Raw genomic sequence first — 72,089 nt, 5'->3', positions numbered from 1 at the left:
ACAAATAGATGCTGACTCAAAATGTTCTTTGCACCTGGGTGTAGTTTTCAGGAAGCCATGTGTGAGAAGGGCCTGGGCTATATTAGTAAAATGGAAATAGATACATTGCACTCACCCCCAATTCCTCTACGATACACAAAGACTTCCACTTCCACTACAGACGATAGCCTGAATATCATAAACATCTGGCACACTGAAGAAATAATTTTAGAATCACTTATGCTGACAGGAAAATGTTTTTTCTTAGAGTTTTTAAAGATACTTTAGCATTTTCCCCCTTGAGAGCTCTCTCTGCCTATCTACCCCCAACCTCACCCCCAGAGCTCCTACCAATCAGATTACTTAAGAATTTTCTCTTCTTGTGATGCCTTTAATTACCATGGACATGCAAAAAAAAATAATGGTGTCAGTTGTTAGTATCACACACACACACACACACACACACACACACACAAACACACACACACACACACACCCCTTGCAAAAGCTGCAGTGACTCCTATTGTCTTTGTGATAAAATACCTACTCCTGTGTTTGACATTGAAAGCTCTTGACTAGCCTCAGCCTGATTTTGCAGGCAGATAACACATTAATTTTCCTCACACAGTTGATGTTCTACCCAAAATGGCCTTCTTAATTGCCTGTATGCAACATTCCATCCTTCCCATCTCTGCATCTTTGCACATACAATTCCCAATGCATAGAATGTCCTCTCTCCTCCCCATCCTCCCCTTGGAATGGATAGCTACTGCAATGCTCAACTCATGGCACCTCCTCAAAGAGGCCTTTCCTGATTCCCTGCCACTAACTTCCCTGCCACCCTCTCCAATTACTGTGTGTTTACTTCTCAGTAGCCATGCTGTTTCTTCTCACTGGAGGAGAGAACAGAAGGCAAGCTTTCTGAAGCCAGGATGTGCCTTAATTTTTGTCTTTTTTTTATTTTCAGCATGTGACATACAGTCTATTACTCAATAAGCATTTAATAAATGCTTGTTGGGGTGAATTAAATATAATCAAATGTCATTCTGCTCATGGTCCCAATGGCCCCCTTATAAATACAACTTTCTCCATCAAATAAAGCCTACTTTCACATAGGCAGAAAAGAAAATAAAGAGGTGGGCGTTGAGAAAAGGAGAGTGTATAGGGAATGAGCCACTGAGTTCTTTGGGGAATTGGAGCAAGAAATCCAAAGAGCTCAGAGTCTATGTTTTCTGTGGCACCTAGTATATCATCCTCAATAGCTATCCATTTACTGGCATACGGTTAATCAGTAGGGGCAGTCATTAAATACAGTCCCACCCCTATCCCCATCACAACTCCATTATTGCCAACTTGCAAACTCACGAGGAAAGGGAGGAGAAGCAATAGAAACGATGTTGAAGATTAGGTGTTTCATCAGCCTAGGGAACGTAGAGTGGATTTTGAGGGAAACTAAAGATATTCTTCTCAGCCCCAAACACTATTAAGGGTATGTATGCATGTATGTGAGTATGTGTGCATGCATTTGTGTGTACATTACCTATGTGTTGCAAGGTATGTGTGTGTGTGTGTGTGTGTGTGTGTATGTTTGCAAGTATGTATGTAGGTAGGCGTGATGTATTTCTGCAGGCAATGTTGGCTCTTCCATGTGGTTCTACAGTGATCCCCAGAGGCAACATATCTATGCAGTAAAATTGCTAAATGTTAGAATAACTGGCACTGGAGCCATATAACGGCACCCCATTATCACCAAATATGAAGATAATTTATGATAGAATCATGTTCTAACTTGCCTGATACTGCTGATGACACCAGCATCTTTTCAATAGTTTACAAGTTGGGGGTCACCCTCAATTATTCCCTCTTCCTCAAGGATCCTTCAAATAACAGTCATTTAGCAAGTCTTGACAGTTCTACTTTTACTACAACTCTCACACCTAGTCCCTTTCTTCCGCTCACACCACAGCTACCCAAGTTTGAGCCCTCAAAACCTCTTGCCTAGACCAGGGCTTCTCAAACTTTTTTTTTCTACTGCTGACCCCTTTCCGTGTTTCAGAAGTGCCGTTAGCAATGTGTGGCCTAAGGCAATGTGCGGTACAAAGTGCGCATGCTGTGTGTTTAGAAACAAGGATGTCGCTGAAGCTGCCTGATGCAACGTGAACAAGCACTGCCAGAAACATCTCAGATTCATTACATGTTGGAGTTTTAATTAATTTTTGGTCATTGTGCATTCAGAAACCTTTTGCTATTGCCAAATTTCCCACGACTCCATATGGCGTTGTGACCCACAATTGAAGAAGTACTGGCCGAGATACTACTCAAATTGTCTGGTCCCCTGCTTCCAGGATTTTCCCAGTTCGATAAATCTCTGCAGTCGTTAATGCAATATTCCTAAAGCATAAGGATGATGACATCACTCCTGGGCTCAAAAAGCTTCAATGAGTCCCTATTGTGCCTAGGATCACTTAACAGTCCCTCTGTGTGGCTTTTAGAATATTTCACAGTCTTTTTCCAGCCTGCTTTTCAAGACATACTTCACATTATTCCCCTCCATACCTTCCATACTCTGGGCACATGAGCCTACATGCTATTCCCTAAGCTTAGCATTTTATCTCTAGTCCCTATGTTTTTGCAAAGATGTATCTCTTATATGCTCTATGGCTAGGGACTATGTTTTTTTTTTTCCTGCATTTGTATATGTAATACCTGTTTTGCCCAGTGCTAGCACACAAGAGATGCTTAATAAATGTATGCTGAATTGGTGAATTGACTATGTTTTGATTGATTAACCTTATTATACCAGTTGTAATAAACATTACAATCTACACTCACGTCTGTGTGTGTATACATATGTGTGTATAATGTTCCATCAATACATGAGCAGTAAGCACTTAACTCCTTTTATGCAACAGGAACTTCTAACACGCAAATGAAGATGGGGGGGCAACACAGAATGCCCCCATATCTCCATTCCTTCTATGGCACACTAATGAGGACAAGTTAAGTAGGAAGAAAGGGCAGCTCAGGCATTGCTCCCACAGCACAGAGGCCTCTCTGACTCTTCCCATCATGCTCAGATTCTTTCCATTTAATACTGTGTGTGCTACACAGCTATTAATGTGGAGAACTTGGCCTTCCAGTGTTGGCAGTCTAAGAAAACATTAACCAAGGAGGTCATTTATCATCATATTTCATATTCAATCTTGGAAGGAATGCACACAGCAGTGTACATTGGAAGAGAGATCCATGAGAAGAAAATCACTTAGTGTAATTGGCTCAATAATGGTGGTTGATGTTAGAATAATTATTGTTCCCAGTGTCCAATCAGCAAAACCGAGGCGCTCGGTGTTCTTTGCCACCCAGACTACCTTCCATCGGTGTTTCCTGGCTGGTCTCTTTCCCTTTTGTTTGCCTGTTCCTGTGCATTTCAGGACAATAGTGCCTGCCTCCTATGGGGCAGATCTCAGAAAATCAGAGCCCCAGTGAAGATACGTGGAGCTGCTGGTGAGCATCCTGCCAGCATGGCAAGAACAGAAGGTGCCGGAATGCTGACAGATTTGAAAAGCTGGACTTCTTCTGGAGGCGATATCTGTGCTCTTTTACAGATGTTCTTCTGTTTCTTGTGGAATCCCCAGTAACAATCTCTTCTTTCATTCAGTGCATCCAAGGGTCTCTCTCTTCAGCAAGTGACATTTCATTTCTCTCCTGCAATAAGGAGACTCCACATCCACCTTGAGATTTGCATATACAATGGGACTGGAGTCAGCCTCCCTGCTTTTTTATGACCTGCCTGACAACCATAAGGTCCTCTCAGGCTTCAGTGGATAGCCCATGAAACTCAAGCTTTAGAACAGTTTGGATTTGGAAATGTCACTGAGACTGCAAGAATGAGGGGAAAGTACATGGAGAGTAAATTTGCCTGAACGTTAGTTCCAAAGCACCTCATTAGTCGTCAAGTTATCAGGAGCTCCTTCTGCTATTGTCTGATGATCACCATGGTGATGATGACATCCATTGATAAAGCACTCAGTGTAGACTGCACTCTAGAAAACAGCCCTGGGAAGTGGGCTAGAGCAGGCAGAATGCTCCTCATTGGACAATGATGAAACTGAGACGTAGGAATTGGGGAATCTACCTATGGTCACACTCTAATGTATAGAAGATTCCAATTGCTGAGAGAATAGAGTCAACTTGCTGTATTAAATGCATTCAGAATCACAGAAGAGTTAAAGGGACCTCAGAGATGATTTCTCCAAGAGCCTCAACAAGTACTAAGGCTTCAACCTCTGCCTAGAGACCTCCAGTTATAAATAAGCCACTCTTCTTCCCCTTTTTGGGAACCCTGACCTATTTATGACTACTCTTTGGGTCCATTCATTTCAGTCTCCCTAGCCAGCTCATCATCTAGCCTATTTCTCCATTGTGATCACAAGCACAATACATAAATACATACTATATATAAACATATAAAAATACATACATAAACACATGCTCAAAAACCCAGAGACACACAGTCATATTGAACATAGAAAGACACGTGCAAGACCACATATGCAAACACATTTTTCCTATAAGAGTTTCCCCAAGAAAGGAGAAATATGATCTGCCAGTTAGTAAAGAATAGCAACTAATTATCAATCAAAAATAACTCATAGCACCATCTATTAGGAGAAAGACAGAGGATTTAACAGCAAATGTCCACATGGGGTATATTTCTTAGCAGTTTATTTTTAGCAATTGGTAATCCAAGCCACCCAGAAGTACCAAGATAGAGAGTTAAAACACGCCACCCACTGAAACCCAGTTAATTCAACAATAATTTGTAAGCTGGGCGTCTCACAAAACTCAGTGTGATATTCTGCAAATTTGAACTATTTTATAGAAATGCCTTTATCCTTCTAACAAGTGAACATAAAAGTTCTCTTATGATAAATGGCTCATTTCCATAACTTGGAAAGGTCAAGAGATGATACATGAGCCATCATTGCTGTTACTTTTCTACTCTCAAGTTAAGTTGGCTCCCATCCTCCACAGGGCTGCCAAACCAGCATTCCTACGGCACCAGGATAACCAGGCCACACTCCAACTCGAAAGCCATCTTTGGTTCCCTGTTGTCTACAGGAAAGCAGTGCCAGAATTCTTCACTCTGGCATTTCAGTTGATGAGTTATGATCTTCCTCCAACGTAGCTGCCCAGCCTTCTTCCATATTAGACTTTCCTACATGCTCAATAAAGTCAAGCCAAACTGGGCTTTTTGCTGCTCCCTACCTTCATTCCTTGTTGCTATGCAGTTGTTTCAGTCATGGCCCACTCTTCCAGACCCAATTTTAGGTTTTCTTGGCAGAGGTACTGGAGTGGTTTGCCATTTCCTTCTCTAGATCATTTTACAGATGAGAAAACTGAGACAAACAGGGTTAAGTGACTTGTCCAGGGCCACATAGCTACTAAGTGCCTGAGGCCAGATTTGAACTCACAAAGATAAGTCTTCCTGACTCCAGGCCCAGTGTTCAATGCACTCCACCACCTAGCTGCTCCTCATCCCTTAAGATCACCGAATCAGAGCCATAGAGGTAGAAGGAGCCATTTGGTCCAACCCCGTTCTCTTGTAGAAAGGAAACTGGAGCTCATAGAGTCCTCTGACTTTTCCAAGGTTGCACACGTAGTAAATTATAGAGTCAGAGCTTGAACTTAGCTCTTGTGACACCAAGTTGAGTACTCCCACTCAGAGTCCTTTCCACTACATCACGCTTTTCTATTCCTTTGCTAAGGCTATTCGACATGTCTGGAAATCCCTCTAGCCTTATCTCTACCTTTTAGAATCCTGATCTGCCTTCGAATCTCAGCTCTGGGACCCCCAAGAAGCCTTCTTCTATTGTCCTGAATTGTGTGTGTGTGTGTGTGTGTGTGTGTGTGTGTGTGTGTGTGTGTGGAGAGAGAGAGAGAGAGAGAGAGAGAGAGAGAGAGAGAGAGAGAGATCAGGGCTGCCTGCTGAGCCAGCTTTATTTTTAGGTGAAACAGTCCTAAGGATAGAAAGAATCTCATCAGGATTCCTGTTATAATGTAGAGTGGAAATATAAAGATGGTTGATTATTTGCTGTTAGGACCAACCCCTCCATTCTCTCATCTGTCTCTTTCTATCACCTCCACTGTGAGATCCTGGAATGGGGTTTCTGACAAATAATGGAGAGTGATGGGGGAAACATTAATGTAGGCCTTCGTTCCAGCAGTCTGTGTTGTCGCAGAAGTAAATGAAAAGTCTCCCGACCTTTCCATTTACTTCTTCGACATCATGCTCAGGGAGAGAAGATTTTTGCCAGCTGTTTGAGTTTTAAATTACAATGCCGTGATTGGCTTCATTTCTGTGTCACCCCTAGCAACACCTCCTAGTGAGCATGAGATGAAGATGAACTGGATGGAAAAGATTCAGGAAGTTATGTTCAAATATTCTAATTTATTACTAAGTAGAGTTTGCTTCTTTAAGAAAATTCACTCTTTTTTTTTTTCCCAAAATAATTTTCCCCCTCACATCAGCATGTGTCTTTGCTGGTTTCTTCCCAGTGTCCATTTTTGTTACATGATGACAGAAGGGAATCTTTTTAGAGTACAATTTCCTGTAAGGAAGTATTCTATTAGGAAGCCTTTGGCCACTTGCTCTGGGTTGTGGGTCCTCATAGACCAGAACCGTAAGTGATAAGTGGGGCGGTAGGCAACAAACTCTACCACTTTTTACTACTTAATTTCCTTTGGAGAATTGTTGGCCTCCATTCCCACTGGAGAGTAGTCTGTTGTTAATTATGTCGTCCTTCCTTTGTTTGTGGCCTTTCCACCACTTCTCAGCCCATGCATTTCTCACCAGCTTCACTTTTTTTTTCCACCAAGAAGAATATAAGGTGACCAGTCCCTCCAGGTCCAAGCATTCTTCTCCTCTTTTGCTCACATCATCCTTCCCACTTCATTTCTCTCTGCCCACATAGATAGTCTCAGAGAACATGGGCAAAATAGCATGCCTCTCACCTTACTCAGGAGGCATATGCAGGCAGACAGTGGATTCCTGGCCTCAGAAGGACAAGATGGGAAATAACAATACTTCCGTACTCCACTTCCCCAGTGGGAGATCTTACAGAAGTCCTATTGATCCTGCTGCAGGAGCTGTCAGATATACATGATCAGAATGTCAGGCTGTACCATAGCTGGGCCGGACCTCAGTATGCTTTTATCTCTCCTTGGCAGGTAACAACTAGCATCCTCTTCATCTCAGACACTCCATTAGAATTCCAGGAAATCTCTATGATCAGGAGGACTTCCCTCCACAATATCCTCACCCTGAGAAAGTTGGTCCTGAAGCCCTCCCAATGGGACCATTATATTATGAGATCCTTGAGTCAAGTACTATCTTTTGCTTCCTGTTGTATCCCCAGTTCTTAGAATAGTGTCTGGCACGTAGTAGGCACTTAATCAGTGCATATTGTCTGACTGACTGACCTGCCCACATTGATCAGACAATAGTAGCTTTCACAGTCTAATGGCTGATGAAGAATGCTGCCTGCTGACCAGCCCTTAGATCAGAGAAGATAAGCTATTTTGAAATGAGTATCAAGTTATCCTGGAAGGGCTCCAAGTCAAGCTAGGTGAGCAACTCATGAAAGTACAGATTAAAGAGACGTCGTCCTAACCAGAGCTGGGTTGAACCTCTTCTCTACCAGTGGTCAGCCACTCTCCACTTGAAAAGCTCCAGTGAGGGCAAATCAGCTACCTGTCAAATGAATCTATTGGACCTTTGGGCAGCCCTCATCATTAGGGAAGTGTTCTTCCATTAAACAGAAATCTGCCTCTAGGTAACTGACAGTAGAAAATGAGGTCCAGTTCTGCCAAGCAGAATGAACCAAAATCCCCTTGAGTGAATCAACAAAAACATATTGCTTTCACACTTACTATAAGCTAGAGTTTATGCTAAATGCTGAGAATGTAAATACCTACTACCTACTGCATAAGTAGTATCTAGCAAACTCACCAGAGATGGTGCTGTGATGATATTTCTTTTAGAGTTGGTGCTTTTGAAACATATATCACTTTTGTTTCGGGCTATATCCTCCTCCAAACCCCTTATGCGGCAAGCCTTGACTTGTAACAAAGATATTAAAGGAAAAAAAAAGGTTTGGCAAAGCTGACCAGCACATTGACCACATATGACAGTGTATCCCTTAGCACATACTATATTCCACAGCCAAATGTCCACAATGATGACAGAGAAGTGATTGTTTTCTCAGTTCTCAAACTAAACTCCATCATTAAAATTATCTAGTATCAAGATTCCCTGTCCCCTTTTTATTTACATGGTCATAATCATTTTATGTGGTTTTTTTTCTTTACCTTTAACAAGAGTATTTCTAAAAATGTTTTTAAAGTATTTTTAAATTAGTTTTAAAATAACGTGTGTCCTGGTGACAAGGAAAGAATTGAAGGCAATTCCTGGTGAACCTGCTTGCTCTGAGTGGCTATCCAGAGGGCTGTTAAATTATAACTGACACAGACATTGTTTTACTTTGGGAAACCAATGAAAGGAGGGCCTGCTGCTTCTGGGAGTATATCACTGAGTGCCAGGAAATGAAAGCATCAGCACCACTGAGGAAGGACAAGGCAAGCTCATATGTACCCTGGGCTTCTTAGTTTCTCGGGAGATGCACACCCTCCTTCCTCCACCCTCATCAGCTACTAGCACCCAAGAGGATGCTCGGCACACAGATCGCGCGGTGCCCCAGTCAACTGGGAAAGATATTCAGAATCATCAGGCCGTTACTTGGCTCAGTTGCAGCCTGGGGCTATGTGCATGTGTCTATGCACTCTGTGTTGAGAGATAGAGGGCAAGTAGGGAAGACATATTCTTCAAAAAAAAAAGAAAGAAAAGAAAAAGAAAAGAAAAAAATTATAATTCCTTCTTCTCCAGAAGCAGTTGTAGCTCCCCTCCCAAGGAGAAGGTGATGCAGTCCACGGTCACCTCCTCACTCGACATTCATGGGGAGATACATGTGTTGTTCACTTGTGCAAATACTGCTGCTCTTGATGAAGGGAGTCGATGGTGATGGTGATAATGACAAAAAGATCAGTCACCACAGACAGAGACGGGACTTGAGATTCTGCAGAGGACAAGGCTTTGTCTCCACAGCCAGGCTTCTCCGAAACCAGCATGCCTTTCTGGACACCTGCTGCTTTGCTGTTCTCCATGGCACTGACTTAGCTCCTCAGAGCTGGTTATCCTCAGCTCAGCTCAACATTGGCAGCTCCACATTCCTTGTGATCAGCTAGTGAGAAATCCTTTGGCTTCAGTGCTTCACGTCCCAGAATTTCATGTGTTTTGTCATGTGCCTTTGTTGGGGTGAGGGGTGGGGGTGGGGGGGAGTAGCAGAGAGGCAGGAAAGGACTGCCTGAGTCAAGGTCAAGGCTGTCAACTGCAATTTATTGCTTTAGTGAAAAGTTGGACACACTGAGTTTCAGTTTAATTGAGATTGTCCATTCCAAGCTTTCTTTAGGATGGGAACATAAAGCTGATGTCACTTTTGGAGAAAGTAGAAAAGGTTTGGGGAATAAAGTAAAAATAGCAACAGTTGAGCAGATAAGAGCCCTTGATAGCCCTCTGGATCCTTGGCTCCGTAGCTGCTCCCACTGCAGCCACATGCTACTGAAAAAGCTCAGCACAGTTGGTCAAAGCAATTATGGGCATATTTGTGGCAAGGCTGTTCTCTCTTCTATCATTGATGGTATCATCTCTTGAATCATAAACTCCATCTTCTAGAGGTTTAGCACAAAGCTGCCCCCCGTGGTTTTCCTTTAGGTCAAATTGAGACCGAGGAATAATAATAGACATACATAGAGTTCTTTAAGGTTGTAAAGAGTTATCTCAGTGGAACTTCAACATGGCAGTTTAAGGACTATGGTTATCATTCTCCCCATTTGACAGATGAGGAAACCAGCTCAAGCAGAGAAAGTGACTTGTCTAATGCACCAGACCTTGCCAGTTCAAAGAAGATGCCAGGATTTATTGACTCCATGTCCAGTGCTGTATCTGCCACAACAGGCATAAAGAAAGGGACATTTAGTAAAGACATTCGAGGTTGTATAGCAATGGTAAATTACACCCCCCCACACACATCCTGCATTATAGTCTATATATGCTGTATTAATGTAGAATTTACATCATTGTCGTTGTCATTCAGTCATTCAATCATGTCCAATTCTTCATGAGCCCATGCACCATACCATGCCAGAACCTTCCCCCCTCCGTTATCTCTTGAAATCTATCAACATTCATGTTCCTTGCTTCCATGACACTCTGTCTCCACCTCATCCTTTGCTCTCACCTTTTCCTTTTGCCTTCAGTCATTCTCAACAGCAAAGTCTTTTCCAATGAGCCCCGTCTTCTCCTTATGCGGCCAAAGTATTTAAGCTTCAGCTTCAGCATTTATCCTTCTGGTGAATAGCCTGAATTAATTTCCTTAAGTATTGACTGATTTGACCTTCTTACTGTCCAAGCAACTCTCAAAAGTCTTCTCCAGCACCACAATTCAAAAGCATCAGTTCTGTGGAACTTTCCTTATAATCCAGCTCTCACAGCCATACATTGCTACTGGAAAAAAAAAACCATAGCTTTGACTATACAGACTTTCGTCAGCAAGGTGATGTCTCTGTTTTTTAGTTGACTGTCCAGATTTGTCATCACTTTCCTTCCAAGGAGCAAGTCTCTTTTAATTTCATGGCTGCATTCACCATATGCAGTGATCTTAGAGATTCAGTTCCTGCTTCTAGCCAAGTCCTTACAACCATCCTCTGTGAAAGCAATCCCTGTGGAGAAAGAGTAAGCTGCCACCACTAACCACCAAACCCCTGTCACTTATAGGGCAGGCAAGTCAAGTTTGCCAGGGCAGCAAGGTGCCCTGGGGGAGATACAGGTTGTAGCACATGCCAGTCAAGGAAAGCCATCACCACCATCATCACCACCTTGACTGACATCTCCCTTCAGACTGGGATGGACATAGCCCAGGACCTTGAAACCAAGAGCCCTGAGAGTAGTGGCATTACATCATGGCATTAAAGAAGCATTAATATCTGCCTTGCCGCTCCACCCTAAGGACCGTGGGACTTTCCCATATAATTTGAAGCTGAAACTTTCCGTATATGTTGTCTCCCTTATTAGAACGTGATCTTTTGAGAACAGAGACTATCTTACTTTTTTTTGTTTGTATCCCCAACTTAGCACAATGTTTTCCACATAGTAAACACTCAATAAATGCTTTATCCATACACGTATGTGTATGTACATTGTAAGGGTGTGTATGTGTGTGTATGTGAAATCTGGCCTCAAAGGCTTACCAGCTATGCCATTTAACCTTGTTTGCCTCAGTTTCCTTTTCTGTAAAAAATGAGCTAGAAAAGGAAATGGCAAACTACTCCAGTATCTTTGTCAAGAAAACCCCAAATGGAGTCATTTAGGGATAGAGTTAGGGTTAGGGTTGGGGGTTGGACACAACTGAAATGAATAAACAATAACAAAAGTGGTCACATGTATTTGAATTCACCTTTTAAAAGTTATAAATATATACATACACAGGTACATGCCTGTATGTGTATTATAAGTATACACAATATACACATATGTACACACACTTTTTTAAAAATATACGAACGTATATGTGTGTAAATAAAGCATGGGGGGGGGCGCGTGCATCTACCCCAAGCGTGTGAAGACTCCCCTCAGCAGAATGGGCGGATAAAAACAACTTGTTCCAATGGCCGCTAAGATGTCTGAGGCAGTGGCTGCGGAGCACTTAGAGCTCAGTCAGACATTGAAGACGCCAAGGTCATCTGCTGCATTCACATGCACACATGCATACACATGAATACATGCATGCCTGCATATGACACCTTCATTTCCAAGCGTGTCTCTCTTTCCAAATCTATTCAGAGTCATCCCTCAAAACGAAGTAAAATTAACCTAGAAAAAGAAAAAGAAAACATTAAGCAAAACAAATAGATCACATGTATCGTAAGATTCGTGTGAGGAGCAGATCTGCTTTGCTCAATGTGCATCTCTCTGCTTCTTCACCACTGCTGAAAAGAGAGGGCCTTGTCTTTTCTTGCATTTTTGATCTCTTCTTTGGGGAAAAGTTTGGTCATTACAATTACAGAGACTTCAAGTTCCTAGCTGTGCTCCTTCTGTTTGCAATACAGAGTCACTGTGTGCATGGGTTCCTTGGTTCTGCTTATTTTACTCCAGATCAGTTCATGTAAACCCTAACTTCCACTTTTCAAGTCTACATTCAACTTTCTTACAGCTAAGTTGTATAATACTATATTCATATAATGTAAATTATTTAGCCATTTCTCAATTTCTAAGTCTTTGATACGTTCAAAGCAGTGCTATGAATTTCTTGGTGAATCTTGGACCATTCTGTCTTTCTCTGACCACTTTGAAATAGATGACTAGCAGGCAGAGCTCTGATTCAAATGCTATAGACATTTAAATCATTTTCTTAGCAAATTTTAAACTGTTCTCCATAATGGTTAGATCACTTCAACTTCCCGATTGTGTTCCTCTGCTTATCCTTCACAGACTAGGTCTCTTTCTGCCTTAACATCCCCAAATCCTGCCATAGTGCTGAGCACAATATAGATAGGGAGTAGCTGTTTGTTGGGGATTAAGTTGAACTTTTCTTGTCACCATATCAGAAAACCAATGAGCTTCTACCTGTGTAGCTACCAGGAAAACTAATGTTGCCACTGAGATGGATTAAGAGAGGCAGATATTCTGGGAATAAGGGAATGAGTCCCTCTGTTCTCTGCCTTTGTCACCATATTTAGAATATTGTGTTCAGTCCCAGGTGTCACATATATAGGACGTTTGATAAACTGGAGGGCAGTCAGAATGGTGAAGAATTAGGAACTAGAGGAGACATCAAGAATTTGAAATACTGGTTAGATGACCAGTTGTCAGATGTCCCAGAAACACTGGCTATTTGGGTCGACGTTGGACACGATGTCCCTTGAAGCCACATCCAAATCTGAAATGTTGTGATTCAGAGGATTATAGCATCATTCCTGGGGTGGGGAGGGAAGAAAAGGCTGCATTATTTGCCATCTTTTCTTTTTCCTACTTCTGCTACACTATTCCTCTTCTTTATTTATCCCCAAGCCCAATTGGCACAGAGAAAACTTTCAGCAACCTCCAAAGAAGAGAAGATCAAAGGGCCACTGGTCACAATCAGTCACATGAATCTCATCACTCTCAGACATTCTGAAGTCAGTGCCCACATTGGTGGGGAAAAGAAAAAGTTTCCTCTTCTTCCATCACTCTAACCCCCAATGAATCTTAGGTGCTTGACAGCTCGATTAATCTGAGCTGGCTTCTCTTGGAAGCAGTTGACTCTCTGTCTCTTTTTCTCTCTGAGGAATTTTCCATTTATCGTTTTAGTAGATAAAACAAAACAGATTGAGAACAGATTTAGCAGATGTATGGTGGCAGAGCTTTGCCTCCCAACACAACTGCACAGTCTTCTCAGATCACTGTCACCAGAGAAACTTTTCCACAGCCCCAGGTTTCTTCAAGTTCACTCAAGTGCCCATGGTTTAAAAAGGAGGAGAGATGGACTTGGAAGCCAGCCTGCTGCCAATATAGAGTGGGGCCATCCACAAAAAGGTGGTTACTCGCTTGTTCACAAAAAGCCGTCCAACTCTGTGGGCAATCCCCATGCCCATGCCCTGCGGGTCCATCATCTGCATGGTACCCACGTTCTGTCTCATGGAGGAAAGGACGCATGGTGAGTAGCAGGATTGCGATGAGCATGATTGATAGGCAGCATGACACAGTGCTAAGAGTGCTGAGCGTGCAGTCAAGAGACTAGATTCAAATCCTGTCACAGACATGTGCTAGCTGGGTGACCTTTTATACCTGAAGAATCTCTCAGAGTCTCAGTTTCCTCACCTCTGAGATGGAGGTAATACATACTACCTGCCTTAAAGGGCAGTTGTGAGGACAGTGCTCAGTAAACTTTCAGGAGTTTTCACTGTGTAATTTGATATTTTTAGCTCACTCCACCTTAAACTCTGCCAGGTAATCGTAAACATGCACCCCTCCCTTTGCTAAACTGGATGAATAAAGAAGAAAAAGGAAAGAGAGAAAAAGAAGTATGTGAGTGGAGGCTGGCTGATGGGGAGAGGGGAGGGGAGGCCTGAGGGGAAAGTTCTGAGGAGGGGGGAGAAGCACCCCCTAGCCGATGTCAGCACTGAAGAGTTCACTGCCTTTGTGGATTCATATCCAGAGAGAGGTATCTCTCTCAGACTCAACCTTGCAGAGCAGATGTTCATCTGCATTGGCAGATGGGGTTTCCTTCCTGAGAGTTCCCTTAACTAACAAGGACGCAGATATTTCCCCATTTTCCATAAGTGATCTTATTTTAACTAAATTTATCATTTTAAGAATAAAAGTTTAAAAATTATATACATGCATTTATTACAGATGGATCAAAAAGTACCCTGTTGCATTGAATTCAATCCAGGAAACACTAATGAAGCCCCTCCTGGCAGAGAGGGAACCACAAATCTCCACTAATTTTTGAGATACCTATACCCCCAAATCCATTGTCTTGATAGGACTCCTGGTTTCTTGAGGCTTTGGTTGTAACATACCTACAGAGCTACACCCCCAAAACAACTCCATGATTTTGCTCCAGAGAAGAAGCATTTGAGTGAAATGAGGGCCAGCCCATGTAGCAGTACTGTAGCTCTGGCCTTATTTGTTTCAGCCCACCACATGACTGGCTCAGCCCTCAGGCATGGAGGAGATGATGAGTCAGCTCTCCAGCTGCTTCTGGTCAGGTGGGGGCTCAGCACTGAAGGAAGGTTTTTGTTTTTTGTTTTGTTTTATTTTGGTTTTATTTTTTTGTTTTTTTTTGTTTTTGTTTTTGTTCTTTTTTTATGGTATGATAAAAATAACAACTCATATGGCTGTGAAATGACAAAGCAATCAGTTTATTGGTGATGAGCAAAAGCTTTTAACTCAGTGGGTCTTTAAGCCATTCAAACAAATGACAAAATTCTATTATTTCTGTTTCTTTCATTCATTGGTTTGGGACCTGGGAAGAAGATCTCCAAAGGAATCTGACCTTGACGATGGTGATTTGACAATGATATCTGACAGGGTAAGAGCTAGGAGAAATAACTTTACCCTGAAAATAACAGAACAAAATGGCCAATGGAGAGTTAGCACACACAATAAGCAAGGGAGACCTAAGTGAACAATGAGGTGCCTGGAGGATAAGAGAATCATGGATATTAGATTTGGAGTGGACCTTCATGGCCATCCAGGCCAATCCATAGTCAAAAAGGTCAAATCTTGTAAGCAGTCATCTGAGTTTTTCTTGAATGTCTCCAATGAGACCTTTATCTCCACTCTAAGATAAGTTAAATAATCAAGAAATTTGTCTTTTTCCTCCTACTTCTTAACTGATACCAAGGCAACATTTGCTTTTTTACCAAATTGTAGCAGCAGCATTCTGTTTGTCCTTCTCTGATAGCCTTTAAACATTCTACTTACAAAATGGTGGCGTTTGAAACCAATCCCAAGACACATAAAGAGCTCTGATGAGGTGGGAGCACCAAAGGAATATGCTTCTCCAGGCAGACCAAAAACTGCCTGAGTTTTTTTGCTCACTACTTCACACTTCTGACATTGTGCTTATTTATGATTTACTAACTTTCTGAGATTTTTTTAATGGAAAATGAAACAAAACAAAAAATCATCACCAACAAAAACAATAATGGAAAAACAAAATCCCAAACTGCAGAGGGATGGCCCAGGGTGTTACACTGATAATGATGAATATTTTCTCATTTTTTTTTGTACTAAACTTTAAAGACTAGTTACTGCTGGGAAAACTTTTGAGACTTTTTTAAACAATGAAAAGTAACAATAGCTGGCATTTTATACTGTTTTAAGATTTGCTGAATGTTTTACATGTGGCTGGTGGCACAGTGACTATGGCACTGGAAATGGTGTCAGGAAGACCTGAGCTCCAATCCATCCTCCGACACATAAGGCCTGTATAACCCTGATCAAGTTATTTAATTATTGTTTTCCTTAGTTCCCTCCACTGTAAAATTGGAATAATAATGACATCAGCCTCATAGGGTTGGCAAGAGAATCAAATGAGATAATATTTATAAAGCTGTTAGCACAGTGCCTAGCAGACAGCGGGTATTACAGAAATGCTTCTTCCCTTTTCGTCCTCACACCCTACCTCCTTCCATTCCCCTTCCATCTCATTGGATCCTAACAACAACCATGTGAGGTAGGTATTACTATTACTCCCATTTTACAGATGAGGAAACAGAGAGAGAGAGAGAGAGAAGATGGGGCCCATGATTTGAGTCAGGATTCTCAGGTCTTCCTGAAGGCAAACTAGCGTTTGATTCACTGTTCTACCTACCTGCCTAGTGATTCAATCCAAGTTCTAACAACTTTTTGTTCTCTTTGCCTCCTAGTCTCACATCTTTGGGGACCTGGTAATTTAAGGCAATGAAGAAAGGTCTGATCATGCTAAAAACTTTCTGTGGTTGCAGTGACTAGAGATATTTGACCCCCATACTATTGCTACAAAAAATCTGCACAACCAGAAAAGTGTCACTCGATGTGAGACAAATGATCCTTAAATCACTCCTGGGTCCAGTAACTTTTGAATTCCATGGCCTCACATGTGGAAATCTCACATATCAGGGCCAGACATAACCAATTCTCACTGAAATTAATGTAAGTGACTCTAACTGGTGATGACTTAACCACGTTTCAGACACTGTTTCTCTGCTAACAAGGGCAAGTTAAGCAACAAAGATGAGAGACCTGTCTCATTCCTTTAGCCCTGAATTTGTATACTTTGGGGGAAATTTTTCTCATCCAATTTGAAGGTAATACCTCATCCACTATTGGAAAAATATTTGAAATGTATGACGATATCCAATGATGCCCCAGACATTGTCTTGCTATATCGAAGGTGCATATTCCCAATATCTGCAGGTGGGGGGGTGATACTATTGTTATTATTAGTTTTAATCACAGAGTTCAGTGAAATATTTTATTTCTAGTTTCTCACAATCTCTAAGTCTGGGAAGTCTTTGGCACCTGAGGCAACATCACACTCTGAGCATCTGTTCTTGGCTTTGACAGGCGTAAAAGGGTGAAGATTCCGGTAACAGATCCCTGCTTTCTGAACAGCAATTTATGTGACTTGGAGATGTTCCAAGGAAAAATCATAGGTGATAGTTAGCCAATGATCCTGACATCTCCCTTTCGCAAATGCCACCAGAGGATTCTTGTAAAGGTCACAATGTTGAGTAGTAGAGCACTCGATTAAAAAACATCTGTAAATGATACAAAACCGTGTGTCAACCCCTGGGGAAATCAGCTGCCCTCCATAAGAGATAGGACTGAGGAGTAGCTGACCTCATTTGGATTTTGAAATAGTCTGTGTTCACATTTGTAGTAAGCTTGAGCTTTAGAAAGAAAGCAATATACTGAATAATCTCCCCAGACAAGAGATTAGCGTTGGGTCAAATTGTTGACTACAACATTCTTCCCGGCTGCCTAAACAGGAACAGTCTTTCATGGATGAAAAGAAGCAAATGATCTCAGTGAACCAAAGCCATTATGGCATCTGAAAATGGCAGCATGGCACAGGGGTAAAGTACCTTGGGATTAGGTTGGTCAATCCCCTTATTTGATAAGGAGAAAACTGAAAGCTAGAAAAGTTGATGGAACCTTCTCAATGTTGCAAGTAAATTTGAAGAAGGAAGCTCTTTCACCCCACAGGTCTTTATATCAATTCCAATGTTCTCTATTCTCTATAATAAACTACGATATCCCAAAATAAGGGTGTTACATGCGATTACCTCTAAGGTTCTTCCCAGCTCTGGATCTCTGACCTTTTCAAACAGCCTACAAATAGTGACACAACACTCACTGCTCAACATGGCTAGGTTGAGTAAGGTTTCACAAACAGTGAGAAGTTTCAAAAGTGTGGAGAGTTTTAAAGATAAACATCCAACTAATTGAATGCTCTGTTATCCTAATACTGAAAGAATTTTACCAATGTAGACTAATCATTCATTTCTTTCATTTCTATCTACTCTGTAACTAATACAAAATTTTATCTTGAAAAGCAAGTCACACTTTTTAAAAAGAAGGGTGGAGAAATTTGTATCCCAAAAAAGGAAAGAAAAAGTTGATGCAACATGGGACATAGTGGTCAGCCTTATAACAAAAAAAAACAGAAACTTATTCGAAGTTCCCCCTCTGAGATAAGAGTGTCTGTGAGCTGTCCATCTGCATTGCTGGAGGTAACTTCCACATTGGGGTTTCTCCACAACAAATAAAGAAGAGGCCTAAACATCATCCCCCTCGAAAATAAAGTTTACTGAAATGAAGCATCATTGGAAAGGAAAGTCTAGAAAAAAAATAACATTTTGATGGAATAATTAAAGTGCTTATCAAATGACAGGTATTGCAAAGACCTAGAGAGCTGCCAAAATAAAGAACAATATATAGGAGACAGAAGCTTAATATTTTTAATAGGAAAAACAATCATATCAGTGTTTGCATGCTCTCATCATTGGGGTTTCTGTCTATCAATGCAGATCATAGATCATTCTGTCCCTGAAGTACTGTCATCATGGACAAAAACTTGTTCATGACAGCCCATATATTCTTCATTTAAAAAAAATCCACTTCATGTGCTGGAAGCCTTTAAATGGTCTCTAGGGACCAGCGAAGTACTCTTATATGCTTTATTTTTATTACATTAACAATTCATTCCTTTTTTTTGTTCCTCACCATATATCCTTGGATGATATCCGGGAATATTTTTCTTTGGGAGTAAATCTTCATTGAAATTATACTACAGCCTACTCCTACTTCCCACCCACCTCTCTAATTCCCTTTGGACTTCTTTCATTAAGTATAATGTTACAAAATATTTGCTATTTAAAAAGCACAGGCTTTGCATCAGGGAGCAATCTGAGGTGGGTGAAAACCCTGTTCACATTTCCAAAGGTGATTCAATTCTTTCTCTTCCTCCTATATAATTCAGCTCATTTTCCACCCGCAGAGTCCAGAAGAGATAGGATGTCATGATGGTTAAACTCATTGGGCTGCCCATGCAACTATATGACAGAGTCTGGACAATAGACACTTGACTCATTATTTTATTCTTCTAGGTCAATCACTTTTGAATGATCATGGATTTCACTGAAAAAATGGCCTCTATTTCTCTGGGGCTTGGTGGTATCAGTGTGGTATCAGCTGGACAAGGAGTGTGTAGGGTAGAGTATCTTGATGTATGAAGGGAATTCCACTTCTGTTTGTATTCTGCAAAGCACATCTTCATGAGCTCCTATTGCCTTGCTTCGGGAACATGATGCTGATGAGCTGAAAGCCATCAAGCAGAATTATGTTAAAGTCAACAGTCCAACTCGCCTGATAGCAGCACCATTTTCTTTATCCTCTACTGTCCGTATCACATGACAAATGTGACCAGAGAGAAGAGAGGATGTCAATGTGTTCTACCATTTTATTATTCCCCTGAAGTTGTTTCCCAGATTGGAATAAACATGAATAATCTTCACTTTCATGTCTCATTGGCAGAATCCTTGATAGAAAATGAATGATCACAGCACAGTCATGTACTCGGCATAGTGTGTCTAGCTAGATGGAGATATTTGGAGTTATTTGATGCCTCAGCTTACTTTCAGACAATGTGATCATTCTCAGATGATAAGTATGTGAGGCAGAAAAATAAGGACAGAAGGAAAAGAAGGAGGTTTGTTGGAGATTCTGTGCATTCTAATGGGTTTGCTAGTTGCTGTCAATGACCTGCCCCTTGACTAAGAGGCACAATTTTACTTAACTCTGTACAATGCTCTCCTGGTTCTGCTCACTTCACTCAGTATCAGACCATACAAGTCTTTTCAGGTTCTTCTGAAGTCTGCTTGCTCATCATTTCTTATAGAACAATAGTATTCCATTACATTCATATACCACAACTTCTTCAGCCATTCCCCAATTGATGAGCATCCCCTCAATTTCCAATTCTTTGCCACCACAAAAAGATATGCTGTAAATATTTTGTACATGTGGGTCCTTTTCCCATTTTTATGATCTCTTTGGGATACGGCCCTAGAAGTACACATTGTACATAGTAACAGCCATGTTGTGTGATGACTAACGTTGAAAGACTTTGCCTTTCTCAGCAGTGCAAGGATCTAAGACATCTCCAAAGGCCTCATGATGGAAAATGCTCTCCACATCCAAAGAAAGAACTGTGGAGTTTGAATGCAGATCGAAGCATAGTATTTGCTATTTTTTTCTTCTGTTTGATTTTGTTTCCTCTTCTGGTGGTCCCTCTTATTGGTTCTAATTCTTCCTTACAATATCACTAATGTGAAAATAGGTTTAATAGGAATGTGTATGTATAGCCTGTATTAGATTGCGTGCCATCTTGGGGAGGGAGGGAGAGAAAAAATTAAAATTCAAAAGCCCATTGAAAGTATTGTTGATAGATCAAAACAAATTAATATATATTTTTTAATTTACCTCGACTTTCATTGCTCCCTGGTGCCATTGAATTGTCATTAATGCTTCCAGTCTTTAAGGGGATTACTCTGGGATACAAAGTCAAGAGTACTGTATTCCTCCATAAATCTGATTCATTTCTTTTAAATATCTCATTTAAATCATTGATTTAAGGAACTTGAGCAGCGGTGTTCAACATTTGTGTAAGGTTAGCCAATTAAAAAGCAAAAAGAACAACAACAAAGGGGGTGAAAGGGAAAGGGAGAAACTGATGTCCTTTGATGGTTTAATATTTTCAAGATTTGTTATTACATCATCATGACCACTTTCTCCATCAATGAAGATACTAGCTATTCAATGTCCTTTCAGAGTTATGGGGCCAAGAGAACTTCTTATTTTGGAGCAAATCTGGAGGTAACACTCTTGAAAGTTAGCTAGGTAATACCCAATGGACAGATACTCAATTCAATGATTGCTCTGGACTAGAAGCTTTGGGAGTGTGGTAAAAATGGTCACTTCTTAGGTTTATCTGGAGACACAAAGTCACCTCCAAGAACTACAAGTGAACCAGAAAAAGGCTGCAGTGAAGTCACTGAATCTCTTTGCCTCAGTTTCAACTATAACATGGGAATAATGATAGCACCTACTTCACAGCATTGTTGTAAAGATCAAATGCTTTGCAAACCCTAAAACACTATATAAATGCTAGGTATAACATTTAATTTGGAGACTTTCCATAAAATTGGTTTTTCAAAATATATGAGTGTAATATTTCCCTACAAAGGGGAAGAACAGTGTGGACCCACACAAACTTCTGAAATCTGGGAGGATTTTACTCATCTCCTAAAGCAAGGAAATAGTAAATGAGCTATAACTATGTCAGGACTAAAAGGAGAGCATGAGAAAGAGGGTGAGAACACACTAAGAGGGCAGGAGGAGCATCAGTGATGAACTCAACATTTCCCATTCTCAATGGGAATCAATGGGGATACTGGAGAGGTAAGGGCTAAAGAGAAAAGCAGTAAGATATGACTGGTTTTTATTTTATTTTTTTATCTTAGGTGCTTGGGCAGGAGACTGGGGTACCGAAGAAAACTATAGATGTATTGTGGGAATTGTGGAGGAATTGGTCTCTTTTATCCCATCACCCTTATTTCATGAGGTGCTACTGTCACCCATTCCTAAGCATGGCCTTTTACTCTCTATGTGATTATATTGGATTCATCTAACCTTTCTTCTCATAAATACCTATGACTAACTCATTCCTCTGTGTTTCCTTCTGTCTGTGTGGGGTATGAGGGTGTGGGGCAGCTCTCAGATCAACATGAGGAAGAGTGTGTGATCTTTCCTTGTGTTGGGCTAGAATTCCATCCAAGGGTCCATTTAATTTCCTCCCAAGGGAAAATTCACTAAGATTCTGGAGATTTGGGTCTGCCCTCATCAGACCACAGGCCTCACATGTGGGCCACATCCTGCCACACAAAGCAGGCTACCTAAACAAAGGATCTTCTGATTTCAAGAGATCCCTACTTGTCTTCAGTGTTACTCATGGGTGGACGGAGGTAGGGAATGCATAAAGCCACTGCTAGAGAGTGAGCACTTGGAGGGCACATTTCTTGAGAGGCTTTAAGTCAGGGAATTTGGAAGAGAAGATTTCTGGAAGAAGGCTCTGAACATAGGAGATAATCAGAGGTGCAAAGAACATAATTAAATCATGTCACCATATCAACAGAGAGAAGGCATTTTAAAAAATCAGTACACAGTTCTGAGAGGCACACAAAGAATACAGTCAGGAGCTTGCACTCAATGATACTTCCAAAAATCCAAAGACACATCAGATCCAGCTGCGCCTGCAGTATATTTCCACTCTCTAGGGACGTGCCTGTCTAGAGGAGGCACAAAACAAGGATGCCCACTAGCACCTCTGTTGTCTAAATATCTATCACCATAAATGTTTGAAATTAAGAGACTCAAAAAGGAAATCTGGGAGACAAAGGATGTAAGGGAAAGGTTAAAACATCATTCTGAGCAAATTCCAGGATCATACTTTAGGATCAGTCAAAGCACTCAATAACTACAAAGAAAGAAATTAATGAATCATACAAAGTAGCAAACTAGAATCCAAAACAAAAAAAAAATCATATTCTTATGGACCAGTAACAAATGGCTAGAAGAAATGAGGGCAAAAGAAAGTAGGATCTCATTTAATGATAGTGACAAGACTCAATAAATATTGGGGTGGGGGGAGAGTTGAGTTGGTGGAGTGCCAGGAAGTAGTACAGCAATCTCCCCTTTGAAAACCTTTCTACACAGATCTCAAAAATGCAATAGACCTAATCCTGATAGAGGAATTAAGAAAAAGGCACAGTCAGTCATTTGTCTACCGGAGTTCAGCATAGAGAGATAAGCAAAGAGATCTGTGGCCACTGGGTACAGAGGTTGGGCCAAGAGTGTGTATCAGCACCCAACAAGAGGCTGCGTACACCAGAGCAAAAGGAGGTCCAGACTCATTTCTGGACAGCCCCATAGAATGATCATTAAGAAGGGGACCTGTGCACAGGGGTGGTATTTCTGGGTAGGCAAACTTCGGAGAGTAAACCTTTTAGAGAGAAAGAAAGATGCTCAGAGATGAAGTGGTTTATACTATAGGTACAGAGCAGGATCTCATTCCTGGCATCTATCCCAGCCTGCAGAGAAATAACCAATGCCTTTAGTCTGAGACCAAAAGAGAGCTAACAATTTTGCTTCTCTGAACCCAGTTTTTTAGCTGGGTGTCTGGGGCTGCGTTCAGCAGTAGTCTGCTCTTGCTCAGATCTAAGCCCAGATCAGGAACTTGCAGAGCTCAGACTGGTTGCCAGCAATCAGACATTACCCTGAATCAGGTCACTTTGGGAACACTTAAAACTTGCAGGCCCTCAGATTGACCGGGAGATCTCAAATAACGTGACATTCAATAAGCCAAGAGAGCAAAGATAGACTCGGCCCAGACTTCCCCTCCAGGAGCACCACAAAGCCCAGCCCTGACATCAAGGCCAAAGGATGGGAATCACTTCAGATTTAGGAGTGGGGTCTGGACTAACCCTGATTCTAAGGCTGGAAGAATGAGTAAATAAACAAAAAGAATCCCATAATAAAGAACTGTTATTTTGGCAGGAAAGCTCAAGACAAATCCAGAGGAAAGGGATGACAAAACTTCAGAGAAAATATAACTTGGTGCTCACTAGAATGCTCAGAAGAGATGAAGTAGAAGTTTAAAAAAAAGTTAATTTTTAATATATAGATGGAAAGAGAGGGCTTCGAGAAAAATTTGGAGATTAAATGAAAGCTATGGAAGAGCAACTAGCTAGCACAGTGGATATATACATAGAGTACTGGGCCTGGATTCAGGAAGACCTGAGTTCAAATCTGGCCTCAGACACTAGCTGTGTAACCCTGGACAAGTCATTTAACCCTGTTTGCCTCAGTTATTCATCTGTAAAAGGAGCTAGAGAAGGAATGTTGAACCACTGCAGTATCTTTGCCAAGAAAACTCCAAACTGGGTCATGAAGAGTCAAACACAACTAAAAAATGACTAAACAACAAACATATATTCGTAATTCTTTTTTGAAGTGACAAGGAATGAAAATATGAAGAGGTGCCCATATATAGTCGAGTATATGAGCAAGTTAGGTCATATAAATATGATGGCGTGGGATTACACTGAACGCTTATCAGCATAATGACCAAGCGGGCATTGTATTACAGAGGACCAGTGATGAAACATGCTACTCAACTCATGACAGGTGTGAAGGACTTAGAAAAGAGAATGAGATAAATGTTATTGTGGTCACTCTTATTCTTGTTGTTCTCATTTGACATGGCCAATGTGAAAAGTTATTTTGACTGGTTATACATGTTTGTAATGGGAAAAATAAATAAATATGAGAGAAGGGATAGCAATGTATCCATGATGACAAAATGTTCTTAAGGAAAAGTACCAAATACTTAAGAAAAAAGGTAAAGGAAGACCTAAACAATTTAAATGAAATTTCTTGCCTATACCCAGCAATATTAGACAAAATATTTTTAAAATGAATGTTTCCTGTAATGCCAATTAAAATAATGACATAATTTAGATCCGGAAAAATGTATACTGAAATTAAAATGGAAAAAAATCAAGCCAACAAGCCTCCATGTATAATGTATAAATGTTTATATGTATATGCATATATATATATATATACATATACACACACACATACAATGTCATTGACAATAACAGAAGAATTGTGGCTTCTGGACAGTGAAATAAATTTTAAAAGGATAATCATATAAAAAAACTCCATTCTTGGAAGTATGGGAGGAGAGAGTGCATAAATGAACAATCAAAAAGTATAAAATGAGTTACAAGTGAGTTTCCAGTGATGAATGAAATTTTTTTATAATAAAGATGATTAAATGTAGAATAAGGAAAATAGTCATTCAAGAAATTAAATGGGTGAAAATAAAGTGGGGAAAATTTGCTTAAATTATTTTAAAATATATACTTATACATACGTACTTTTTTATTTATTTTTCAAGTAAAATATATTTTTGATTAACTTGTCCCTCCTACTGTCTCCTCATTCAACAAATTAAGAGAAAATTCCCTCAAATATCCACGTGTTCCAGAGAAATAAGTTTTTATATCAGCCGTGTCCGAACAATGACAGGTTTTTTCTTCATATTAAGTTGATCACTTCTTGAACAGGACATGAGTGGTACGCTCCATCTTCATTAATTCTATTGTTCAGTTGTTTCCATTGTGTTCAACTCTTCATGACTCCAGCTTTTCAATTTTCTTGGCAAAGATATTGGAGTGGTTTGCCATTTCCTTCTACAGCTCATTTTACAGATGATGAAACTGAGACAAAGAGATTAAGTGATTTCTCCAGGGTCATAGAGCTAGTCCGCATCAGAGGCCAAGTTTGAACTCAGGAAAATGAGTCTTCATGACTCCAGGTCCAGCACTCTATCCACTTTGCCACCTAGCTACCCTTTCATTATTTACCATTGCATTGATCAGAGCTCTAAAGGCTTTCAATGCTATTTTTTCTACTATTTTGTCATTGTATCAATCATATAAAATGCTCTGTCAAGCACTGGATTTGGTGACAGAGAGGGACACATGGATGAGCCTCTGACCCCAGGAAACTTGTAATCTAGAGAAAGATCAGACAAAACAAAACTACAAGAACAACTCAGCAGAACTTCCCAGATTTTTTCATGCATGCATTTATTCATTAATCTATGCACTCATTTCTGGCTGATGTGTGCAAAGGAGGCTTCTCGTTGTAGAGTAAGCAGCAATTGAGCTCTAAATGGAAGGAGGGAGGAAGGGAGGGAAGGAGGAAGGAAGGAAGGAAGGAAGGAAGGAAGGAAGGAAGAAGAAAGGAAGGAAAGAAGGAAGGGAGGGAGGGAGGGAGGTAGGAAGGAACTGTGGTAAGCACTTTAAAAAAGTTATCTCATTTGATCCTCACAACAGTCTTGTGAGATAGGTGCTATTATGATCCCTATTTTACAGTTGAGGAAATTGAGGCAGACGGAAGTTACTTGACATGCCCAGAATCATATAGCTAGTATTTGTCTGAGGTCATATTTTTGAGCTCAGTCTTCCTGACTCCAGATCGGTGTGGTATCCACAATACCACCTGGCTCCCTCAAGGAGATGCAGAGTTTCAGCAGCCACTATTGAAAAAGGAAAAGTGACCTGAGGCACTGAGAACACACTGACACGGCAAACCATCAGGGAAGCACAGGCTTGTATTAGGGCAAGCGGAGCTAAGTAAGGCAAAGCACATAGTGCATGGAGAGGAGGAAGGGGAGATGAATCTAAAATGGCAAGATAAAGTCAGATAATTTAAGGCCTTCACTATTCAACTAAGGATTTTGATCATTAGGATAAACTCCCAGAAATGAAAACTATCTGCAGACTATGTAACACCAGGACAGTGGAATGTTGGTCATAGTTTTTTTCTCAAACCAGACCCACCCCCCCCAAAAAAATGCATGCACAACACACTTTAAAGTTTCATCTGCACAACTTACATTTTTCTCCATCACTTTCCAAAGTCTGGAGTATTAAGAAAATATTAAGGCCTGCCCAGATTTCTCACACATCCCAATATTCAAGGTGTAAATGTCCACATTGAAAATCAACAATCAACTCTGGCAAGCCAGTGAAAATTGGCTTCTTACTTTTGTCTCAGGATCTCCAAAAACCCAACCTTGTATATGGTGGGCATGAGAAGGGTGCAATTTGAGTGTAACTGATTTCTAGGTAAGAAATGATGAAATATATCACCAAGGAAGTGCCCAATCAAAAGAAGAAGTGGATGTGATGGGGTGATGAGACCTGGACCCCTAAAAGGAAAAGACAATGTCTTTGAAAGCAGCTCAGTTCCTGAATTTTCTCATACATTTCAGCAGCCCAGATCACTGGCTCCCTTCCAAGGCAGCTTTTGTACTGTACTCCCAGACTACTTTTATATACCAACCACTCCTTAATCTCATCTAGACCACCTAATTAGCCTACTTGATATTCCTTTCACTGTTCCACCTGGCCTACTCCTGACTACTTACCACTCCTTAATCCCACCCAGATTTTTCTTTTTTTTTTTTTTGGCAAGGCAATGGGGTTAAGTGACTTGTCCAAGGTCACACAGCTAGTAAGTGTCAAGTATCTGAGGCTGAATTTTAATGCTCTATGGGGAGGGCAGAGCCAAGATGGCAGAGTAAAATCAGTGACTTGCTTGAGCTCTCCCCCAAACCCCTCCAAATACCTACAAAAATGGTTCTAAACAAACTCTAAAGCAGCAGAGCTCACAAAAAGACAGAGTGAAACAAATTTCCAGCCAAAGACGGCCTGGTTGGTTGATTAGAAAGATAAATCTCGCCGGGCAGGGAGAGAAGCATAGTGTGGCATGGGCACTCAGGCCGCAGCGACCCTGGAGCAGGCCTCAGATGACTGAATCACAGGCAGTTGTGGCAGTTTCCAGACTTCTCAACCCATGAACGCCAACGACAACTTAGAAGGTCAGTGGGAAAAGTCTGTTTCTACAGTGGTGAGAGAGGAGTGCGGGGTCCCATCCCCACTCCCCTTGTGGCAGCTGCTTCCTGAGCTTCTGGCCCACAGACTGAGGGGTAATCAAGAGGCTGATCAGAGGGGGATTGCAGAGATCTCTCTGCTGGCACAGGATTCTCTTGCTTTGCCCATGCTTGGATCTGGGTCACAGTTCTGGGTGGCGGTCCTGGGGCCAGGAAGAGCGCTGGCGTGGTGGAGCTTGTAGTGGCTCTGGAGAAGAAAACCTCCTCACAGTTCCAAGACAGAAAAGAGTGCTCATAGACCAGAGCACAAGCCAGGAAAGGAGGAAACACCTTGCCCTTGATCATAGCACCTTGGAAGAACTGAAAATTTACAAGTCCCTAGAAGTATCTCTGAAAACAGCTGCACAAAACCCCTGAAGCTTGAGACAGTACATTCTTCACACTGGAAACATACTCCTATCTTAACAAAGAGTCTATAACTCAAGTAATTGGCTGAGATCATGAGCAAGCAGTGCAAAAAGAGTCAGACTATATTATCTTACTTTGATGACAAAGAAGATCAAAACATACAACCAGAAGAAGACAACAAAGCCAAAGCTCTTACATCCAAAGCCTCCAAGAAAAATATGAATTGGTCCCAGGCCATGGAAGAGCTCAAAAAGGATTTTAAGAAGCAACTAAGAGAAGTAGAGGAAAAACTGAGAGTAATGCTAAAGTAGACCCAAAAAAATACTGAAGAAAATAACATCTTAAAAAATAACCCAACCCAAATGGCAAAAGAGGTCCAAAAAGCCAATGAGAAGAATGCCCTAAAAAGCAAAATGAGCCAAATGGAAAAGGAAGTCCAAAAGCTTACTGAAGAAAATGCTTCCTTAAAAATTTGAATGGAGAAATTGGAAGCCAGGGACAATTTGAGAAATCAAGGCACTGTAACACTAATTCAAAGGAATGAAAAAAATAGAAAAGAATGTGAAATATCTCATTGGAAAAACAACTGAAAACTAGAAAATAGATCCAGGAGAGAGAACTTAAAAATTATTGGACTATCTGAAAACCATGATCAAAAAAAGAGCCTAGACATCATCTTTCAAGAAATTATCAAGGAAAACTGCCCAGATATTTTAGAACCAGAGGGCAAAATAAAAATTGAAAGAATCCACCAATCACCTCCTGAAAGAGATCCCCAAAGGAAAACTCCTAGGAATATTGTAGCCAAATTCCAAAATTCCCAGGTCAAGGAAAAGATATTGCAAGCAGCCAGAAGGAAACAGTTCAAGTACTGTGGAAACACAATCAGGATAACACAAGATTTAGCAGCTTCTACATTAAGGGTCCAGAGGGCATGAAGTATGATATTCTGGAGGGCAAAGGAGTTAGGATTACAACCTAGAATCACCTACCCAGCAAAACTGAGTGTAATCCTTCAGGGTAAAAAATGGTCATTCAATGAAATAGGGACTTTCAAGCATTCCTGTGGAAAAGACCAGAGCTGAATGGAAAATTTGACTTTCAAATACAAGACTCAAGTGAAACATGGAAGAGGTAAACAGAAAAGAGAAATCATAAGAGACTTATTAGGGTTGAACTGTTTGCATTCCTGCAGGAAAAGATGATATTTATAACTCATGAGTCCTTTATCAGTATTGGGGTAGTGGGAGGGAAAAAAATTATATGTATATATAGATGGATGGATGGAGGGCGCAGGGTGAGTTGAGGGTGAAGGGGTGATACCTGGAGAATGGGGTTAAGGAGTGAGAGAGGATTATACTGGGAGAAGGAGAGGGGGAGAGGTGGAATGGGGTAGGGTATGTCACATGAAGCAGACAAGAAGGGGCTTTTGCAGTGGAGGGGAAATGGGGGAAGGTGGAAGGGAATGAGTGAGTCTTATTCTCATGGGATGTGGCTTGAGGAGAGAATAACATACACAATGGGGTGTGAAGATCTGTCTTACCCTACAGGAAGGTGTGGGGGTGGGGGACAAGAGAGCAGGGGGTTGATGGAGGGGAGGGCAGATTGGGGGAGGGAAAAATCAAAGGCAGGCACTTCTGAGGAGGGACAGGGTCAAGATGGGATGAAGGGAAATGTACTTGGTTTTTGACAACAGGACTACTGTGGAGGTATGTTGCATGACTACACATCTATGGCCTGTACCGAGATGCTTGCCTGTTCAGTGAGGGTAGGTGGGCAGGGAGGAAGGGAGAAAATTTGTAACCCAAAGTTTTGAAAACATATGTTAATGATCTATCCACTGGGCCACCTAGCTGCCCTACTTTTTGTATATAAGCATCAGTCTCAACCCAATTAAGTTACAGGTTCACTAGGAACCCTGCCCTCTCCTATTGGTGTTACAATAAACTACTCCTTGACTGAAAGGTGGTTTGAGTGCATGAATTCATTTCAGGCAGATACCACCCTGTACTCTGACATTTTGCAGTTCCCAGCAACCCCAAACTGCATCAGGTAGGCAATGGAAGAAGATCAGAGATAACCATAGGAGACCCCCTCAATGATTCTAGGATCCACCAAATTCTGGAGCATCTGGAGAAAGGTCTCTCATGTGCAGAAAGAACCTTTTAAAGGAGTCTTAAAGGTCCATATGGACGAGGATGCCAGTGGGTGTGAAGGAGCACATTGGTTATTATCTGTATGATGAGATGGAGTCCAAACATCAGAGAGATCATTGATTCACTGAAATAATGATACAAAAGCATAGGGTGTATTGGGAAGAGAAAATTCAGTCAGTGAAGAAAATTAGGAAGGATTGTAGTATTCAGTACAGGTCAGAAGTAAGGAGGGTGTAAATTAGTGTTGTCATAAGGGGCTTACCCTGAGAGGCTGCCTAGCATAGTGGATCATATGATGCACTTGGAGTCAAGAAGTACTGGGTTTGAGTCCCGCCTCTGACACTATTTTTGTGACCCTGAGCAAGTCACTTAAACTGCCTTAGCCCCAATTTCCCCATTACTAAAGGGGGAAAAATCATCTTTGTATCATCTCCTTCACAAGGTGAGAATGAGACTTAAGTGAGATGAAGACATAAAGGGCTTTGCAAATTCAGAAGTGCCGGAGAATCATCCACTCATTATGCTGAAAAGCTTTTCTTGGTGTTGGCCAGGAACCTCCTGACTTCCTCAGTGATCCTCAAACTTCCCTGGTTGTTTCTATGCTCTGCTGCCCGTGACGTTGAGCGTGTCCCTGTGAGTGAAACTTAGTTGGAAAATGAAACTGCAGTAACCTTATTAAAGATGACTAAGTGCCAGACATTGAGGGCTCAAAGCTAGAAGAAATACCTATGGGGAGTGGGGCTGGTACCCCAAATCTCCTTTGATCTTCACAACAACCCTTTGAGGGAGGTGTCATTGCTATACTCATTGTATAGAAGAAGAAAAAGACTGGGACAAGTTAAGTGAATTTCCCATCATACCTCTGTGTTTGTGGATAGATTCAAACCCAGCTCTCTTCCTACTGGGTGGTGCAATTCCAGGGTTCTTCCTGTTATGGCATGTGACCACCCAATTAAATGGTTGTCATTATAGGCACCGTAAGGACAATAGTATAATGATAGTTTTATGCTTGTTTGTCTTTATACACAACAAGTTGATGGTTAAGAAAAACTCTTGACTGAATTGAAGAGACATGAAGTCAATGTGTCATTATAATAGGGACGATTGATATAAATTGGGGGGGGAGACAGAGACAGAAAGAAACTCTGAAGACTCAAATCAGTTTGGTTTGAACATCATGAAATTGGAATAAGTCACATCACTAATTTCTCTAAATAGGTGTTTTAGGGGAGCATGGTATTTACCCTTTATAAAATTATTTTAGAAGTTGCAAACATACTGGAAACATGTATTTCATACTACTTTACACGCACACATGGGTCTAACATCCCTGAGTTGATCATCATGTATATATGGGTACAAATCATCAAGAATCCAGTAAGTTTTTAGTATGGGCCAAGCACTATTTACCTACTACAAAGAAAAATTGATCAAACTAAGGTCAAATTCCTCCCCTCCCCGTGGGAAAAGCAATATCAATAACAACTTTTTCATAGACTATATAATTAATCAGATCCTCTGGATCAAGTGGAATCAGCATACACCTATCTGTTTAACAGTGTGCTAATCAGTTGAGAATGTAACTGCAAAAAGGTACTGCCATGACTACACATCTATAACCTGTACTGAGATGCTTGCCTTTTCAATTACGGTGGGTGGGGAGGGAGGAAGGAAGAAAATTTGTAACCCAAAGTTTTAAAAACACATGTTAAAATTAAAAAAAAAAGACATAGTATGTGCTTAATAAATGCTTGTTGAATGATTTATATCCAAAAAAAAATGTACTGCCAATACCAAATCCTGTGGAGGCCTCACATAGTTACAGTCATGACCATGGCTACTGCTGTTTGCTGATGTGTCTGCATTCTTCAGAGTGTCAATTCATGTTTTGTTCTACAAGCTTGATGGGTGGTGAGGAGGAAACATCAAGTGAATTCTGCCAAATGTGAAGCCTTTCTTTTGGAAAGCCCCAAGGCTAAGGCAGGAAGAGCAGTGGACTCATGGCATCACCAGATTCAAAGGTTGGAAGGGACCTCAGCAGTCACCACCGTAACCCAAACACTACAGTAAAGGAATCCCCGATGTGAACAACACCATAGAGCTGCTTAGCCTTTGTTTGGACAGCACCAAGGTTCACCAGCCGGCTCCACTCTTTAAAGAGCTTTCTTCCTGACATCAAATTTTAATTTTCCTATTTACAACTTCCACCCATTGCTTCCTCTATTTTTTTTTCTAGAAATGGCTTTTCATTTGCAGATTCCACCACAAAACTTCCTTTGCTTCATAATTTTGAGAGGAGATTAATAACATAAAATAAGAAAAACCACACAAACAACAGAACACAACGTCAACAAAAGAGGGAACCTAAAGAGTTTCTCTTTTTTTCCCTTTTTTGTATGTAAAATCATGAAAAACATTTCCATATTAGTCATATTATAAAAATAAAGTGAGAAAATTATACTTAATTTTGCACTCAGAGTTCATCAGTTTTCTCCCTGTAGGTGGATAGTATTTTTTTCATCATGAGTCCTTTGGAATTGTCTTGGATCACTGTATTGATCAGAGTAGCCAAGTCTTTCATAGTTGACTATCATTACAACATTGCTGTTACTGTGCAAAAACCATCTCCTAGTTCTTTCACTTTGCGTCAATTCATAAAAGTCTTGCCAGGTTTGTTTTTGTTTGGTTTTGTTTTCTGAAACCACTCACCTTATCATTTCTTAAAGCACAATAGCAATCCATCAAAATCATGTACTTCAACTTGTTCAGCCATTCCCCAATTGATGAGCATCTCCTTGATTTCCAATTCTTTGTTACTACAGAAACAGCTGCTATATTTTTGTACTCGTAGGTCCTTTTCATTTTTCTTTGTTCTCTTTGAGATACAGACCCAGTAGTAGTATTGTTGGGTCAAATAGTATTCACGGTTTTATAGCCCTTTGGACCTAGTTCCAAATTGTTCACCAGAATGGTTAGATCAGTTGACAACTCCATCAACAATTTATTAGTGTACCTATTTTCCCTCCTCCCCTCTAGCCCTTGTCATTTGTGGTAGATGTGAAGTGGTATCTCAGAGTTGTTTTAATTTGCATTTCTTTAATCAATAGTAATTTAAAGTATTTTTTCATATTAATATTGATAACTTTAATTTCTTCTGTTCTTATCCTTTGGCAATTTATCAATTGGGGAATGGCTCTTCTTTTTTTGTGAATTTTACTCAGTTCCCAAATATTTCAGAAATGACACTTTTATCAAAGAAACTTGAAGGAAAAAAAAAAACTTTAATGCTATTTTTGTCTATGATATCTTTTAAAAAGTAGTTTCCCTTATTATATTTTTAATTAGATCAACTTTTGCTTTTGTTTTTCCTGAGATCATGAGTGCTACCCCTGCGTTTTTTTTTTTTACTTCTGCTGAAGCATAATAGATTCTGCTCCAAATCTTTATTTTAAGTCTATGTATGTATCTTTCTGTTTCAAATGTGTCTCTTGTAAACATTTTGTTGCATTCTGGTTTCTAATCTACTCTGCTATCTGCTTCCATTTCATGGTGAGTTCATCCCATTTCCATGCAGTTATGATTATTGTATATTTCTATTTTATTCTCTCTCTCTCTCTCTCTCTCTCTCTCTCTCTCTCTCTCTCTCTCTCTCTCTCACACACACACACACACACACACACACACACACACACACACATCCCTCCTCCTCAAAAATCTGTTTTGCTTCTGACTATTGTTTTCCTTGATCTGCCCTCCCTTTTTTCATTGCCTCCAGTTCATATCCCTTATCCACTTTGTATCCCATTTCCTTATTGGGTGAGATAGTGAGATAGATGTCTATACCCAATTGAATGAGTGAGTGAGTGTGTGTGTGTATGTGTGTGTGTGTGTGTGTGTGTGTGTGTGTGTGTATTCTTCCCTCTTTGAACCAGTTCTGAAGGAGTGAGGTTTAATCATTGCCTTCCACCCACCTCATTTATCCCTCCACTATATATTTATGGAAATCATTCCAACATTAATGTAGACCACTAACTTTGGATCTAAGATATATGGGCAGTTTTGTTTTAACATTTCTTGGAATATGATGTTTAGCTCTTTTTTTTAATCACAATTTCCAGGTATTCCAATAATTTTTAAATTGTTTCTACTTAAACTATTTTCCAGGTCAGTTGATTTTCTGATAAGATATTTCACATTTTCTTCTTTTTTTTATTATTTTGACTTTGTTTTATTATTTCTTGATGTCTCATTGTATCATTAGCTTCCACATGTAAAATTTTAATTTTTAAAGAATTATTTTCAAACTCCAGGAATGTGGAGACAAAATGGTAAAGAAGAGGCAGGTAATCCCCTATGCTCTCCTCAAAACCCCTCCAAACACCTTTAAAAAATGCCTCAAAAAAAAATCTCTAGAGTTGTCAAAACCCACAAAAGGACAGAGTGAAACAATTTTCCAGCCCAAAACAACTTAGAAGGTCAGTGGGAAAGGTCTGTTGCACCAGAATGAGAGTCCAACTCAGTCCAAAACAGGTCACACCACCCTCAGTAGACCTTGGGGGGTGACTGAATTAGTGGTGACAGTGAGGGTTACCTAAGCAGAACCAAGAGAACATTGTATACAGTAACAGAAATATTGTTTAAGAACAAGTGGCTAAGTCATTTCAACTATTATAAATACAAATGAACTACAAAGGACATATGAAGGAAGACCCAATCTACATCCAAAGAAAGAACTGATAAATACAAGTATGTATAAAATAATTTTATATGTGTGTGTGTGTGTGTGTGTGTGTGTTCTAATGGTAGCCATCATCTCTGGGGAAGGAGGGAAGAAAAAAAGAAATTTATTTGATAATTTTATTATATATTTAAAAGGAATATCAAATTGTACATAATAGATTTGCAGTTTCATGTACAAACATCTTTTTTTATTATACTATGTTATGGAAGTGTTTATTTTATTCCATAAATTAAAGATAAAATAAATAAAAATTAGAAAAGAAAAAAGAGTGCTTGTGACTATTCACAGACCAGATCACAGAACAAGAGAGTAGTAAAAATGTCTTTCCTTTGATCACACCACTTTGGAAGAAGAGAAATCTTACAGGCCTCCAGAATTACTTCTAAAAACAAATGCACAAAAAATTTGAATATTGGAATGTTGCCCACCCCATTCTGGAAGCAGAACCTCACATTAGCATAGAGTTAAAATAAAGAAATAGTCTGGAAAAACTAGCAAGCAGCAGAAAAAAGATCCTGACTATAGAATGTTATTATGGTGATAAGGAAGATCAAAACACAAACTGATGAGAAGAAAAAAGTCAAAATTCCTACATCCAAAGCCTCAAAGAAAATTATGAATTGTCTTCACTGCAAGAAGAACTCAAAAAGGATTTTTTAAATCAAGTAAGAGAGATAGAGGGAAAAAAATTGGAAGAGAAATGAGAATGATGCAAGAAAATCATGAAGAAAGAGTCAGCAGCTTGGTAACGGAGGCACAAAAAATAGTAAAAAAGCAGAACCCTAAAAAATAGAATAAGCCAAATGACAAAAGAGGCATAAAATTTCAATGGATAGAAAAATGCCTTGAAAATCAGAATTGGCCAAATGGAAAAAAGATACGCGGAAATTCACTAAAATGAAAAACTCCTTAAAAAGCAGAATTGGTAAATGGAAAATGGGGCAAAAAAAATTCACTGATGAACACATCTCCTTAAAAAGTAGAATTGGTCAAATACAAAAGGAAGTTCAAAAGTTTACTGAAGAAAACAATTTCTTAAAAATTAGAATTGGGAAAGTGGAACCTAATGACTTTATAAGACATCAAGAAACAATAAAACCAAATTAATAGAATAAAATAAAAATAGAAGAAAATGTGAAATATCTCATTGGAAAAACAAATTACCTGAAAAATAGATATAGGAAAGATAATTTAAGAATTATTGGATTACTTGAAACCCATGATCAAAAAAAAGAGCCCAGACATCAAGAAATTATTAAGGAAAACTGTCCTGATATTCTAGAACCAGAGGGTAAAATAGAAACTGAAAGTATCCACCAATCACCTGCTGAAAGAGATATCCAAATGAAAACGCATAGGAATATCATAGTCAAATTCCAGAGCTCCCAGATCAAGGAGTAGATATTTCAAGCAGCCAAAAAGAAACAATTCAAATATCATGAAGCCATAGTCAGGGTAACATTATATTTAGTGATGTCTACATTGAAGATCAGAAGGTTTGAATTATGATGTTCCAAAAGGAAAAAAAAAGTTAAGATTATAATCAAGAATCACCTACTCAACAAAACTGAATAAATCCTTCAGGGGAAAAATGTATATTCAATAAATAGAAGACTTTCAAGCATTGATGATGAAAAGACCAGAACTGAATAGAAATTTGATTTTCAAATATTAGAATTAAGAGAAGCATAAAAAGATAAACAGGAAAAAGAAATCAAAGGGAATTCAATAAGGTTGAACTGTTTATATTCCTACATGGGAAATGACACTTGTAACTCCTAAAAACTTTCTAATTATTATAGTAGCTATAAAGAGTAGACAGAAGGCATGAGTATGAGTTGAATATGAAGGGATGACTTTCTAAAAATAAATAAATAAATACAAATTAAAGGGTGAGAGGGAAGAATGCATGAGGAGAAAGGTGGGGGAAAGGTAGAGTGGAGTAAATTATTTGACATAAAAGAGAAACAAAAGAGATTTTACAGTGGAGGGGAAGATGAGGGAAGTGGGCCAGCAGAGTACATGAACCTTACTCTCATCAGAATTGGCTCAAAAAGGGAATACCATGCACACTCAGTTGGGTGCAGAAATCTCTCTCATACTACAGGAAAGAAGGAATGGAAGAGGATAAGAAAAGAAAGGGCACTGAAATAAGGGAAGAGGGAAATAAGGGAGGTAAAAGTCATAAGGAAAACACTTTTGAGAATGGAAAGGGTAAAAGGAGGGTGTAGGATAAACAAGAGGAAAATTGTATGTAGGGAAATATATAATTAGTGATCATTACTGTGAAAAAAAAGCACAGCAAGTTTCTCTGATAAAGACCTCATTTCTCAAATATAGAGAGAACTGAGTCAAGTGTATAGAAATAAGAACCATTCATAAATTTATAAATTATCAAAAGATATTAACAGTTTTCAAATGAAATAATCAAAGTTATGTATAGGCACATGAAAAATAGCTCTAAATCACTATTGATTAGAGAAATACAAATTAAAACAACTCCGAGCTACCACCCCACACCTATAAGATTGGTGAATATGACAGAAAAGGAAAATAAATGTTACAGGAGATAAGGCAAAATTAAGACACCAAAGCACTGTTGATGAGTTGTATACTGATTCAACCATTCTGGAGAATAATTTAGAGCTATGCCCAAAGGGCTATAAAACCAAGTATACCCTCTGACCAAATAATATCACTACTAGGTCTGTACTCCAAAGAGATAAAAAATAAAAAGGAGAAAAAAGCCTATATGTACAAAAATAGTTATAGAAGCTCTTTTAATGGTGGCAAAGAATTGAAAATTGAGGTAATGTACATCAGTTGGGAAATGGCTAAACAAGTTGTTATATATGATTGTGATGGAGTACTATTATTCTATAAGAAATGGCAGGCAAGATGTTTTAAGAAAAGTCTGGAAAGAGTTACACAAACTGATGCAATTTTAAATGAGCAGAACCAGGGGAACATTGTACATAGTAACAACAATATTGTATGATGATCAACTGTGAATAGTTTAGCTATTCTCAGAAATAAAATGATCCAAGATAATTCTGAAGGACTTATGATGAAAAATGCTATCCATCTCCAGAGAAAGAAATGATGAAGCCTCAATGCAGATCAAAGCATATTTTTTTCTCTATTTTTCTTGGGATTTTTTTGTCTCTTTTCTTTTATAGTATGACTTACATAGAAATATGTTTTCCATGATTATACATGTATAACCTATGCCAAATTTTTGCTTGCCTTCTCAATAAGAGGTGGGGAGGGAGGGAGATAATTTAGAATTCAAAATTTGAAAAAAAAAGAATTTTAGAATTGTTTTTACATGTAATTGGGGAAAAATAAAATATTAAAATCTTTAAGTAACTCAATACAACAAATAAGCAAGAAAAAAATTCTTCAGTGAATTTTTGTCCCTCTTTTTCCATTTGACTAATTTTGTCCTTTAAGGTATTTTCTTCAGTATTTTTGTGCCTCTTTCACTAAGGTACTAATTTTCTTTTCATAATTTTCTTCCATCACTCAGTTCTTCTCTCAGTTTTTCCTCTACCACTCTTATCTTTTTAGCTTTTCCAGGAACTCTTCTGGGGTTGGGTCCAATTAGTTTTTTTTTTCCTTTGAAGCTTTTGTTGTAGGTATTTTCATATTGCTGTTTTCTTCTGAGTTTATGTCTTGGTCGTCTCTACTACAGTAGTAGATTTTTATGGTCAGTTTTGTTGTTGTTTGCTCATTTCCCCAGCCTATTTCTTGACTTTGAAATTTATGTTAAAGTTGGATTCTGTATACCTATGGTTGGGAAAGCATTGTCCCAAGTCTTAGGCTTTTTTTTATTCTGCTGTTTTCAGATGTAGTTCTGGGGGTCTGCAAGTTTTGGGTGCTTCCAAGTTTTGGGTGGTATAACCCTGAGAGAGGTATAATCACCATCTCCTAGTCTTCAATCTGGTCTTTACCCCCCAAAAAATGCCTTCTGGTCCCTTTCGCCACAAGCTCTAGTGCTCTCTTTGATTTGGAACTGCAACCAAGGCCTCTGGGGAACTGTGACCCAGAAATACATATTGGCAATGGAGTTTCAATCAGTGCCAGTTATACCCAGTGCCAACAAAGAATTCCCTGTAATCTCTTTCAGACCAGTTGTCCAATCCCCTTACAACTTCTGGAATGTGAGCTATAAATATGCTACCACTGCTGGGGCTGCCTCCTGCGTATGGACAGGCTTCCATTCCAGTGTTACAAACTTCTCCTTATGACCACCTAAGTTTTCTTAGGCCAGAAAAAAAATGCTTCACCATGACTTTTTGTTGTCTTTGCCAGTCCAAAATTTTATCTGAGGTATTATTTTAAAGTTGTTTGCAGGGGGATGTTGAACAACTTCAGCCATTTTGCCTCTGATCTACCATCTTGGTCTGCATACTGTTAATAAGCATGTGGAAAGATTGCTCCAAATAAGTAACAATGAGAAGGACAAATTCAAACAGCTCTCAGGTTTTTCTTTATGCCAAACAACTGGCAAAGATGATCAGAAGGAAAGAATTAGTGTTGGAGGAGTTGTTGGAAGACAAACACACTAATACATGGTTGGTAAAAGGGTCTCTCTTCCTTTTTTGAAGTCCTATATTACCCATCTTGTTTTCTACCATCTTTCATATATAATTTAATGAATTCTGTATGTATTAATATTGGTTTCAGTAAATAACTCCTAATTTTCCTATTTTAATTATTATTATTTCCCTTTGCATCTTCAAAATTTCATTCTTAAGAATTCCTGGTCCCTCCTGGACGAACTTTTCCTGTAGATTTTTTTTTGTATCTTTTCTAGTCGTCTTCGGACCCATTAAAATCTATTTTCCCCAAATTTATAGGACACGTCAAAATATTTCCATATTTTCTCTCCCTTGTCACAAACTTTAGAAGGAAACAGTAACTTCAAAATTTTCATAATTTCCACCTCAGCAATCAGTTCCGTCCTGTTAGTGAAAGTCATATCTATAGTAAAATTACCCCTTGCTGTTATTGGCATCTCTTGAAGAATGAAATTGTCATTGAGGCAAGTCAAGCAATTGAGAAATACAAACAGAGAGAGAGATGGAGAGGAAAGGAAAGGAGAGGAGAGGAGAGGAAGGAGGAGAGGGAGAGAGAAAGAGAGAGAGAGAGAGAGAGAGAGAATTAACAAAGCATACTTAAGTAGATGTCTCAGTAATTCCAGTCTTCCATCACTCTGATATCATTTCACTATAACAGATATATGTTCCATTTTCTGCCAGTCTTCCATCACTCTGATATCATTTCACTATAACAGACATATGCTCCATTTTCTGAACTAGTACTTTCTTTGTTCCTTATAACCAGGAGCTTCATAGTTTACTCTAATAACAAAACCACCAGTTTCTCCCTCCACAGATCTTCATCCATATACTGTCTCCAATGTGCCCTCTTTTTGTGTTTTAGATATTTCCTTGTAGTGTATCGTACTGCCCACAACTGCTCCCCTTTATCCAGTCTGTGGATTTTCACTAAGGCATGCCTTTTTGGAACCACATTCCCTTCTCCTAGGCCTCATATCACCCAATCTTAATGATTCATATGAAGTTGGATTTACTTCTATTATGTTAGGACTACTAATTCTCCCTCCTTTTCATATGAATTTTGTGAATTTGTTTGTATATATTCAAGGCTGGGTTTTACTAATGATATCACCCATGGATTTTGTCTCTTGTCTACTGTTTGTTTCAACTCTTGTCCCACTTTCATCATTGCTGGCTAAATGGGAGTCAAGTATATTCTCCCATTCTTTATAAAATGGCCTTTAGGGTTTTGCCCAAGACTTCAAAAACTTACCAATTTATTTGAGGTTCCTGCTAACATTGTCATTGGAGCCCACAGGAATCATTAGAGGTGGGCAGTAGGCATCTACTTTAATGACTGTGTTAAGGTTTTCTGCTAAGTCATAGAAATGTGCTAGGGAAAACAACAGCTATTTCTGTTGCTGTTCTCATCTCAACAATAACATACTTGGCACCAGTAACAAGGAGTCTTCAGCCTCTACTTCTCTGTGATCCTACCTGGATGGTCTTTTTCCCAACATTACTGAGGCTTTTTATCATTCCTTGAAGGACAAATAACTGCTGCCTCCTCAGAGCAACCAATTTTTCCTCCTCAGGAGGAGCCTCAAATTATAGATATAAAAGTTTTAAAATATATAAATAATTTCAAATGTCACATATGTACATATACACATGTAAATGTATACATGTATGTGCATATACATGTGTGTATGCATACATACAGTTTAAGAGCTCCAACAATTCTGATGTCATTTTCCTTCCCTTCCTCTTCTGGCTTACAGTCATTCATTATGCAAGTTCCTTCCAAGGATCAGGTTTTATCTTTTCCACTTGGGTCATCTATGTATTTATGTACGCACATATGTTTGTATATGCATGTATATGTATGTTTGTATGTGAGCATTTTTTTCATGTACTCTTTGAAATTTTTCTCCAATCCATTTGATTCTCCAGAAGAGGAAGATGATTTCAGGTAGGCAGTTGTAAAGACAGACCATTTAAATTGGGATTATAGAATCTCAGTTAAAACAGACATAAAACCCGCTAGTTTAATCCACACCACTTCTCGTCATGGGGCAGGATATCCAACCTTTGGTGAAAGGCTTCCAATGAGGAGGAATTCAACATTTCTCAAAGAAATGAGAGCTCTAATTGTTGGGAAGGTTGCTTCCACCCCCACTTTTTCTATGTAGCCTAATCAATTCTTTGCAATTCCTATTCATTGCTCTGGACACAGTCCCCTGGGACCCAAGAGAAAACTTCTAATCCCTCCTCTAATGTTGAATCCATGCCTTTAAAGTACTAGAACTCAATAAGGATGCAGAAAGAGAGCACATGGTTGCCCTAGAGAAATCATGGTGAGAAATAATCCATTTCCTCCCTTATGGAATCATGTGAGTATATATTAGTTAGTCAACAGTATTTACTAAGCACTAACCATGGACCAGGCACTGTGTTAAGCTCTGATTAATTATCTTGAGGTTAAATGAATGAGTAAAGAAGACAAAATAATAGGATTTTAGAGGTGAAGAGAGTAGAGAAACAGGATAGAGCATATGACATTCTTAATCCAAGTATTTGGAGAAAATTACATGAGAAGATGGATCCCCATAAAAGGCTACATCTACATTTAAGAATGTAGATGCAAAAAAAAAAATCAATTCAATTCAATAAGTACTTACTAAGTGACAGGGACTGGGCCTATTATTTTATTGCTGTTGGGAACCCCTATGTGAGGAACAGCGTCTTGCTATTAATGTACTTTCTCTTAAGTTTATAGTCCCACAGAGCTCCCTGGAGAACTAAAAGGTTAAGTGACTTGTCCAGGGCCACATTGCCAATGTGCATCAGAGGCAAAAATGGAACCGTGTTTTTCAGGCTTTGACGCCGGCTCTCTATCCACTATGCTACACTGTCCCTGAAGATGTTCGGCCATTCTGAGTGAAACACTAAATTAAATATTCCTCAGTATTCTCGGTAGAGTCATCCTCTAAATCATACCTTCTCTACTTGAGTGTACCCCAGAGTTTAGCCCTAGCCTTCTGCCTCTCCATTCTCTCACTGAGCTCCTTAGCTCCCATGGATTCAATTAATATCTTGATACAAATAACTCTGAAGCCAGGGACTATCTCCCATTTTTCATTGTATCCCCATGACCTAGCATAGTGCCCGGCACATAGAAGATGCTTCATAAATATTTGTTGATTGCCTGGTTCTTGAAACAGTCCTTCTCAAAACATGTTATAATTTATTCAAATGGAGAAATATAAGTTACAAAAAGTGAAGGATGACAAGCTAATTCCAGCAAGGACAAAGCACTTGGACAACTGGGATGGTGAGATCATGAAAGACTTCAAGGAGAAGGTCACAATATCAAAACTGGAGAGGAAATTGAGACCTGAGCAAGTTGAGTAAGGCCAAGGTCCCACTGATAACAAAAGTCAAAGATAGGACTCAGGGACTGTCATCTGACCCCAAGATAGTGCTGGCTTTCCTTAAGTACATTCATCTGGGTCAAGCCTTAAAGCAAGACAAGGGATCTGAGAGGTGGAGTTTGGATGAAGCACATTTCTACAGTTGAGGAATGGTCTGGGAAAATGCAAGGAGGAAAAAGTGGCAACGTTGATTTGGGAATATTTAGGCATTCAAAATGGGGGTGAAGTCTATGAAATTAATATGACCTAAGACTAGAAAAATAGATTGGAACCATACTGGAATGAGCCTTGAATGCTGGGTTTAACTCATTTTTCCCACATTTGTTTTTATCCTGGAAGAAAATGAAAGCCATTGAAGTTTGTTTTTTATGTTTTGAGAATGTTATTTTGGTAATTGGTTGGGGGATGAATTGGAAAAGTGAAAAACTGAAAGCAGGAAGGGCAACAGAGTAAATTATAGTCATCCAGTCAGGGGAGAGGAGGGCCTGAGCTAGGTTAGTAGCTATGTCGCCACAAAGATCAGGACAATAAGAACAGGAAGGTTTCCCCCACACACCACCAGAAAGTGAAAACTGGTGCAGTATTTTCACGTTTTCTACTTTTTTTTGCTTAACGAATGTTAAAATTACCAAATGCTTTTAATATGATTTCCAATATCCTGGGGCTTCCTATGCTGACTATATTGGTCTAGCAAGCTTAACCCTAGATAGCCACGTTTCTGTGATCAGTATTTTAGTTAATTATGTCCTCTATTACACAATAAGGCAGAGGCTGGCAGTTATTACGGGTAAGAATGGATTTTATCTTGAGGTTTCTCTATTTTATAACACAATAACCCAACAAGGGTGAGGAATTCTCCCTATGAGCCACATGAATCACTGGAGGCTGTACTGCTGTTCAACATCTTTAATAAGCATGGAGGTTCAATTGATGGAGAAATTCATGGTGAGACCCAGATCATGCCATTAATTGTTACAGAAGTCAAGAAACCCTTGAGCATTGACTGGTTTATCTTCAACAAATGGCAGTGTCTCATTTGTTCTGGAAGGGGAAAGGAGAAACCTTCAGAGGAATGAAACAGACTCTGCACAGGAAGTGATGGAGCATGCAAAGAACAGGCCCCCTGACTGCCAGTGGCAGCTTTGAGGCAGAGTCCAAGAGACTCAGCCCAGAAACCCAAGCATGGCTGCTTAGATAAGGGACCCTCAAGATCATGGCCCTGATTCCTTCTATTGGCCCAAGATTGCCATGCCTACCCATACCCTTTTGAATTGGTAGTGTCTCAAAGCTTAAAGGAAAAGTCTCCATGAAACCCTCCCTGATTTGTATATCATACAATATAACTATTACTTAGACCTTTATGCATTTTATTTTGTACCATAATGTTCTATTATAGTGCCTTATTCCCCCATAACAATAAGGGGGAATGCTGTGTTGCTCCCATGTCACATATAGTACCTAACCTCCTCTGTGACCTCTATTTTTCCTTGCCCCCACCCCTAGACCACCACCTCCAAATGATTTCCCAGAGCTTACTTTGGTTTGTATCAGCCTTTAGACCACAGCTTCCTCATGATCCTGGGTGACTGAGGTAAACAAAGACTTTCAAATACACATCCAGAGTACCTGTATCATTTGCCTTTGGTCAAATAATTTAAGACAGGAAAATTAAGAAGATAGTTCTTTGGTGATTTGGTTTGGTATTTGAGGATCTCCTCGGCTTCCATTTGTGATTTTCTGATTGGACTTTCATTCAAAAAAGTCAACTTCATGAGCACACATTGGGAAGGGGTGTCTAGTCAGAACCATAGCAGAGAAATACCTGAGGGGCTTAGTGCATTTCAAGCTGAGCATAAGTCAGCAGTATATGTCAGTTAAGCATGTGAATTCAGTACTAGGCTGGGTTAACTAAGAAGCCCGGAATCAGAGGCTAGAAAGGTAATCAAATGGCTCCTGTCTGTCCTGTTCACTCAGAGGATTATGATCTATCATACCCTCTTCAGTCTAGGAATGGCACTGAAAAGCTGGGAAACCCGTAGAGTTGGATGGGTAAAGAGATTTGAGTTCATTCCATGAATTCCTTCCTTCCACTTAAGGCATTTAGTACTTTGATCCTAGAGAAAACTGAGAGGACACATGATGGTCATCTGCAAATGTCTGAAGGACGTCACATACAGAAGGGATTATGCTTGGGCTGTCTGGCTTTAGAACATAAAGCTTAGAGTAATATGTTGACTCTGCAGATAGACTGCTTCTAATTTCCCAGCAGAATGAACTGTCTAACACTCAGATATGACAGTAGAATGGATGGGCTCCACAAGGCTTGGGCATCCTTTCCTCAAGGTCTTGCAGCCCAGAGGAGATGAGCACTTGTCACAGAAGTTGGAGAGGTAGCTACAGCTTCGAAGGGGGAAGGCTGCTCAACTTCCTTTCAACCCTAAGACTTCAGCATTCCTTGCATTACCAGGGTTGTGCCCGCCTCTTTAATGTGGTGTTAATGCTCAATCGGCTAGCTAGTCAAAAACTGTAATATTGCCACTTAGTTAACATTTTGTTCAGGAGCAAGGACTACCAAGTTATCCTTTATTACTTTCCCATTTTAACTAAGAATCTAAGACTCATTATGTCAGTAGTGAGGGTGGAGATTTGCTTCTCTGATTGAGCCAAAAGGGACCTTTAATTGAGTTCTTTGGATGAACAAAAATCGGCCACACTCTCGTAGAGTTTTAAATAGCTAGATCCAGTAGAGTGTGGCATAGTAGACAATTCAAGAGTTGAAGAGAGAATCAGCAGTCAGGGAAGCATCCAGCCCTTCACCTCGGGTAGAGCTGGGTAAAAGGAGGGATATCTTTTTCTCCCCTGCTCCATCCACACGTAAATCATGGAATCTAGGAATGAAGAAACTTACAAAAGACACCTGTATCAGCAGTTCAAGAATTTATCAGGATGATATAATTTGAGGAACAGTTGAAGGAACAGGGTATATACATGCCATACTGACACAGATATGGAGAGGTAGTCACTTAACACTCCAAGTAGCTCCAAGGAGCAGAGCCTCTGGCAGCAGAGAAGAGAGCAAGCTGTGACCTCCCAGGAGCTATTGTGTCCTATAATAAGGAGGCCCTGGAAGTCCAGTTGAGCAACTCATTGTGCAGAGTCACTTTGCCCAGAGGGAGCTTTGTGAGCATCTCGCAGGGGAGGAAATGACCACAAAGTAGCGACATGGCGGGAGTGAATACCTTTGGCCACATGCATTCTTTATATGCATACCTTACAACCATGGCTTTCTAAATATAAGCCCACTCTTTCTACAGAGGACCTGTGTATTTATTAGTGGCTGTACTGCTGTTGATTTGTTGGAGAGGGTGTTTTGTAGTTACCGTTACTACTTTGCTCTCCTTAGTAAATGACTTTGCTAAGATCTAATTCTGTCTATGTATGGCCTTTTAGTATTAAACACAGGGGTCAGTGGGAACTCATAAGTCATTTCATAGGAATGGGTACTCACAGGGTACCCCTTAAGCCCAAAGTAGCAGCTGGTTTCTGGGGAACAAAGGCAGGAAAACATTAGAAGCAAGTATCTCAAAGAGGAAGTTATAATTACAAATATGAAAAAGACTTACTCTGCTTGGTTGCAGAGAATAAAGCTAGGACTAATAAATAAAAAGGACAGAAAAGTAGCTTTTACTTCAATGGCATAAGAACCATCCATATAATTATTGTTAACCTCAAGTAGAATAGAATACCTTGGAATAGAAGGAATTCCACCGAGACACTGGAGACCTTGAAAGAATAGACTGAAACCTTGTCATGAATGCTGTTGAGGGACTCATGGTTCAGGGAGGGATTACACAAGGACTCCTTTATTCTCCTGCCTTTCTTGGAACTTCAGTGCTTCTCATCTCTGCCCCTTTATAGAAATTTTCAAACTACAGAGTTTGTATATGTTGATATTTCGATCTGCCTTTTGTAAGTACAAAAGCATCTTCAGATCTTTCTTGAAGAGCGCAATTCTGTCATCACTGCTTCGTGGCATACGACATCTGCTACTCAAGTTTATCCCCCTGTATTAGCTATCTCACCTGTCATATCTGGCTCACAGGCGTACCAAGAGGATCAGAAGGAAGAGTACATGGGGAACTGTTTTGGAAAGTGAGTTGTGTAATGCATATGCAGCATTTTTTATTTAATTTAAATACAAACCAAAGCTTCCTCTTATTTTGGCAAAAATAAAAATAGACGAATACCAATGAACGAATGGAAGTCACCTGTTTTCTCTGTAATCCCTTAGGTTGGACAGCTCACACAGCCTCACTCTTATCTTTATGACAATGATCAACTCTAAGTGGACAACGCCTCTATTAAACAGTAGTGTTTGGAAACATCTTATACTTCTGTCTCTCATAGATATTGGTTCATCTCTTTTGTTCACAAATTATTTACGCTTTACTGCATTCTAATGTGAAAACCATTTCAGTTTCTTTGAGGTAACATGGAGGACCAACCTTCAATAACCCATGAGAGTAACCAAAAAACTAAGTCTTGTCACAAATAAATGATACAGAAACTATTACTGTTGCTGCTACTGCCGCTGCTGCTGGTACTAAACTGTTTTGCTTTTTTCTTTCTATTCTCGGAATTTTGAATAATGGTTTGTATATAACAGGCTGTCACTGAATTGGATTAAATTTGCTTAGGTGCTGGAAACCTCCTTTTAATGCATTAGTTCTTGAACAATTTTCTGTGTTTTTTGCAAGTCTGGTAAACCCATGAACTCCTTTTCAGAATAATGGTTTAAATGCATGAAGTAAAATATGTGCGATTATAATTATACTGAAACACAGTTTTAAATATATATATATATATTAAAAAAAACAAGTTCATAGACCTTACATTAAGATTTGTTTTAAAGGCAGCTAGGTGACATAATGGAAAGAGTCATAGGCTGAGAGTCAGGAAGACCTGAGTTCAGATCTACCCAGCTGGAGGAATTAAAGCAATCCACTTAACCTTGGTCCGCCTCAGTTCTGTTATTTGCAAAATGGGGATAATAAAAGCACCTACCCTTTAATGTTGTTCTGGGGATAAAATGAAATCACATTTACAAGCATTTTGCAAAATAAAGTATTATAACAAATCCTAGCCATTACTACCATTGTTGTTGTTGTTGTTATAAGTTCATATCAGAGATTAGTATCGGAGGCTGTAAGCCACTTGGCTATAATCGCATAGCAGAAAGTAGATAGGGAGAATAAAATCCGGACAGAGATTCTTAAAAATCTACACCTGTCCATACAAGCCTTGTGTATTTAAATCTAATTTATATTACATGGCGTAATGGATGTTCAACCAGATGTTGTGTCAGAAAATAGACAGAGATTGTATTACTAATTGCCATTTCTAATTTTATCAACCACTCAAAACATCTGTCACTATCTTAGATCTGATGCAGAGTGACTGCCTGCATGCTCATCATTGGCACCAGGATGGGCAGATGGGGCATGGCTTTTTTTTTTCAAAGCTCTTGGTTAAATTTTTACCCCTTGACTACAAAGGTAACCCATTAGAAATATGAGGCATTGCTCAGTAGACACATTGAACTCCTCACAAGAGTGCCCTTATACTCCTCTCCAGGCCCAGAAAGCAGGAGGTATTCTCATCTCACTGTCTTGATCTGGGCTTGCCTCAAATTCCACTGAAAGCATTTGTAATAAGGAATGGAGTGGTAACCACCAAGTCAACAAGAGGCCTGCTGCTCCAATGGACTTACCAAACCAAATATGGTTCCCCAATCCATTGAACCTTTGGCCTACCTTGGAAAACCATGAGGCAGAACTTAACAGGCAGCCATGGTCAAAAGCAAATTCAGAAGAAAAATAGTTAAGTTTCTGTGCCCTTGCCCACATTATCTTTGCGTCCTCTGCTGACACGTTCTGTGCCCTCAAAATGCCCTTGAGAGTTTACTGCCCCACAGAACAGCATCCACTCCAATGGGTCATGACTTCAAAATTGGAACATTTCCCTCCGAAGCTTACAGTTTTGTGATCCACTCCTCAAACCTAAATCAAGTGACTCTTGAATCCTCTGAACTACTCATGGCTTGATGAAATCTATGATTCTAGGACTGTAATGGAGGAAGATTCAGGCAATGCGGGAAGCGGCTGGAGAAAATATTTATGAACAGATAGGGTCCTTCAAATATGTTGTGCTGATGGCCATAAAGACCTAATATTGTTGAGTCCAGTGTCATCATTCCCACACCGAGTCAAACTATAAAATGACACTCCTTGACAGAAAACACTTAGGTTGGAGATTGATACTGCTGGCAGAAACACATCAGCTTTATCCATGCAGGTGGTCCCATCTCTAGATTCAGCCCTCTCCCACACTGTAGAGTCTGCAGAGAAGGGTTCCAACACACACAGGGGTGGGGACAGGATCTGAGACTAGGTTCAGTCACATTTATAATAAAGTAGTTCTGTTTCTATTAGGAAAAATAATTCCAGGCATATCTGGTAGGGAAGAGAGGATAAGGAGGTAAAGGGGTGGGTCATGGCAGCTACCCTCTGTTGTTGCAGATCTAAATCGACAATCCGATGAATTTAAGAAGACTTGGTAAGACAATGGTCCAATAACGTGTAATTAAAACTGGAATGGACCTTTAGGATCCCTTCGATCTCTGATATTCTATAATTCTGGGAGCTCGCTTGACCTCTCCCTGTCTCAATTTCCTTTTCTATCAACTGAAGGAGTTGGAATAAATGATGTCTCAGATCTTTCTTCTTGCTCTAAATCCTATGGTGTACTCTAGGTATATATGATATTCTTCATAATTGCTTCACTTCGGGGAAAGGAAAACCTTTCAGTCTATGAATTCCTTCCTCTACAAAATAAAGGGGTTGAACAAGGTTCCTCCTAAGGTTCTTTTCCTCCCTAGTTCCTAATTTGGCAGTTACTCCAGCCTTGGTCTACCAGGACAGAGCTGCTCCGAGCATCCAGCACACCTTCTTTGTCCCAGGCATCAGGTCTTGATTATCATTCACCATAGCTCCAGTGCACGCCCACTTGTTTGGCTGCATTCGGATATCAACTGCTCAGCTCTATTTCTGCTCATCCAAATCCATTTGAATTCCATGTAACTGCTATTGCCTGGATTGGATCTCTCAGTCTTGACTGCAACAAGTTTGCTAGCTAGGTGGCATAGTAAATGAAGTACTGGGCCTAGATTCAAGAAGACCTGAGTTCACATTCAGACTCAGAAACTTACTAGCTGTGTGACACTGAGCAAGATACTTAACTGTCTGCCTCAGTTTCCTCAACTGCAAAATGGGAACAATAATAGCACCCCCCCCAGGGTTGTGGTGAGGGTCAAATGAGATAATATTGTAGTACATAAGATCATTCTTTAGGATCACATATGCTGAAAGAAGAAATGCTATTGGACATCATATTTCTCTCTTCTCTCTGCTTGATGGTATATGAAACCATCTTTATTTGACTTATGCCAAATGCTCAGTATTAGCCTTCTGTCTTCATTTGTAAATCTTCCAAACAGACTGTGATGATTTCATGTAACAGTGCTAACTTTTATTTCTCATGTTCCTTTTACATCCCCTAAGTATTTTGCTTACCTCATTTTGTCTTACCTGGTGCAAACACCACACAGTCCTCATACTTAGCCTAATTCCCCAATTTACAGGTAGAAGATTAGGATTGTATGGATACCTGAGGCTGGCCCTCTGGTACAGTTAATGGGAGATGTACCCCCTATAATGGAGGAAGAAGATAGCCCTATTTGACAAAGCTGAGACTCTGTCCCCCAATCTTGGGAATTACTTTCTTGGGGAAACTCTGATGTCTATCTCCAACCTAAAATCACATTCCTCTGTTTTGACCCCAACTAGTAAAGAAAAAAAAAAAAACACCAAGAGACAAAGAGATGGAACATGAAAGTCAGAGAATGCAGGAAAGTTTGGCTGTAATTACATGGAAAACAAAGTTCTCACGAGGTCTACAGACCTTTACAAAGGAATACATCATCATCTGTGAGTTTACACAGTAGATGCTACATTGCACATGAATGGTACATGTCATTGGCATTCACTAGAAGCAGTTAGTGATCTCCCCAGCAAACTTAGGGGAGGGCACAGTCACAAGGGTAGTAAAGGGTTGGCAGGCATAGATGGGTTCTGATGGATGGTCATCATCATAAGGAACTTTCTAATTAGGAAGTCACAGTCACAGATCCATTTGATTTCGAAAGTCCCTTCTAGTTCTAAAACCTTGATCTCGTGATACATGTCAGCATGCTATCTCATGGCCATTCCCATGCCAGGCTACTTGCTGTCTAAGCTCCAATTCTATCTATAAGTGCAGGCCCCAGCCCTGTACTTCTTGGTTCTGCTTGAAGAGCATTTCCCACTTACCTAGCCTATGCCCAGGCCACCTTACCAATTCCCAGATAGTTCTATGTCATGACATTGTGAACCTCCTTTCTGTTTCCAACTCTAACTTTGAGAATACTAAACAAGACAAAATACCCCTTCCAGGAGAGGACATCTTAATCATTTTCTCTATGGTGCTACCTCTCTGACTTTAAGGTTTGAAACACAACTTCTTGGTCATGCTCCCCTGGTAATATTGCCTTCCTATTTAAATGTAAGGTCCTTGAGGACAGAGACTATTTCACTCATATATGATCACCTAAACTTATCCCAATTCTTGGCACAAAGTAAATGCTTGATGATTTCTTTCGTCATTCATATGTATGTACCATGTAATACCTTGGCAGGGTACAGAGGAAACATTTATGAATCCTACTCAATGGAACATAAAGTTGTTAGATAAGAATGAGGATGCAGAAGAAACTAGTATGGATTCCATATTAGTAAATATTTTTGTTGTTGTGGTCATCCTAATGAACATGGCAGAATTACATTAAACTACTTAATATAGCAATGCATTGATGACTTGTGGTGAAAGGAGTCATGGTAGGAATAGATGCCACAGTAATGTTAAAACCCCAGAAACAAACAATGACATCAGAGAGCATTTCTCCTTCTCTTGACTTCTTCAGATCATTCTTCTTCCATTGTTAGGGATCTCTGACTTCACCAATGCAGTAGTCCCTAGCCTATTGCAGGAGAAGACATAATGGGACCACATGAGGCAGTCAGAACATTGAGTCTGCTTTAGACTGAGGCTGAGATAACAAAGAGGAAACAAATAAATTGGAAAATCCTTGATTCTGACACTCTACAAAGACACACATCCACATTTACTAAAGCACAGGGAAAAAGAGGGAGAGATTTCAAGTGGCAGGTGAAGGTCGTTTATTATTTCTTAGATGTGCTAATAGCTAAGCACTACATCTGTGCTCTGTGTACCCAAGGACACACTCATTGGTCTCATTTTTTTTCTGCTATCACCATCAAAGAAAACCCCACCTCTGACATCTATTGACATGGGAACAGAGACTTGGAAATGGGGCAATTCAAATGAAGCATTTTGTGGGCAGTCAAAAAAATCAGTCCTGAGTGTATTCAGGGAATGCTTGCGTTATCAAAAGTTTAGACTTGAAACTCACCAGGCCATTCTAGGTAATAGAAATGATGGCTTGTTTAATAGTGCAACTGTACTAGTTGTTTTGTTCATGAACTTAGGATAATAGATTTGGAATTTAGAGGCAAACTAATCCGCCTCCCACACTTGAGATTTGAGGAAACCCAGAGAGGTTCAGTGAATTGTCCAAGATCACCTGGGTCATAAATATCAGAACTGATGTTTGAGCCCAGTCTTGAGTCATTACTAAGAAAAGGCCAATGGAGTTTTAGTCCATTACCCGTTAGAAGCTATGTTTCTTACCCACAGTGGTCTTCCACTGAGGAGAGGGCAGGGAGACTTCATGTTCTTGTTGGGTCAGTAATAAGATAATAAGGTGAGGACGGTTCTCTTCTAAGGAAAGTGTGCAGAAAGACAAGGTAATCTACAGGGTTCAAGGCTGCAGGAGGAATGAGGAAAAGGCCCTGGATTTGGCAAGTACACAATATCTCTTTGGTAACTTTGGAAAGAGCAGCTTCAGTTGAAAAATGAAGCCAGAAGATAGACTGCTTAGGATTTAGAATCAAACGAGAGGTTCGGCATTGTAGGCACTGATTGTAGAGGGTATTGTCAAGGATGTTAGCCATGGAGGGAGAAAAGATAGAGGATGAAAGCTAACAGCAATGGACAGGGTAAGGGAGCAGTTTCACTTCACTTATTTATCTATTTATCTATTGATTGGTTGATTGATTGATTGATTTTTGCATGAGAGAGGCCCAGGTGGGTTTGTAGGCAGCAGGGAAGCATCTATGGTTAGGGAAAGATTTGCAGAAGATACATCTCATGACTTCCAGTTCTTCTTGTCCCCTGTTGGATAATTGTTCTTAAGAAATGATGGTCCACACTAAGGACCCTAAGCAGGAAGAAGCCTTTCATTTCCAAGACACAGGAAGCATGAAGCGCCACAAATTGAGACAAAATGAAGCATGCCACCCCAGGCCTCTGTGTGCTCCTCACACCTCAGGGCTGTAAAAGTTCCATCTGCTCAGAGTATAGGGACCCTGACCACATATTCCACAAGGATAATTGGATTTCCTCTCCCTTTCATTCCTGTGATGGCCTATGTGAGCCTGACCAGGCTCTGTATATGGATACACACAGGCTGGTGTGTCATTACAAGTATCTCTCCCGAAAAAAATGGATCCTGAGCAATGGACAGTGGGGAGTTTCCTACTGTATCCCAGAGTATTAAGCTGTCTCTGCAGTCATTCGATAATGGGTAATTTGGCTGTCTATCCCAAAGAAAGTAAAGAGTGATTCTTCCTGCACAGTGAGCAGGATGATGCCTCCTTGCTCCTTAGCCACCTGCTCATTTTTCTCCTGCAATGCCAGCAAAATGCCAGCTGCAAAAATCCACTTTGAATCTCGTTGTGATTTTGGAATTCAATGCCACCTAATTAGTTCCTTTTCTATGTTGGGTAATCTTGTTAAGACAACTCATTAGAAATGGGAAATTGTTGGGTTTCAGAACACGTGCGGCGCCTTTGTGGAGGCCAATTATGCCCAAATGAGGGGATTCTTCTTCTAAAAAAACATAAAAAATTAAAAAGCTGGTTCAGAGAAATGTCTCCTGCTCATGATGTTCTAAACTTTAAGAACTCTATTATGTTCAGGGCTTATTTTTGCCAAACAACCACGTGGGTGCCCATTGGTAGGGTCTTTGCTTATTTGAGTATTTCAGGAAGCAGAGACAGTGTAGGCTAAATTGATTTTGTCTCCTGTTAAGCAAGGTGACAGAGCCAAGAAACAGTCAGAAGAAGAAACACCTACGTTCTACTCCTCTCACTGCCATTTGTGAGCTGTAGATCCTTGTGCAAAGAAATGGCATTTCTATAGAGTTTCAAGATTTGCAAAGTGCTTTACAGATGTTATCTCATTTTATCCTGATAGCAACCTTTAGAGGTAGATGTTATTATGCCCATTTTACAGAATAACAGAACCTTTCAGTGCTTCAGATAGCCAGCCATTTAAGGCAGAAAGTTATAGATGAGATGGAGAGCCACATTCCTGGTCTACCGATGAAATCAGAAGGCTACATGTCACTATAGGGGCTTTTCCTTCCTACCCAGCAGGCAGCAAAGGGCACCATGTTGGTGCCCTATGGGTACATGATGTGTCCTTTTGGAGGAGAAACAAATCTGCAACCTTTCAATGAAAATACATGCACACACGCACACACACTGTCATACACACATATATATTCATCCACAAAAACGTTTGATTTAGAAAAGGCGGCTGTTGAAACCGAGTTCCTGACTCATGCATTGTCAGTCTATGTGACAGTCAATAAACATTTATTAAGTTCTTACTACGTGTCAGGCAGAGTAGTAAGTGCTGAAGATATAAAACAATACCAAATAAACATTCTCCACCCTCAAGGAGCTCACCTTCTAATGAGGGAGATAGCATGCAAATAACTACCCATATATAATATATTATATATGTACATACATATATAGAGAGAGACAAACAGACAGACAGACAGAAAATGAAAAGCAATCTCAGAACGGAAGCACTTTGAAAAGGCAAGTGAAAGGATTCTTGAAGAGTATAAGATTGGAACTGAGTCTTGAAGGAAGTGAGGGAAACTACAGGAGAACATTCCAGGCATGAGCACCAGTCAAGCTGAAGACCTGGATTTGGGAGACGGAGCATCTAGAGGGAGGGCCAGCAAGCAGGCTATCGTAGGCCTCCCTAAGTAAGGTCAAGATTTCAAATGTGATAAGACTGGAAATGAGGAGGGGAAGGGACTTGGTAAAGGAGTAAAGAGTTTGCTACTTCAGTTTCTTGAGAACAATTCCCAGAATGAAGCTAATATTTCCTCTGATTCTTACTATTGGCTCTAACATTTTTCTTAGCTATTCTCAATCACCTCATAGAAATATTTTCCACATTATGAATAAAGAAAATGACAGAGTCCTGGATAACATTTTTTTATTTTGTTCTTCTTTTATTGATTCTAAACTTAGTAACCATCAACACAATCTATGTGTATTTACAAAAATCAGGCAAGAAATTGGAAACTTGACTCATCCCAGTTTGTTTTTTCTCAAAAGCTCATATCAACTTGAAGAAAATGAGAACAAAACATCCTGTTGGCAGCATCTGTGACCCTTTCTGAGCCATATTTCTTCTCATTTTTTTAAAAATTCTGTCAATGTCATTACAACTATCTGAAATATTTAGAGATGTCACACCATTTTCATCTCTACTAATGCTCCTTTCTGATTCTGCTGTCTTTGCTCTGCACCCATCACATTTTTGGCTTCACATGTTTCTTTGTATCTTCACAGACACTGTTTATTAAGGTACAATGATATCTCAGTATATGCTTAGACCAATTTGTGTAATCACCCGTTTATTATCAAAATCTTGAGTCTACCCCACTGTGCCAGTTTATTATGAATAATGCAAGATCAAAAGTAATAGAGGCCAGGATTTTCCTTCTGTTTGAAAACACTTACAATGGAGTGTAAGTGGTAAGAACTCAAGATCCAAGGGAGTCACTAGTTTTGAAATCCTTTATTTTATGTTGTTGATCAGTCATTTCAGGTTCTTTGTGACCCCATTTGGGTTTTTCTTGGCAAAGATACTGGAGCGGTTTGCCATTTCCTTCTCCAACTCATTTTATCAATGAGAAACTGAGGCAGGAAAAAGTTAAATGACTTGCCCAGGGTTACACAATTAGTAAGTGTCTGAGGCCAGATTTGAACTCAGGAAAGTGTCTTCCTGACCGTAGGCCTGACACTCTATCCACTGAGTCACCTAGTGGCCCGTGTTTCATATTACCAAACTGTATTCCAAAACAAAATTTGCCACTTCACAACTTTGTGAGCAGCATGATAAAGCACCTGTTTTTCCATAACCCTGTCAACATTTATTATTTTTTTTTAATTTGAGTGATTTTTTTGGATCATCATTGCCAAAATCTTTGGAGCAGTTATAGATCTCTTCCAGGAGGCTCTGCTGTTCTCTGGACTTTGATGGAAACAGAAACATGTGATCCATAAGTAGGACTATCTGGAGAGCCTCCCCACTGACAGAGAATTCTGGGGGAGTGTGGATTCCATGCAATCTTCTCTATTACAATGGGAGACACTATTTTTGTGCCTCAGTCTGGTCTTCATGAAGATACCTCTCTGAGTTTGTTTCCACTGTCATAGGAAACATGTTTTGTGGTGTTTAAATGTACAGGTGGGAACCATGGATCTTTGCCAATTTAATGGGTGTGTTATTATTTTGTGACATCTGAAATGCTGAGACTCAGATTACACCTGCATGGTAAATATATTCAGAATGTGTCAAATAGTTTGTTTTGGAAATACTACCTAAGATCAAGGGCAATATAGAGCTTCAGAAATCACCTAAAATAACCTTCTCCTTTTATAGACATAAAAACAGAGGAGTTACTTGCATAAGGCCACGCAATTTAGGCTAGAAAAAGAAATTAATGAAATATACATTGTCAGACAATATAAAATATTTGTTTTCAGTTGTTACTGTTATTTTTAAAGTATTACATCAGTTCAAATCATATTTTTAAGGTACCAGTTTTTTAGATGGTACTTTTTAAAAACACAAGAAGAGACTAACAAAAACCCCAAATAATAAATTGCTTCATCAAAGGTGGATGAGAAGCTCTGAAAAAGGGCTCAGGAACTCCTGAGTTATTATATTACAGAGGATTGGATCCATGCATTTCATTGGTTATGAGATAGTAAGTAAACTACTCAAACATGTTAGGTAGATATTGGCCATTTGTGTTTCTTTCTGGAATGACTTCTTTATAGTGTTTGCTATATACCCATTTGTGAATATACCTTGCTCTTATATATTGAATCAATTCCTTATAGCTTTAGGACACCAGAGTTTTAGCAGAGATATTTATGGCAATTATAAGCCTTCATTTTGTTTTGGATGTAACTGTCTTTATTCACTTTATATTGATGCTGTAAATATTTATATATGTACTTTTTGTTTTTTTTTCTCTGAATGCAATATCCTTGTGATTGGGGATTATTTCTTTATTTGTGTGTGTGTGTGTGTGTGTGTCTGTGTGTGTATGTGTGTATGTATGGGGTATTCCAGGAGGACCAGAACCCCTGGTGTGAGGAGTTCCTGAGCCCTTTTTCAGAGCTACTCATCCACCTTTGATGAAGCAATTTATTATTTGGGGTTTTTATTAGTCTCTTCTTGTGTTTTTAAAAAGTACCATCTAAAAAACTGGTACCTTAAAAATATGATTTGAACTGATGTAATACTTTAAAAATAACAGTAACAACTGAAAACAAATATTTTATATTGTCTGACAATGTATATTTCATTAATTTTTTTTTCCAGCCTAAATTGTGTGGCCTTATGCAAATAACTCCTCCGTTTCCATGTCTATAAAGGGAGAAGGTTATTTTAGGTGATTTCTAAAGCTCTACATTGCCCTTGATCTTAGGTGGTATTTCCAAAACAAACTATTTGACACACATTCTGAATATATTTACCATGCAGGTGTAATCTGAGTCTCAGTATTTAAGATGCCACAAAATTGGGAGGAATAGCTAGCATCTTAGATGTCAGTCGGAATTCAAAACTACCCTGACATATTGACAGGAAGAGTGAATGTAACAGGGAAAATTCAAAGTCCTCAATCCTAAGCCACCCAAAATCAATTTCACAAATACAAGGCTGAAGAGTCATATCGAGACAGCATTTTGGCTAAAGGAGATCTGGAAGTTTTGTAAGATCCCCTCCCTTGGATCTCAGAGCCATCCGTTATAAAGAAGCGGGGGGAAATAGTTTTAAAAATCAACAAAATCAATCATTCCATTGAAAACTGCTCTTCTATGCAATGTTCCACAACTATGGACCTCAGCAATTTTCCAGTTATTTATCTAGTTTCAGAGAGTTTTGATCATCTCCACTTAATTAATTAGAGATCTGACAGTGCAGATCAGATTTCCTAGGGGTGAAGCTTGGTCTTTCTAATTTTGAATTGTTCAGATTAAATGATTTTATGGTGGCTGTTCTTTTCACTTCCATTGTTGTAGTCATTCTGTCTCTGCTGTTTCCCTGGTTCTGCTTGCTTCACTTCTCATCAGTTGCTAAACATCTTTCCATGTTTCTCTGTAGTCATCTTTTAGACTTTCTGAGACTACAGTCATATTCCATTATATTCATGTACCACAATTTATTTAGCCATTCCTCAATCAGTGGGAATCAATTTCTTTCTAGACCATAAACACACATACACATACACACACACACACACACACACACATACACACACACAAACATACACACAAAGTGCTACTGTGAATATTGTGTTGTACGTGGGGACTTACTTTTTGCTAATTACTTCCTTGGAGTATATGCCTAGCAATGGAATCTCTGATCTATTGGGTCTGAAATTTGAGTTGCTCTTTTCGAAATTTAGTTTTTATGTGAGGAACATTTCCTAATTCAGAGATATCAGAGTTGATACCAACTGTTTTGCAAAGCAATGAGTTCCCAGAGGGCTCCTAGTAAAGGCTAGAAGTCACTTTTCACTTGGTCACTTTTCAGTGTCAATGTAGAAGTAGTTTGTTCCAAGGTGGAGCCAAGCAGCTGGCCTCCAAGTTGCTTTTCCAGATAAAGAGTCTGGCAATTCAGTCCTTTAATATTATATTACACAGTAGTGCAGGCTCTGCTTCTCCACCCCCTGGCCTTTTCTGGGCAAGAAATTTTCTTCTAAAGTTTATTATGTATATTAGCTTGTGGATATAACATACATATTTTTAATCACTATAATGATACATCTTTCTATTCTTCTAAGTGTCATTCTTTAATATGTATTTTATTTTGCTGATTTTTTTCCTGAATATTAAATCATCCTTGTATTCTAGGCATAAATTGTACAGGGTTCTAATGAATGACTTTTTAAGTCCTGCTGTCTTTTGCTAGGTGGTAGTATGTTTAATACATTTGCAGTGATATATACTAATGGCATGAGACCATATATAGTTTTCTCATCCTGGCTTACTTTTGCTGGTTTATGGGTCAGAGTCACATGAATGCCTCAGGAAGCATGAGGACCACTAGTAGCCTTCTTCAGTTTTTGAAGTCAGTAGGTACAGTTTAGGGAATATGGGCTCCTGGAAGGTTCGCTATTATTTATTCCTAATTCCACTTAGTCCCATGCCCTTCTCTTTAACCATCTATTTCATTTATCATTAGTTTGTTTGTTTGTTTATTTGTTTTTTAGGTTTTCATCCACTGTTCTCAGTTTGACCTTTTAAAAATATATAAATTTGCTTCCATTTCTTTGATACTCATAATTTTAGGCAAAAGCTTGTGTAAGTTTCTCTGGGTATTCTTTTTTTGTATTAAAATGTCCACAATAAGCATCTCTTTCAAAACTAATGTAATGTTTTAATTTCTCAACAAAAAATGCATCATAAGAATTATTTTTTAGGAAAAGAGAAAGGGAGGAAAAAAAGAGGAGGGAAGGAAGGAAGGAAGGAAGGCAGAGAGGGAGGGAAACCCAAACCTGGTAACCAGGTGACTGTCCTTTTGGTTTGGCTTACCCCTTAGGGGCTTCCTGACCAAGCCCAACACTCTCCCTTACCCCCAGCAGCCCTTTCCTCCCTGCCTTCAGTCTGTTCCCTTTGATCATTCTGCCCTTAATTTCCTTGATCCAGGATTTGGTGATTAAATCCAAATGTTGCCACGCACCTTGCTGAATAAACACAGTTTTATCTGAGCAAGGCAGCTGGTTATTTTATTTTATTCTCCTTAACCCTCACTTGTTGTTTACCTATTGCTTGTTTAACTGTGAGCCAAGGTGGATAGGGAGTCTTTGAAAGTGAGAGCAGGTGAGCGATGACGTATAGTACAGCCTGATGGCATCAGTTTAAAGGAGCCTATACCTCCTCCTGCAAGACTGTGCTACAGCTGGCCTAGCGGACGGAAAGTAAAGTGTAGCCCCTGGATAGCAGCAACTATGGCATCTTCCCACCTATCAGTTGTGAAAAGACTTTGTAACAAATGACAGTAATTGTAGCAAAATGAAAGAGAAAATCTAGCTCCCAGTCTGGCTTTTCACTAAAAAGGTTGAATGGATAGATAGCAATTCATGGTGACTTCAGTCTCTGGTCAGCTGGTGAGCTACTGAGCCCCATCACCCCTTGGCTAAGCCTCAGGTCAGATTTTATTTACTCCATCATCGGTGTCATCATCATCATCATCATCATCATCATCAATGTTATCAGGGATATTGGGGGGATTCTTGGGCAGGATAAACTGGAATTGGATGGCCTCCCCAGAGCCTCTCAATGAGGGCCTTGTGTGTGTTCCATTGAAATTGCCAAGTCATGAGTTTGGGCTTGTCATTAGCTTTTGCACCAGTCTTTTGTTCTGCACCCAAGGTTCGAGAGTGGATATGCAATCTGCTGGTGTGCATCCAGATAACTCCGTAGGGCCAGGGATTCTAGGGAATTCCCGGTGAAGGGTGCAAAGCTTCCCACACAAATGTGTTACAGTATGAAAATACCCTACTGGACGCACACACACATCACACATACACATCACACATATATATCTTTGGCAGAGGACTAAACTAAGAGAAATGGGATGAAATGGCTGAGTTTCATAGGAAATGCCTTTCATTTGACTCCACCTTTGAAAACTGCTTGCCATTTTGCAAATGCACCTTTCTCTTTGCCAATTGTCCATGACTTGGTTAATAGCCCTGCCATCACACAAACCCAAGCAGTCACCAAGGTCTCATTTGGTTTGGCTTATGGGATTTCAGGTTATTGACATCTGGGCTGGGACATCTCTATAATATGCCACATCTGCATAGTGGCTCTGCATCCCATGGCACTTGGAGATCATAGGGGAGCTGAAATCACATTGGGCTATCTGAAAGGAGATGGAAAGAGAGGACAGAAGACCCATTTCACAAACAGAGATGGTGAAAAGTGATCTTCAGGGAATAGCCCCCATTATTTCTTGTTCTACACTCTCCACCCCCACCATGTATTTTGTCAAATATGGGGTAAGCATTCTGGCATTAAACATAATCTGGCCACTAAAACTAAATCGTTCTCACCTCACATTAAAATTAGGCAAAATTCATGGGAGAGACTGCAAGAGAGATCCCTCCATTTGACAAAGCTCCTAAACCTTATTATTAGAGGATCCATTTTACCTTCTTTCTTTTGGAATGTTTTTTAACTTTTTCATAACATCATTTTGTCAGGTCTCTTCAAATCATTAGTAAGCATTGCATAGAATTCCAGAGCCCCTGGGTCAGTGCACGTCAGTCAATAAGAATTTAAGTGCCCTATGGAGCAAGGAACAAGAGAGAAATGGAACCCAGAATGGATGGTAGTGTAAGAGATATGTGTGAGCTTACTGACTTTAGGGAATCCGTGTTTCAGAGGGATCAATGTTCCCTCTCGGCCCTGAGAGTGATTTGTGACAGCCACGATTGCCAAGTTTGCTCCAGCTATGCTCCTTTCGCCTCTTGCCCCGGTGCTGCTGTTGTAAATTCTTTCCTGTTTGGCTCATTAAGTACTGGGCAAGATTGAAGAGCTGGACCCCGTTGCTGCAGCTTCTGCTGCTCAGGCCCTGGGGTCTCTAGTCCTTCCTTTCAGTCTCTACCATACGGATTATATGTGTACTTTTAAGAACTCAAGTCATCCTTCTGTCTCAGAGTCTACAATAGTCACAAATAGATGTTGGGGTGGAAGAAATGCATTCTTCTGAACCACTAATTCCAAGATGTCCTTCAATTCTCAAACTCAAACTATTACCAACAGAAGTATTTCAGGGTACTTCATCTGGACATAGAGTCACCTTCCACAAAAAAGAATTTTCCTCACAGTTCATTCCATTTTCACTTCTTATTTCCTGGCCAGCTCCCTATCTTCTAACCTCGGAATCCATGTGGAGCTGAAGGAAGGAAAGGTTCTGGGATTCCTTGGGTGTGACTCCTGCTACAGTTTACCTCCGACACACACATTTTGATGGGAAGAGGGGCCAGGCATCATAATGCTCCCTTGGGCTGATCTAATGGCCCTGAGGGTTTTCTGAGTCACTTTCTGATTAAATCGGCCCCTGGTGCTCTTGGAGTTTAAAATAATGGCAAGAAAATGAGAATAAGCCTTAAATGTGCTGATAATTCCGGGCAAGGTGGAAATCTCGCTTGTCAGTGGCTTTGCCCATTACGTTTCACTGGTTTTTAATGTACAGTGTAGTTTCAAGATTTTTTTTTCCCCAGATAGAAATTGTCTGCTTTACCTTCAGAGAAATTGTGTCCTCATTGAAAGATCAGATTAAATGGAATAATAAGCAGAACGCTTATACATTTTGATTAAGAGAATGCAGCTGGAAAATACTTAAAACGTATCTTTCAGCCTAAATGCTGCATTTCCATCTCTACCCTGGGAAGATGCATAGATGTCATTAACAGTCCTGGGGATGGGAAGCAACGTGTTCCATAATTAATAAACATTTAAGAGCATTTATTTTTACAGCTGCCTTTATTGAACCCCTTATCAGTATCGAGCAGATGGGTCATAACTATGAAAAATTATATTTTAAACATGATTGCTCTGCTTGGATTATATTTGAAAAATACAGTTCACTGAAGCATTTACAAATGTAATTTAACTTGCAGACCAAGACCCCAAAGTGGAGGGTTCCCCCCTCAATTTAATTCAAAGATACTTAAACGATGTCCGTAAAGCACATTATATATTTTGAAAAAAAATGACAAAATCCTGGTATGACAGAAGAGTGTGGGGCTCAAGATGTCACTAGACTGTGAAACATCTGATTGATTCTTTATTCAGTATTTAGCAAATCCTTTTCCTTTTAATGCCAGCCTTAATAACATTTTCTAGGGATGATGTGTGATTGAAATCTGGGATTACAACTGAGTTTTCCCATAGAAATCAGTATATTGGGATACATAATCTTCTTGGATGAGCAGCTCTGGTTTACAGAAGAGAAATTAAGTTGAAAGAACTGGGGTCAATCTGTTAAGGAAAATACGTACCTTCTATTTACTCAGGATAGATTCTAGATACATAAATATAAACATTACAGCTATAGATTAGAAATCCATGTAAATACTCTCTGTTCTGTATGTATCACATGCACATTACATGGATAGTATATGTACTATATTTACATATGTTGAGTATACACATGTGTACTTGCACAACCTGTATATATTATTTTATACATATGTAAACATGTATATACATGCACAGTAATATATACATACATATTTTATATGCACATATATGTATGTATATATATGGATCCACTGGACACCAGAAGTTTGATTACTTAATAATAATATTCACATATTTTCGTTTTAGGACATAAAAATCCCTGAATAGAGTGTTTTTCAGTTTTATTTGTTATTTCCACAGTATGTTCATGAAGCAGGACAAGAACAATACATACAGCTCCATCACAAAATGTTTCAGTTGGTAGAATTTGGATGTTGGGATGCATTTCTCAATTGTTTTACTATAATGGAATTGTGGCAAAATTTGGCTAATTTTGAGAAGCAACGCAGCACAGCAGATAGAGTAAGAGGTGGAGTCAGGAAGACTTAGGGTCAACTAGTACCCCTCCTAGTCACTAGCTGTGTGAGCATGGGCAAGGCCCTTCCTTCTATTCTCTGTCAGACTCTTAGAAAATGCTGTTCTCACTCATTGCCTTCATTTTCCTTCCATTCTCTCATTCCTCAACTCTTTGCAATTTGGCTTCTGATCTCATAACTTGACTGAAACTCTTCATAGCTACCAAAGGTGTGTTAATGGACACAGGTGATAGTCTTTCCTTAGGCCTGATCCTTCTTGACCTGTCTCCTGAATTTCATACTGTTGACCATCCTCTCCCCCTGGATTTTCTGTCTTCTTCTTCCTCCTCCTCCCTGTCTGACCACTCCTTTTGGGTCTACGTTGCTGGTTCATCATTTCGCTCACAAGAGGATGTGTCACCATGTTCCAGACCAATACCTTCACTCTGATCTCATCCGGGAGCCTGCCCTGCCAACAGAAGGATGTCTCTAGATTCTTTGGAAAAATATAAAGAGTGACTGGAGAAGTGGAAGGTCACTCAGCCTTTGCAAAGATTAGTCCAATTTTCTCAAGCACATACTGTCCATCAGCCCTTGTAAGAACTTGTTCAGGACCATGCATGATTACACATGAACCAGCTTCCTCTCCTGTTTGATTTCTTCACAAGTGTCCATCACATGGGGGGAGAGAGTGATGAACTTCCTGGCCTTGAAAGGGCTCTTTATCCTGATTTGTCAGCATCATGGTGAGTAACTTGAATTCTGAAATCAGAATCTCTAGAGCCTATTTGATCTGTTTTCCATGAAAAATACCAAGCCTGTTTTTTCCCCTACCTGGTAGACCTATTCTTGGTTTCCAACCATTTACCTACTTATTTGGTGGCTGTTTGTGCCAAGCCCTTATGCCACTGTCACTGACCACCCCTCCTGAGTCACAGCTCAGGGTCATCCCCTTCATCTGCAGTTTACTCTGAAGATACCCTATCTACAAGGCCCTGATCCATCATTCCAGTGCAAAGGCTAGACGTCTGACCACGGATCCTTATGATATAGAGAAAAAAGATGTCAGCCAAAAGTCATGCCCTTGAGAGTTGCTCATGGGAGCTGAAGGATGTTCAAACGAATTATCACCCTAAGATAACTAAAGCAGCTGTGGCCATCAGACAGGCCCTGACCCCTCACCAAGTCAGTGTTGCACAGTTATTGGAGCTCTCACCCTATCAGATCTTTGAGAAAGACTTTAAGGAGAAATCTGGCATAGTAGTACCCCAGGAGTTCATGCAGCCACAGAGGCTTCTTGGCTAAAAAGGGAAACTCTGTATAGAACATTTTGCCCTTGATGGACATACTTACCTTCACTCCAGTGTCCCTTAACTTCCTCTTCCCCATAAGCCCTTGTTTGAGAATAAATATTTTACAGAAAAACTAGGTATCCCCCAAGTCTCTGCCCTGGGCCCCTGTTACTTCTCTTTTATATTTTTCCTTCTGCTGGTTTATTTATTGTATCTGTGCTGATGACTCATAGTTATATATCTATATATCTATTTCTAGTCCCTGCCTAATTGTTGGGGAAGTTTCTACTGTTTCCTTGCATAATTTGCTTTGATGAATAAGTGTGGATTGCATAAAGATACTGTTGTCTTTACTTTCTCTTAATGATGACTCTGGTTCCAAACTGCCTCCTAAACACTTCTCTTTTTCTAAAGATTTCACATGATTTACCCTAGGTTGATGGTTTTTATAAATATTCTCTTGATTGACTTCATGTGATATCATCTATAAAACAACTTTTGACTTCTTTCTTGGATCTTAGTCATTTCATAGACATAGATATTTCATAGGCACAACTTTGGGTCACATTCAACTCATCAATGGAATGTACCTCCCAATTGCTTTTACTGTTGGGTAGAGGGATCATATGTGCTTCTTCAAAGGCTTTTCTGGAAGTCATTCACCTCTTTATCATTCCTCTGAGAATGTATATTGATTTTCTTCCTCCCTTTTGGAAGAGGAAGATTTAAGCTTTCCCTAGCAGCCTGAAGATATTAGGTGTTCTGCTTTATGAACATTACAGGGATTCTTTTCTCAGAATACTCTGTAAAATTATTTTGTCTATTTTTAATTCTAAAAATGTATTTGCAACTGGCATTTTGTAGGTGTTAATTGGTTCAAATGTCTTCTCCTCATTGAGCTTTGATTTCAGGATGCCAGTCATCTCTCAATTTACACAGCCACAGCATTATCCTTGAGGACAATTATTGTTCTTCTTGTTAATGATTGATGATGATGATAAAATTAATTCTCATCTTATCCAATGGATTTCAGACAGAAATTATACTGGGACAAACCACTATCCTGTTTTTTTTTTTTGTATTTAATATTTTGAAGATTATTACAATGATTATATTAAATAATTAGATTTCTACTTAAAAATAAAAATTAGCATAAAAACTCTTCTTCTGTAGACTCAAATTGTCTACATGGCAATTTCAATATAAGGGAGGATAACATGTATGATATTTGACTCATCATTCTCTTACGCAATTTAGATTTATTCTCAATTTCTATAATTGGAAGGTTCCCTTCCTCACACCACAAATCTTGGAGATTATAAATAGTTGCTATGGATACACCCATTAAAATACTGTTTATTAGATTTTTTAAAATACACCAGTATTATAAATATATTATTGTGAACAAAAGTTTTCCTACTTAGAACAATTGGTCTGATGTGATGATGATAATGGTGAGTAATGATAATGATGGTGATAGTGAAAATAAAATGTCCTAGGACCATTTCAATTTGAATTCCATAAAATATGAAAACAAGATAATTTTGATTGTATCATTTTTATCCTTATTTATTCTTATTTATATTCCTATTTTCTCCTCATGAAATCCTTTTCTTCTTGTATCTTGATCTTCCAGGCTGCCATTTCTTATTCTTTTATTCCTAGCTTATTTTTCTTTCTTTCTTTCTTTTTTTAAACAAGGATTTTCAAGGATGGCAGAGTAAAGGCAAGGCCTCACATGAGCTCTCCCAAATTCCCCTCCAAACAACTTTAAAATAAAACATCAAAATGAATTCTGGAGCAGCAGAGCCAACAAAAAGGATGACATGAAACAACTTTCCAAACCAAGACAACTTAAAAGGGTAGCAAGAAAAGTCTGTCTCACTGGGGTAAGAGTGAAGTACAGTCCAGCACAGGCCATGCCTGGCAAGCCAGAAACAGGCCATGAGAGTGACTGAATCATCACAAAAGCTTCCAAAGCTCTCAGCTCACAAACAGAAAGGGGGCCAGACAACCGATGGTCAGAAGGAGATTTCAGCAGACCCTTTGAAGTCACTAAGTGTAGCACTCTGTTCTATTCCAGTTCTTAGTGTCAGGGTGAGAAGGAGACCTAGCACATTAGGTTATGCAGCCACAGGAGAACAAGGGCCTGGTCATAGTTTCAGGGTGCTTGTGATTTCTCAGAGACCAGAGTACAGATCTGGAGAGTAGTAATAATACTTCTCCTTAGATCATACCACCTTGGAAGAACAAAAAAGTTACAGACCCCCCCAGAACTACCTCTGAAAATAGCAGCATGAAAAACCCAATGCATGGGATAGTTCTTGCTTCACCCCAGGAGGAGAGTAAAATTAAAAGCCCAAAAATAAACTGGAAAAAAATGAGCAAACAACAACAAAATAACCTGACCATAGAAAGTTTCTATGGTGACATGGAATGTCAAAACATAAACCCAAAAGAAGAAAACAAAGTCAAAACATCTACATGCAAAGCTTAAAAGAAAAATAATATTGATCTCAGGCCCAAAAAGAATTCCTGAAGAGCTCAAAAAAGATTTTTAAAATCAAATATAAGAAGTAGAGGACAATATGGGGGGGATGGAAATGGCAATGAGGCAAGTAAATCCTTAAGGAAAAAAAAAGTCAACAGCTTGGCAAATCACACACATGCGCGCACACACACACACACACACACAGACATATATATATATACACATACAGAGAGAGAGAGAGAAAGATATGAAAAAACACCTTAAAAAAAAACAGAATAGGCCAAGAGGTAAAAGAGGCATAAAAATCCACTGAAGAAAAATCTTCTTAAAATGCAAAATCGGTAGCACCAGAACTTAAACTGTATTATAAGGTGATAATTATCAAAAACTATCTGGTACTGGATAAGAATTCACTATTTGGTTAAAAAAAATTGCTGGAAAAACTTGAAAGCAGTCTGGCAGAAACTAGGTATAGACCAAAATCTTGTGTCGTTTACCAAGATAAAGTCAAAATGGATAACAACCCACATATAAAGGGAGATATCATATGTAAATTAGAAGCACATGGAACATATTACCTAACAGACAGGAGAATAATTTGTGAATAAACAAGAGACAGAGAGCATCGTGAAATGTAAAATGGATAATTTTGATTACATTAAATTGAAAAAGGCTTTATACAAATAAAACCATTGTAGCCAAGATTGTAAGGAAAGCAGAAAATTGGGAGGGGAGGAATTTTATCTTTATTATTGTATTTTTCTCAGATAAAGATATATCTCAAATATATATAGAACTTTGTCAAATTCATAAAAATATGAGTCATGGTCCAAGTGATAAATAGTCAAAAGATATGAATAGATAGTTTTTTGAAGAAATCAAATACATATGTAGTCTTAGGGGAAAATGCCCTAAGTTATTATTGATTAAAGAAATGCAAATTAAAACAACTTTGAAATATAATCTCACACTATCCGATTGGCTAAAATGATAGAAGGGGAACATGACAAATGTTGGAGAGGATGTGGAAAAATTGGGACACTAATTTGTTGTTGGTGAAATTGTGAACTAATCCAACCATTTTGGAGAGCAATCAGGAATTATGTCCAAAGAGTTATTAAACTGCCTAGACCCTTTGACCCTACAATACCACTACTAAGTCTGTTTTGAAAAAAAAGATTAGAGAAAAAAGGAAAAGAACCTATATGTTCTAAAATATTCATATCAGCTCTCTTTCTGATGGCAAAGTTGAAATTGAGGGGAGACTCATCAATTGGGGAATGGCTGAACAAATTGGGGTATATGATTGTGATGGAATACTATTGTGCTGTAAGAAATGAGCAGGTTGGTTTAGAAAAACATGAAAAGACTTGCATGAAATAATGAAGTGTGAAGTAAGCAGAACCAAGAGAATGTTGTATACAGTAACAGAAATATTGTTCAAAGAATAACTGCCAAAATTAAGCTCTTCTGAGTGTTATAAATATTCAAATCAGCTACAAAAAAACTTATGAAGGAAAACACTATGCACCTCCAAAGAACTGATAAGTAGAAGTAGGCATAGTATTGTTTTATATAGATATAGAAAGATATCTAGATATGCAGATTTTTACAAAGCAAAATTATCCAAATGGGGGGGGGGGAAGATGTATAAAACTTCACTGAAGAAAAAAAATTATTTAAAATGTAGATTTGGCCGAGTGAAAAAGGAGGTACAAAAGCACACTGAAGAAAATATATACATTATTTTTTTAATTAGAATTGGGCAAGTGGAAGCTAATAAGTCCATGAGACATCAAGAAACAATAAAACAAAACCAAAAGAATGAAAAAATAAAGAAAATGTGAAATAGCTCTTTGGAAAAAACAAGTGACTTGAAAAATAGATCCAGGAGACATAATTTAAGAACTATTAGACTACCTGAAAGGCATAATAAAAAAATAGCCTAGACAACATCTTCCAAGAAATTATCAAGGAAAATTGCCCTTATATCCTATAATCAGAGGGTAAGATAGAAATTGAAAGCATCTACTGATCTCCTCCTGAAAGAGATCCTCAAATGAAAACTTCCAGGAATATTACAAACAAATTCCAGAGCACCCAGGTCAAGGGGAAAATATTGCAGGCAGACAGAATGAATCAATTCAAATGTCATAGAGCCACAGTCAGGATAACATAAGATTTAGCAGTTTCTATATTAAGAGATCAGAGGGCCTGGAATATAATATTCCAGTAGCTAGGATTATAATCAAGAATCACTTACCCAGAAGAATTGAGTATAATCCTCCAGGGGGAAAATGGATATCCAATGAAATAGAAAACTTTATAGCATTCCTCATGAAAAGATGAGAGCTAAATAGAAAATTTGACTTACAAATATAAGACTCAACAAAAAAAAATAATAAAGGAAAATGGAAAAGAGCAATCACAAGGCATTCAATGAGGTTAAACTGTTTACATTCCTAAATGAGAGGATGATGCTTATAATTCCTAAGAATTTTATCATTATTAGAGTATTTAGAAGGAGTATACATAGACAGAGGGCATGGATGTGAGTTAACTATGATGGAATAATAGCTAAAAAATAAACAGACAAGTAAATGTAAGGAGTAAGAAAGAGGGATGCACTGGAAGAAGGGGGAATAGAGAGGTATAATGGGATAAATTATCTCATATAAAAAAAGTGTGAAACAGTTTATACAGTGGAAGGGAACATCAGGTGGATGGCATATAACTCTCATCAGACTTGCCTCAATTGGGAAATACCATACACATTGAGCTGGGTATAGAAATTTATCTTACTCTGCAGGGAAGTAGTAGGAAAGAGAGTCAAAGAAGGAGAGGGAACTGGTAGAGGGCAGGGTGGGCTGGGGAAGTCAGTGGTCAAAAGTCCAAAACCTTTGGGGAGGGAGAGAGGAGAAAGGGAGAGAGAGAGAAGAAGAAATGAAATAGAAAAAAAAATACACTGTAATCATAACTGTGAAAAAAATGACAGTAAGTTTTTCTGATAAAGTCCTCATTTTTTCAAATAGATAGATAAATAGATTGATAGATATTTGTATACAATAGATGAGGGAATTTATTTTGCTTGACTATGCGTATTTGTAACGATTTTAATTGGGCACAGAATAGGAGGGAGAAAATTTGACTTCTTATAATTAAAAAAACTGAAAATAGAAAGGCTGTGGGTATTATAGATATAAAATGTTGCTTCCATTTTCAGATGAGATCATTGTATTGTTAACATTCCTTCACTGTTTACTTTGCAGGAGACATCTTATGAAATAGGAAAGGTAGTCAGTAAATATTTGTAATGTAAAAACAAAACTCATCAATAAGCCTTATCAGAACACAATGGAGGGAACTCAAGCATCAAGCAATGGAAATCAGTTCAATTTCACCAACCTTTTTCAAGGCTTCCCCACGTTCAGAGACCTGGGCTACGTAGAAGGTGAGACTCAATGTTTGCTAAGACAAGGCTGCTACACTGCTAGGTCTATATCTCAAAGATATCAGAAAAGGAGGGTCAGGGGAAGGACCTTCATGTACAAAAATATTTATATTAGCTCTTTTTGTGGAGGCTAAGAACTAGAAATCGAAGGGATGCCCACCAATTGGGGAATGGCTAAACAAGCTGTGATATGTGATTGTAATGGAATATTACTGTGCTAGAAGAAATGACCAGCAGGATGATTTCAGAAAAATCTTGAAAGACCTACATGAACTGACACAAAGTGAAGTGAGCAGAATCAGAAAAAACATTGTACACAATAACAGCAATATTGATGAAGAATTGTGAATGACTTAGCTATTCTCAGCAATACAATGATCCAAGATAATCCCAAAAGACTCACAACGAAGCATGCTATCTGTCTCTGGAGAAATAACTGATATTGATTGAATACAGACAGAGACATACTATTTTTTCACTTTCTTTCATTCTTTCCTTTCTTTGAGTCTTCTTGTAAAGAATGGCTAATATGGAAATATTTTATGTGATTACATATGTATAAAACATCAGATTGTTTACCATCTCAGGGAAAAAGGAGAGGGTTAGGGAGAGGGAGAGAGGGACAGAATTTGGAACTCAAAACTTGAAAAAATGTTGAAAGTTTTTTTAACATGTAATTGAGGAAAAAAATAAAATTATTTCTACACACACACACACACACACACA

At 39.2% G+C, this 72,089-nt stretch overlaps 1 pseudogene; it reads left to right on the top strand.

The window, feature by feature from the left end:
- The first annotated feature begins 14,176 nt into the window (after positions 1-14,176).
- Positions 14,177-65,503, top strand: LOC114050315 (annotated as a pseudogene).
- Positions 65,504-72,089: the final 6,586 nt, after the last annotated feature.

The sequence above is a fragment of the Vombatus ursinus genome, unplaced genomic scaffold (genome assembly GCF_900497805.2).
Source record: "Vombatus ursinus unplaced genomic scaffold, bare-nosed wombat genome assembly UNPS02014799.1, whole genome shotgun sequence".
NCBI lineage: Eukaryota > Metazoa > Chordata > Mammalia > Diprotodontia > Vombatidae > Vombatus > Vombatus ursinus.
This window is presented reverse-complemented; position numbering and strand designations above follow the sequence as displayed.